Genomic DNA, 70555 nt, shown 5'->3' with positions numbered 1-70555 from the left:
AGGTGATTATGCCCAGCACAGCCTGTGAAGGGTCCTTATCCCATCTCTGGACTAATGTAATGCACACTTCAGTCCACCCTAGACCATGATGACTTCTGGATTGTTAGGTTATGAATTAATGAGGTCTCCCTATATTTCCTAACATGTCATTCTTCAAAATGCCGGATACCTACGGTGGGTATTTCTCCTCTCCCCGGCCCAGGGGCTCACTGAGTAATTGTGGCCTCTCGGATATGTATGTGGACTCAAACCCGGGTTAGAATGCATTTGACCTCCCTCGCTAGGTTCTATGTAGTATTGCTACCTCGGCAGATTCCACTTCAGTTCGACCCGATTTGTCCACTCAGCATGCTCTGGGCTAGAGCAAAGCCCTGAATTTGGAACCCAGTTGGAATCCCAACTCCATCACTGCAGAATGGAGTGACTTTAGACACATCACTTCACATCTCAGGGGGGGTCTGACTTATTAGGAAGACGCTATTTCCGGTTCTCCCCGGAGGCCTTCATTCCCATGTTCAACACGAACAACTGCGTGGAAGGCAGCACGGGATGGCTGTGAGGACCAGCTCCAGACCCCAGTGGTCTGAGTTCGAGGCCCAGTCTCCCCATTCAACTGGCACTTTGGCCAAGTGATTTCACTTCTCTGCATCTTGATTTCATCATCTGCGTACTATGGATGGTCACAGACTCGGTCTCAGAAATTTATGGGGATTTAATGAATCAATATTGCTAGAGTAAACTGAGCTACACGAGTGTGAAATAAATAAAACCCGTTTGCTGATATGAAACAGTCTGTCCAAACTCTGGGCATGTGAGCCTGGGATGTGGCACAGCTGGACCCAGCCTTTCTTCTCTGGAGATCCTGGAACAGGAACTGTGCCCTCTTAAAGTCACAGCTGTTGTGAAAAGATGCTAAGGCGGGGGCGGGGGGGACTTTGGCCAATGGCAGGAGGGTGGACAGGCCTCAACATCAAGGCCTCCCAGGAAGGAATGGGTCAAGGAGAGGGCTTGTGGACAAGGAGAGGGCAAGTATGGTGGGCCTCGGAGGCCGTAGATGAATATAGGCATAAAAATGGCTCTTACTTTGAGGATAAAACTGAGGACAAGAGGCGGAAGTTTCAGTGGAGACGACTTCTGACCCATCCTCAGGAAGACTGGTTGCCCCACCAAGGTTGGCTGCCCCATCTTGTCTCGGGCTCTGTAGGGAGATTCTCAATGAGGGTAGAGAATTGGACGATGTGAAACATACACGGCCCCTCCCAGATCTCATGGTCCTGGACTCTAGGATTTCTGTTGGTTTTGAGATCTAACTACTGATAAGTGTGGTAGGAACAAAAAGACATTGCTATTGTAAAGTTCCAAAATGTGAAGCTTGCCAAGAACTCTATAAAGAGCGTCTGCCCAGATTCCCTGGGCTGCTTCCTAATGAAGTGCTCAGCAGCCTGCCATTGCTGTAAGAACCAGCCCCCCCCCCCCTTTCCAAGGATTATGAAACATGGGTGGTGGTGACAGCTCTTGGCAAGGTCATAGAAAGTCAGTTTGTCTAAGAGCAGAGCAGGGCTCCTGCTCAGGAGCCCAAAGGTGGACCTCCAAACCCTCTTTTGATATTGCCCGTGGCTGCCCTTGAAACTTCAAAAGGGACATCCAGACCCGGCCCCTAGTTTGCCCATAATCCGATGGCATCTGGGCTTCCTTTCAATGGCCGGAAGTCTGTGAAGTGATTCCTAGGAGTGGCTTTCTTGTCTGCCCCAGCCAAAACAAGCATGGAGAATCCTGGTTATGAGGCACGCACACGTTTATTAGGCTGTGGTATTAAATTATAGCATGGCCTGTTATACATGGATTCAGATAAGCCATGGTTCAAATCAAGCTCTCCCTCCTCCCCAGAGCTCTTTGACCAGCCATGGAACGGACTGGTAGCGCACCGTCTGTCCCTGAAGGCAACAAACAGTGCCTATGTGACCACTTAGGTGGGCAATACGTGGAGAGGGGGGTTCTCAAACCCAGTAGCATAAAGGCTGTAAACTCAAATGCTTTCCAGGCCGGGGATGCAGTGGAACTGAAGCAATTTGGCCAGCTGTGGGCAGGCACTCGGCAATGCGCCGTTTAGCTAAGTGTCAACATGCCGGGAGGCAGAGCCAGTACGGCCAGATTGTCTGATTTTTCTAAGAAAAGGTGGAACCCTGCATTTGCACGTAAAAATCTCCCCATTTTTTTGAAGGGTGGCAACTAATTTGAATACCGGTCGGAAATTTCTTTCGGTAGCGGCTGCAATATCATCTTGTTTTAGAGTGTCTGTTGGTTTTAGAACGCCAGTTGGCCACTTTGGCAAGCAGAGAGTTCCTCTCTGCTGAGGACCTGTGACAGGACTCTGCAAAGCCAACCACTGTCTGAAAAGGAATCCTTGTTCCAAGAAGCATGTGTAGGCCTGAGTTCAGAGCCTGCAGGTGACTTCAAGTTAATCCTGTCTGGCTACTTGTAGCTCGCTGTGGAGACGGGAGCATGGGCCGGAGAGTGAGGAGGCCCGAGGTCTGGTCCCAGCTCTGCCACTGCTTCCCTGTGTGACCTTGGGAAAGTCTCGGGTCTACTCTGGCCTCCGTTTCCCCTTCTGGAATTGGCCCAGAACATCTCAGGTCCCGGATAGTTCCAATGGTCTCGTTTTTTCCGGGAGGAACCCAAAGGGAGAGTCTTTAAAAGCGGGACATGTGGTTCATTTGGGGTGAAATGGCTGTCCTCAGGACTGGCTGTGCATCTCTAAGGAGTTCCAAAGCTAAGAAAAGAAGTTACCAGAGAAGAGGCCTTCCCAGCGCCTTCCAGAGTCTTTGTGCCAAGGGCTTGGGGCTGATGGAGGTGATCTGCTGACATTCATGAAGCACCAGTGGTGAAGTTCAGATGGTGATAGAAGGCAGGTGGGGCTTTTATGACAGACGGAGAATGGCAGGTGGATGGTCACAGCAGTGGCCTGGCTTCTCAGCTCTCTGCTCTCACTCATCCTGAGCCCAAGAAGACCTTCCCTGTCTCTGGACCTCAGTTTCCTCCTTCAGAATGAGGAAGGAGGTTGGCTGGCTGGTTTCTGAGCCCCCTTTGAGCCCTGGAGATCTAGGATTCCAACGAATTATGTCACAGAGTTATAGTTTTGTTATCTGCACAAAGGCTTTAATTTTTTTTTAGTTCAACAGATAATTTTTTTAAGTTTATTTATTTATTTGGCGGGGGGAGGGAGGGGCAGAGAGAGGCAGAGAGAGAATCCCAAGCAAGATCCTCGCTGTCGGCACAGAGCCCGATTTGGGGCTTGAACCCACAAACCGCGAGATCGTGACCTGAGCCGAAATCAAGAGTCGGATGTTTAACCACCTGAGCCACCCAGCCAGCCCTCAACAGATACTTCTAGAGAAACCTGCCATCATGGCTCGCACCATCCTGGAGGAGGCAGCGAGCAGCCAAGTAAAGGAACGGCGTGCCTGGCAGGGAGCAGTGAGAAGAGAACAAGTTTTCAGTGGGGGGACACCGACGTCGTCAGGGCGGGATGGGGACAACTTCTTCGGGGAAGGAACTCGAGCCGGGGTCCACAGGGTGATGAGGCGCTCACTAGGGGAAGCGACAAGAAAACATTCCTGCAAGAGGAACGGAAGGTACAAAGCCAGTGGCCAGAGGGCAGAGGCATATTCGAGGCACTGACAGGAGCCAGTGCTGCTGTGAACAGAGGCTGTTGAGATTTGGGGTGAGCCAGACCCCGCAGAGTCTTGTCACCCTCGGGGAAGACTTGGGTCTTCACTCTGAGCATGTGAGAAGCAAGGACAGACAGGGTCACACCTGTGTTTTGAAAAGGCTTCTCTGAGTACTGCTGGGAAGAGATAAGGGGATGGTGGAAGGGACGAGTGGGGATTCAGGGGAGCAGAATAGACGTGGGGGAGCCAGTGAGGAGGTGGTGACGGAGTGACAACATCCTGGTGGGACACGACGGGGGGCCTGGCTGGAGCCATGACAGCCAAGAGAGAGCGAGAGGTCAGACTGGAGAGCTCTTTGGGATTTCGAGTCCCCAGGTCTTGGTGAAAAATGGAGGGAGGAGTTGGGGCCCCCTCCTTGCCGTCGACGCAGGTGCTCCCAAAGGCGAGCCGGCCTCCGCTCCACATCTGTCCCAGCAGTAGCCCCTGACGTAGGCGGCCTCTGACACGGCTCCCAGCGATCCCCTCCTTCTGGGCTCTCACAGCTTTGTGTTTTTCCCTTTTGGCTGTGGGGCCCACTTAATGACTTGCAGCAGAAAGAATATGTCGGCAGCGATGGGGGGAAAGGTTGGGTTATAGAAGGACTGTGACTCCTGTCCGGTGCTCTCTCCATTCCTCCCGCTGGGGAAGCCAGCTGCCTGGGTGTGAGGCGGCCTTCGCGAGACGCCCATGTGGGTGCACTTGGATGTGGGTCTTTGGAGGCCTGCCGACAGCTGTGTAAGTGACTCTGGAATCCGCTCAGCCCCCCAGTCAAGCCTTGAGCCGGCCCCCACCAAGGCTGACGCCTTGATTGCCGCCTCATGGAAAACCTTGAGTGAGAACCAGCCAGTGAAGCCACTGGCAGATTCCTGACCCACAGAAATTGAGAGCTAATCATCATTTGTTATTTCCAGGCGCTGGATTTCAGGGCGATTTGTCAGGCAGCCACGGATAATAGACACAGCCCTCCCCGACACGGGCAACACCCTCCCCGTCCCCGGAGCTGGGGAGGGAGGGGTTAACCGCAGAGCCCGGGGCCTCCAGGCTGGGAGCAAGGTCAATGTCTCCAGCTTGAGGGACAGTTCATTACGGAGTCATCTAGTGGCCCAGCCAACATTTGGGTCTGCTGCCGGCTGGGCCTCAGCTCTCCTGTGGTGCCTGTCAGAGCAGGGGCCCTGGAGGGGCCGGGGCAGCCTGGAAACGGATTCATTCACCGCCTGGCTTCCCTACATCTGCCTGTGATGCGCCAGCTGCACGTCCCCAGTAGGGGTCAGTGCTGCCTCAGCTCCTGCATTGCGGCATCTTCCAGAGCCCATGGCCCCGGGGTCTGCTGTGTTGGGTCCACAGAGAGGTGCCGAGGAGGCTACCCCAAACCCCAGGGACGGCCAGTAACCACACACAACGTGTATGGAGCACCCCCTGGGTGATGGGTCCTTGTATTCACCATCTTGTTTCACCCTCCCGCGAACCCTGCCCAAGTGGGAATGCCTACGAGCCCCTCTGCTGCAGGTGAGGAAACCAAGGTCCGAGGTAGCCGGAGGGGGAAAGCACCTGCCGGTCTGTCTCCAGAGTGTGTCTGCCTCCTTGGTGGCCCCGTCCTGAGGAAGAGGGATTTGTCACCTTAGTGGTTAGGGGAGCTGCTTCAGGGGCTGAGGTGGGGGAGCCGAAGAGGCAGGGCCCCACCCTGATTCCAGCAAAAACAATCCTCTCCCAGGTTGTGCCATGAAAGGACCATGCAAAACTTCATTTGAAAAACAGTTACAAAAACCAAAGCAAACAAACCAGGTAGCACGGTGTTTCAGAATGGGTGGTCTGAACTGAGAATGTTCCGGTCCCAAGTCCCCACTTACCGTGTGACCTGCGGCGCTAATAATAGGCCCTGCCTCATGGGGATCCATGGAGGACTCAGCGAAGTCGAACAGGCAAAACCCTTAGCTCAACGCTGGGCACGTAGCAAACGGTCTGTGTGGTGGGGTCGGCAAGGAAGGATTTGACTTTACAAATGGGGTCTGTGGTGTTCGGGGAAAAAACCCATGACTTTAGGTACTAGGGAGCCTTGAAAGGCTTTGAACAGAATGACCTCCCTTGAGTTTGTGCTTGTGGAGAAGCTCCTAGCCCAACACTCGCCAGACTCAGGAGACCTGTGCCCTCTGCCAGAGAACTTGAACTAGGAAGAGACGTCTGGTGGGGCAGGAGCAGGGGGAAGAGAAAGAGAAGTAACTGTTGTGGGTTTTCTCTGAAAGCAGAGCCTAGGAGGGGAGAGTGGACAGTAATGAGATTACGAACCGTTATACACGTTTCCCGGAGCCATAAATCCTGGCTCGTTTTACCCAGTGTACCAAAGGGATTAAGCTGACAGAGCGAGGAGTCAGAGAGGAAGAAGACAAGCCACCTTCCAGGACTGACTGTGCAAAGAACTGAGGCCCAGCCCGGTCTGGTGAGGGACCTCTCAAACCTCTCACGATGAGCCTAAATTCTTTTCCCAACACCATCCTGTTCCTGCTTGAACCACCCTTCTGGAAATGCGGAGCTCACTCCCATATGGAGTAAGTAGCCTGTTCCCATAGGTCCATCTCTCAGTGCTCAGAAGAACTTCTTCTACAAACCTTCCCCCCCGCAGCTTCGTTCAATAATTCAGTACCTTGTTGTATAGATACACACTTTTCTTTGTATCCAATAAAAATACCAAACTTGGTGGTCAATTTAAACAACATAGTTGCGGGTTATTTGGAAGTTTCTCTATACATAATTACGTTACTTTGAAAAGATGACTGTTTTGTTTCTTCTCCAAGTCTTACACCTTTTATTTCTTTTTCTTGCCTTACCACACTGGCTAACACTGCCAGTAGTTGTTGAGTAAACGGGTGCAACGAGCATCCTTGCCTTGCCTCTGATCTCCAAAGGGAAAACTTGCAATATTTTACGATGTTAGCTGCAGACATAATCTTTACCAAATTATGGAAGTTCCCTTCTGTTCACAATTTCCCATTTTTTATTAGTTTAAAAAAATGTTTATTTATTTATTTATTTATTTTGAGAGAGAGAGAGAGAGAGAGAGAGAGAGAGAGAGAGAGGAGAGAGAGTGCACACAAGCAGGGGAGGGGCAGAGAGAGAGAGGGAGGGAGAGAATCCCAAGCAGGCTCCACGCTGTCAGCGTGGAACCTAACACAGAGCTTGATCCCATGAACCGTGAGATTATGACCTGAGCTGAAATCAAGAGTCAGATGCTCAACCGACCGAGCCACCCAGGTGCCCCCACCCTTTTTAAATTAGTTTTAAATCACGAATAAGTTAAATTTTTATCAAGTCGTTTTCTGCATGTAGGTTTTCACCCTTGAGTCAGTTTATGTGCTGAATTACCTTACTGGATTTTCTAATGTCAAATCAACCTTGTATGGCTGGGATTAGTCCATTTCAGTTGTGGTATCCTTTGTGAGTTGATGAGTTTTTGTGGCTAACACTTTATCAGTGAGTTTTCATTTCTATATATGAGTAATATTTTTCTTTTCTTGCCATACTTTGTCTTGTATGGGTATGCAGGTTATGTTAACCCAATAAAATGAACTGGAGATTATTCACTCTTTTTCTAGTCTCTGGAAGAGATTGTCAAAAGTGAAAATAGTTTCTTCTTTGAATGTTGGATAGGACTTGTCAATGGAGCCACCCAGAGCAGAAGTTTTCTATATGAAAAGGATTTTAACAACTGGTTCAATGTCCTTAATTGTTAGAGGATTATGTAGCTTTTCTATTTCATCTTGAGTCAAAATTGGTATGTCTTTCTAGGATGTTGTCTGTTTCATTTAAATTTTCAAACGTATTGACTCAAAGTTGCTCAAAACATCCTCTTTTTTTCTTCAATGTTGGCAGTATCTGTAGGGATGTCTCACTTTTTATTCCTAAAATTGGGGAGCTTGGGGGGACCATTTGTGTTTTTCTCTAGACAAGTTTCATTCAAGATTTTGTCAGTTTGACTGTCTTTTTCAAAGAACCAACTCTGACTTTGTTGGATTAGCTCTGTTTTAATCTTTGCTTTCTTATCTTATTAATTTCTGCTTTTGCCTTTACCATTTACTTCTTCCTACTTTTATTGGATTTGTTTTGATATTCTTTTTCCAACATCTTGGGGGGATGTTTATCAGTTTTCAGATTCTTTTCTTCTCTGACATATGCATGTTAGACTATAAATTTCCCTCTACATACTGATTTACCCACACCTACAAATGTTGGCATGAATTTTCTTCATTATCAATTGATTAAAAATACTTTCTGGCTTCCTTTATCAGTTCTTCTTTTAACCCATGGGTTATTTAGAAGTATATTTAAGTGTCCTGGCATATGGAGAATTTCTAATTATCTTGTTATTGATTTACATCAGTTATAAGGAATAACTGTTTAGATAATATGCTCTATGTGGTTTTGGTTCTTTGAAATTTGGTGAGACTAGCTTTATAGCTCAGGTTATAGTCAAATTTTGTAAATTGTCTTATGTGTTTGAAAATAAGGTGTTGGATGCTGTTATTTATATACAACCACTAGGTCAAGTCTGCTCATCATGTTAGTTAAACCCTTTGAGTAAAGACTATAAATGCTCACTCCTATATGATTCTTCTCCTTTGGGGTGGATATAGGGAGACTACGCTTTTCTATACCCTTAGAGATAAGAGAGGCCATGCGACCAGCTCGAGCTTCAGCGCTATGAATGGAAGTGATATGTTTAACTTCCGGGCTAAGGCATTTAAGAGCCAGTGTGCTACCTCCATGTTTTTTCTTCTTTAAAAGCATCTGTGGAAACCACACATTGAGATGACAAAGGCATGGGTTGAGAGATGCCTGGATCCCTGGGTCGCCGCACAGAGGAGATCTGCCCTAAGAATTGCCTGATGGCTGCACTTTGCGTGAGTAAGAAATAAATCTTTGTTGTACTTTTTTGGTTACTGCTGCATAACCTATTCCTATCTGATATATACATCTTCTATATCCACACTGACTTTTTGCTTCCGTGTTCTGAGAATCAAATTCTGAGAGAAGTATAACGAATCTTCCATTATGACTTGGATTTGATGATTTCTAACAGTTCTGCCAATTTCTGTTTTGCACATTTTGAAACTGTCATTAGGTGCTTATAAGATTAAAATAGCTTATTAAAACATTTATAATTGTACAGCGTCCTTCTCATCTCTGGTAATACTTTTAGCAACAAAGCCTCTTTTATTTGATATTAATATAGTCATGGAACACTTCTTTTGCAAGCTATATTTTATTCATCCTTTTACTTTCAACCATTTTATTTCCTTACGCTTCCTGGTGGGAGGGGTGATGTGAGGAAAAGGAAATTTAGAATGAATTCCACATAACTTCCTTGAGTGCCTCTGTGTGCCAGTCACATGGCTGGGTTCTGAGTTCACAGAAGGGAGCAAGATACAATTTCCTCTCTCCAAAAGGTTACCGTATCGTAGCAGAGATGAGATATGGGTACTTAAACAATCATATAAAATGTAATAAGTGCCGGATACTTGATATGTGCCTTATAAATCATCTCTGAGTGAATGATGGGAATCGCCACGAGAGTTCAGAGGAAAGGGAAATTACGTCCAATGGGAAAGGGTCCAGACAATCTTTGTAATGGCATTTGAGTTGGGCCTTGGGAACCAGCTATTTTTGGACATTCAGAGAAATAGGAGAAGGTGAGGGCAATCCAGGCATGGGAGCAGCGCGAATAAAGGCAGAGAGTATCTTTTTAGATTTAAACAGCTTTATCGAGATATAATTTATACACCATAAAGTTCATCCACTTAAAGTGTACAATTCAATGGTTTTAAAGCATATTTAAGAGTTGTGCAGCCATCACCGTAATCTAATTTTAGAACATTTTCATCCTCCTCAAAAAAGACAGTACTCATTTAGCAGTGACTCCCTATACTCTTGACCCCTCTTCTTCCCCCGCTCACGCCCTGGGCCTAGGCAACCACTGATCTACTTCCTGTTTATTTGTCTGTTCTAGACATTTTATATAGATGGAACCATACAGTACATAATCTCTTAAGACTGGCTTCTTTCGCTTAGCCTAAAGGGTACGAGTTTTATCCATGCCGTATCATGTATCAGCACCATGTTCCTCTTGGTTGCTGAATAATATTCCACTATATGAATGTCCCACATTGTCCATTCGTGAGCTGACGGACATTTAGGTTAGTTCTACTGTTTAGCCACTGGAATAATGCTGCTATATCTGTGTTCCGCTTTTGTGTGGACGTAAGGTTTTATTTCCTGACTCTAGCAGGAGGGGAATTGACGAGTCAAATGTTGACTATGTGTAACCTTTTGAGGAACTGTCAAACTGTTTTCCAAAGCTAGCTGCACCATTTTATGTTTCCAGCAGCAGCCTGGGAGGGCTCTGATCGCGCTACATCGTCGTCACACTTGTCATTATCTGTCTTGTTGGTCATAGCCATCTGTGGGTGTGAATTAGCATCTCTGTGATTTTGATTTTCAATTCCCAACGGCTAATGATGTTGAGCATCTTTTCATGCGCTTACTAGCCATTTATAGATCTTCTTCTGAGACCTATTTAAATCCTTTGCCTATTTGTAAAGTGGGTCATTTGATTTTTTGAAGGTTGAGTTGCGAGGGTTCTTTATACATTCTGGATACTGGACCCTCGTGAGATCTATGACTTCAAAAGGTCCCCCAACTTCCGTGGTGTCTTTTCACCCTCTTGCTGGTGTTCTTGGAAACACTAAAGTGTTAAATGTGTATGAAGCCCAGTCCCTCCGTTTTCTCTTTTATCACTTGTGGCTTTGGTGCTGTGTCCGTCATTCTATTTTGTCAACCTGGGTGCTGGTCCCACGGGTGGGTGCTTGTGGGAACTCACCGGGCGGTTATGATTGGTGCACTTTTCTGCACATGGATGCAAGGCTCCCGTAAACAGGCTTTGTAAGGGGCTGATAATAACTGCAGCTTCCTCCACTGTGTCATCGTGAGGACCGGATGAGTGAATGCATGCACCGTGCTTGGGATACGTAGGTTATTGTCAAATCTAGCTCTGCTCCTCATTCGGTGGGTGATCTTGGCCCCAACTTGCCTCAGCTCATCAAGCCCCACTTTCCTCACCCATCACGTGGGTTAGTGCCACCCACCTCACCAGGGCCAGCAGGGGCCTCGAGATGCAGGATATAACACCGCCCAGCTTGAGGTTTTCCCCGAGGAGGCCCTCATGAAGGCTTGGATCAATAAAATAGGGACAAGAAAAAAGAACAACCAGAGTCATGGCCGAAGAGAGACAAACTGTCAGCACCGTGAGGGTCTGAGGGGCCACCAGGAGCCGGCTGTGGGCCCTTCAGAGTTTGCCAGAGCGGGGATGGCCAGGCCTGCGAAGGAATGAAGGGTGGAGCTTGGCCTGGTGTTGCCAGGGTGCCTGGCTCTTTGGGGAGTGATCAGAGACCAGCCCTCCCATTACCCCTCAGCCGCTCACAGTGGTTGCCCCTGTTTGAGTCCAGTCTCCTCTGTGCCCAAACAATCTCTCCACCCACCTCCACTTCCCCTATGCTTGCCTTGCCCTTCAGGCCCCCACCAAGGAAGACTTCTCTGCCCTTCCCCCTTCACTGGACCACCCCCCCCCCCCATCCCATCTCCAACCGCCTGGGAGGCTGGAGGGAGCTTTTCTAAAGCATCAAGGAAGTCATTACCACCCACGGCTCACACCCCTCCGGGAGCAATGGCTGCTGGAGGATAAATCCTTCTCTGGTCTTGGGGCGCCTGGGTGGCGCAGTCGGTTAAGCGTCCGACTTCAGCCAGGTCACGATCTCGCGGTCCGTGAGTTCGAGCCCCGCGTCAGGCTCTGGGCTGATGGCTCGGAGCCTGGAGCCTGTTTCCGATTCTGTGTCTCCCTCTCTCTCTGCCCCTCCCCCGTTCATGCTCTGTCTCTCTCTGTCCCAAAAATAAATAAAAAACGTTGAAAAAAAATTAAAAAAAAAAATCCTTCTCTGGTCTCAAGGGCAGGTGCAAGTTTTAAAGAGCTTGAAGCTTTTACATTGTATGTGTGTAGGAGAGGGGAGGGTCACTAAATATAACACGCATATAGAAAAGTCATGCATAAGGGCACCTGGGTGGCTCAGTCGGTTAAGCGTCCGACTTCGGCTCAGGTCATGATCCCACGGTTTGTGAGTTCGAGCCCCGCGTCGGGCTCTGTGCTGACAGCTCTGAGCTTGGAGCCTGCTTTGATTCTGTGTCTCCCTCTCTCTCTGCCCCTCCCCACTTGTGCTAGCTCTCTCTCTCTCTCAAAAATAAACGTTAAAAAAAGTCACCCATGATAAGCATACAGTACAAAGGATTTCCCCAGACTGAACACGCCCACGTAAAATGGCACCAAACTCCAGAATCAGACCATCACTGAAAGCAGACACCCACCCCCCTGTGTCCCTTCTAGTTATTACCCATCCCTCAATGCTAAGCACTTCTCACGTTATAGAGGAGTTTTGCCTGGTGTTGAACTTCACATGAATGAAATCATTCGGTGTGTATCTTGTGTCTGGCATCTTTTGCTTCACACGTCTGTGAGATTCAAGTGAGCTGTGACATGTGGCCGTACTTCGTGTCTTCTCACCCCTACGCTACTCCTCAGAGCCACTACACCCCCATTTATGTATCTGTCGCATTCATGTGGGGCTTTGAGGTTGTTCCCAGCATTGAGATATTATGAAAAATAATTAAAACGTTCTCGCACGTGTCTTTTGGAGGGCACACAGGCTCATTTCCATTAGGTAAACGTCCGGGAGAGGAATTACTGCCTCATCGGGAAAAATGAGCGTTCAGCTTAGAAGATACCGCAAAGAGGGGCACCAGGGTGGCTCCATCGGTTGAGCGTCCAACTTCGGTTCAGGTCATGATGGCGCAGTTCGTGAGTTCGAACCCCGCGTCGGGCTCTGTGCTGACAGCTCAGAGCCTGGAGCCTGCTTCGGATTCTGTGTCTCCCTCTTTCTCTGCCTCTCCCCGGTTTGTGCTCTGTCTCTCTGTCTCTCTCTCTCTCAAAAGTAAATAAACATTAACAAAAAAGCGGGGGGGGGGTGCCTGGGTGGCTCAGTCGGTTGAGCGTCCGACTTCGGCTCGGGTCATGATCTCACGGTCCGTGAGTTCGAGCCCCGCGTCGGGCTCTGTGCTGACAGCTCAGAGCCTGGAGCCTGCTTCAGATTTTGTGTCTCGCTCTCTCTCTGCCCCTCCCCCGCTCATGCTCTGTCTCTATCTCAAAAATAAATAAACATAAAAAAAATTTTTTTAAAGAAAGAAAGAGAAAAAGAAAGAAAGAAAGAAGAAAGAAAGAAAGAAAAGGAAAGATACTGCAAATACTTTTCCAAAGTGGTCATACCAATTTCCACCGCTCTCCCAGTTACAGAGGAAAGTTCTTGTTCCATATCTTCACGGACACTGTGTGTGTGCGTGTGTGTGCGTGCGTGCGTGTGTGTGTGTGTGTGTGTGTAGTGTAATGTATAAATAGAGATATTATATACACATATAGCCTTTTTCACTTGAGCCATTCTGGTGAGTAGGCTGTGTTATCACATCGTAGTTTTCATTTTAACTTGAGGGGATGGTCTTTAAGAAAAAGAACATAAAATAGAATTTTGGACATAAAATTGGGTACCAAAGTGAACGTTTATTAAGAATGGGAAAAGAAATCATAACAAATTTCTGGAGGCTTTCAAGCTTCAAATTCCTTTCTTCTGAGATTTTTTTGAGGCCGTTTCCCAGAAATGCTTAGATTAAAGTGCTTCCTGATAGCAACCTGGATCCCCTCTCTGCCTGGAGTGAACAACAGCTGCATAAGAACTTTTTGTGAACAAGGGTCCCGGAGCTTAGGCGTCACCAGCTTCCTAGGAAATTGCCTCTGAGCCCTGCCCCTCTCCTACCTTTTCCCAGCCTGACTCCTCGTTAGGATCTAGGCTCAGGATCTCCTCAGGATCACGTTAGCTTCTCAGGGGGCCTTCTCTGCCTTCATTTGGTGGGTCCACGTGCTGAGACCGAGGACAACAGAGAGGGAGGCTAGCAGCAATCGCTGTGGCCCTGGCCTGCGTGGTTGACCTTAACTCCACCATTATCTAGCTGTATGACCTTGGACACGTCACACAACCTCTCTGGGCTTCAGTCTCCTCACCTGCAGAGCGGGGCAGGCCATGCTAACTCCCACCTGTGGGACCCGGCAAGTTGATACGAGTAATGCACTCGAAAGGGCGCTCGGCACCCTTGTTCTAGGATCGTCAGGGTGGCCCCATCATCGTGAGCCTTACTTCTCTCCTTCCGGCACATCTCACCTCACACTGCCGATCGGCTTGAGTGCTCACAGGACACATCGATCTGCTGTGTCTCTAGTCCCAATGGGGTACCTGGCACATATTAGGGGCGACGAAGATGTTGAGTGACTGTCTCTCCTCTGTATCTCACAGGTATCCAGGTGTCTCCAGGCCACAGCCGCACCCAGGTTTCTCTTCACCCCTTCCCTGCAGGCAGCAGCCGCCCCTGCTCACCTGCAGCAGGCCCTGATCGAATAAATGAGCCTCGGCTGCCTACCCTGGATCTCACCTTTCTCAGGCACGAGGCCAGAGTTCCCGTTGGCTTTTGCGTCCATGGCCTTTTACAGTTTACAAGACCCGTTCCCCTCCATAACCACATCTCTGGGTTAGGCATCGATTGGGAGCCCCAGGGTGACAGAGAGGTCTGGAAAGAGTGGCTCCCTCAAAGTCACACAGCAAGAGAGAGGGGGGAGATGGGCCACGCAGCCAGGACTCTGGGGTGAGCTGCTCAGTGTCAGTCCCAGGGCATCTCTCATCCTGTCCAGTGAGCACTGCAGGCTGAGCACACACTAGGCACTTAGGCTCGTTCAAAAGGAGTGGAAGGAGAGGACAGACGGCAGTTCCGTCACTGGCTCTGGGACCGTGGGCATGACCCACCTGTGCCTCAGTTTCCCCATCTGTAAGTGGAGTTAACTTACCAAGTGCAGGCAGATCTGTCTCAACCGGCCTGGGTGATATTTCCCCTTGGTCCTTCTGTCTGTCTGTCTGTCTGTCTACTCCAGGATGGCTTTGGAAGGAGCTGGTGTGGAGTTAGAACTGACTAGTGGCATGGAGGGAACCTGGGATGTCCCCCCAGAGACTCCGGTATCCTTCTTGACACAGAGCAGTGGCCCGGACCAATATTTGGAGAAGTATCTCCTCTGGCATCTTTAAAGGATATTGATGGGGGGCGTCTGGGTGGCTCAGTCGGTTAAGCCTCTAGCTCTTGGTTTGGGCTCAGGTCACGATCACACGGTTTGTAGGTTCAAGCCCCGCATCAGGCTCTGCACCGACAGCATGCAGTCTGCTTGGGATTCTCTTTCTCTGCCCCTCCCCTGCTGACTGACTCTCCCTCTCTCCCTCAAAATGAGTAAATAAAATAAAATAAAGGCTAATGATGAAGTGTGGCCTGCCGCTGGTGAGCTCAGATGATCTGCAAAGACCCCAGTGAACGGTTAAGGGGTTTACCAGCCTCTGGAAGACCCCGAACTCGAGCAGACATAATCTTGGACAACTGTTGTGAAAAGTGTGATAACACGCCCGAATCAATGGCACTGCACAACTCCGCTCCAACTCCCTCCTCTCCCCATTGATAGCAGGAGCAACTAAGGCCCAGAGAGGGAAGAGATTTACCCAAGTTCATCCAGGCAGACCTCCCGAATCAGAATCATGTCTACAATTCTGGGTCTCAGCCTTCTTTATTTTTTTTCCCCCTGCTCTTTATTATTTTTTTTTATATTTTATATGTGACAGAGAGAACGAGAGAGAGAACAAATGCGAGCAGGGGAGGGGCAGAGAGAGGGAGACAGAATCCGAACCAGGCTCCAGGCTCTGAGCTGTGAGCACAGAGCCCGACGTGGGGCTCCAACTCACAAACCGTGAGATCATGACCTGAGCCGAAGTCAGACGCTCAACCGACTGAGCCACCCGGGCGCCCCTCATTGTTCGTTATTTTTAAAAACAGCTTGATGGAGGGATAATTCACACATCTTGCAATTCACTTTTTGTTAAAGTATATAATTCAGTGGCTTTTAGTACAGACTTGTCCACCCATCACCACAATCAATTTTTCAAACTATAATTACTCCAAAAAGGAAACCCTGTAGGGGTCAACCCCCTCCCCCAGCCCCCACACTCCCCCCATGCCCTCGGCCCCAGGCAACCACCAATCTGTTTTCCATCTCCATATGTTTGCCTATTCTGCACGTCGTACATACGACCTGTGGTCTTTGTGACTGGCCTCTTGCACTGAGCACAGTGTTTTTTCAAGTTTCGTTCATGTTGTAGCATGTCATCGGGACTCGGTTCCTTTCTATGGTCGGACAACAGTCCACCGTGTGGGGCTACCACATTTTATTTATCCGTTGATCAGTTGATGGGCATTTGGGTTCTTTCCACTTTCTGGCTATTGTGAACAATGCAGCTGTAAACACTCATGCACAACTTCTTGCGTGGACATGTTTTCAGCTCTCTTGGGTATATACCCAGGAGGGGAATTGCTGGGTCCTGTGGTAACTCTATGGTTATGAGCCCAGGCTTCTGGCTCTGGCTTTCTCAGACCTTGGCGGGGCTGGGGGAGTGGTGACGGCGGGGAGGCTTGCCACTTCCAGTGTCCGGGATCTGGGGACCAAGTCCTCTCTTCCACTTTTCAGAGTCTTCCGTAGGATGCATGGGAGAGCCAACTGGATTCTAACTCCTGCTCTGCCATCAACTTGCTAGGTCACCGAGTAAGCTATTTTACATCTCTCAATCAGTTTCCCCCTCTGGGAAATCGGATGGTAATCTCTATGGTCCATCCTGAGGATTAGCTGAGATCGTAAAAGCACAGCATTCAATACTCCCATTGGTGGCTGAGGGGCCACGCACTGTTCATAGCAAAGGAGACACACAAGATTCCCGCCCCGACAGTCTTGTATTTACACACGAAGCCCCATCTTGCTTAAGCCTTGCAATCGCCCCAGGAGGTATACCTACTGGCATCTCGTCTCCTGGAAGAAGAAAAAGAGAGAACTCAGGAGGCCAAGTCCCTTTTCTCCATCCCCCTTTGGACTTAATTTTAGAATCTTAAAAAAAAAAAAAAAAAAAAAAAATTTTAGAATCCTTTTTTTTTTTTTTAATTTTTTTTTTAGCGTTTATTTATTTTTGAGATAGAGAGAGACAGAGCATGAATGGGGGAGGGTCAGAGAGAGGGAGACACAGAATCCGAAACAGGCTCCAGGCTCTGAGCTGTCAGCACAGAGCCCGACGCGGGGCTCGAACTCACGGACCGCGAGATCATGACCTGAGCTGAAGTCGGCCGCCCAACCGACTGAGCCCCCCAGGCGCCCCAAAATTTTAGAATCTTTGAGCACTGTGTTTTTTTGAACTTTTATCGAAGTAAGCCCTACCTGCAAAAAGACCACCGGTGTGTGTGCACAGGTGAACGTACCCGTGTATGCGGCGCCCGGATGAAGGAAATCGAAACCCCATCCTCACGCGCACCCCCGCCCCCATCGCGCTTGCGCTCGAGTCCAGTCTGCCCCACCAGGGAAAAGAGTTCCGCCCGTTCATGAACTTCATGTGAGCGCACTTACGTAGCTCACAGTCTTTTGTGGTCGCTTCTTTTGCTCAACCTGAGGTCTGTGAGATTCATTGCGTTGTTGTGTGTCGTTATAGATCCCCTGTCCTCAAGGCTGGGCGAACCGTCATTTTTTTTTTTCATCGCTTCTGCTTTTAATGAGCCTCTTTGGGCTTTTCTTCTTGAAACGGAATACCAGGCTTCACGGCCTCCCCGGCGTGTGTGTCTGTGTAGCTGCCCAGGCCTGTGGGGGAGGGAAGCGGGGAGGCCGGGAGAGGGTATGTGCTGACCCGTCCTGGCCCCGAGGTGCGTGTGATTCTAGGAGGCACCCGCCTGGCCCTCCTCCCGAGGCTCCTCCCTTTTGGAATCTCTCAAAGTTCTGTTATTCTCGGCTCGGCTTGAGGCCTGAGGGGTGAGCTGGCAGGCATCCAAGGTAAGCAAGAGCAGCTGGAGAAGAGAGGGACTTTTCGGGGTGGGAAGATGAACCCAATCAGATCCCCGCTGAGGACCGTGGGGGCTCGTGTGAAGGGCTCTGCTGCATTCGTCCTGGAACACCGTGGGAAGGGAGGGTTTGGGTACAGATGAGGCTTCCTCTGGGCCCGGGTGTGTCCTGGGGAAGGCAGGCTGCCCGGGTTCAAGTCCCATCTCTGTGACCATAAAACCTGTAGAATGGGGGCAGCATCCGGTTGGGGCTGTTTGAGGAGGAAATAACTCCGTGCACGGGAAGGTTCCTGACCCTGGAGTAGAGCTGGCTGTCAGGATTATAATGTGCTGGGAGCCAGCTGTTTTATGGGCACAATTTTACTGAGCCTGCGTACTGCTCGGGAGAGCACACCCCCTCTCGTCCCCATTCAACAGGTAAGAAAGCGGAGACACGGAGAGGCCGAGAACCTGCCCGAAACCACACCGTGACATCTGTGGCAGAGTCAGGCTTTGATGCTGCGTCCGTCTGACTCCAGAGCCCAGGCCTCCGACCCCAGGGCTATGAGCTGCCGTGGCGCGGGGCACAGCATTGGACTGTAGGGACCCAGGCTCATGCCTCCCCTGGTTTGGGGAGCCAGATCTCAGGATCATCTGCTTTGTCTGTTAAATGGGCCTACACGAACAGCAGGGCCTTCCTCCTTCCTGGGTTCGTGGCTAGTGAGCTCTCAGGGGTGGGACAGGCACGGGGGCCTGGTCGGGAGAGGCCTCCGAATCTGTTCAGCACCGGCCGGCTTTGCCGAGGCACCTTGCCTTTGCTTTTCAGGAGGGAGGCCCAGTCGACAGTCCCGAGTCCACTCGGTGGCCCCCTTGTAGGGAGCGTGCCCTGACTCTGCTCTTGGGGTGCTCCAGAACTTGGGCCGGGCACTCGAACGGCTGTTCCTAACCCGGGCTGCCGAGTATTGCAAAAGCTACCTATGATACACCCCAGGGAACCAGAGGTTGAGGCCATTGGCCACAGTCCAGGAGGACTTCACAGAGGAGGCCTCCTTGGAGCAGGGTTCTGTAGGCTGATTAAGAGTTCCTTAGGCAGAGATGATGGTAAAGCTCTTCTTAGCAGAGGGAACAGCTGATAGGCATCAGCGGCTCCACTCCATTCCCACCCCCCCACCCCCCCCTTCCCTTGCTTGGCCATCTGTTATCCGGTGGGGGCTGGAAGCCTGAACGTGATATTTTCCAGAGCCCCTTGCCAGCAAGTTTCTGGATGGGATCTGCCAGCGAGGAGAAGGCAGGACGATGAGAGATGCCAGCCTGCCTCTACCTCCCGCCACGGCCAGGCCGACTTGAGCAGACTTCACAGACTCCCATCAGTTCTCCTGGTTCCAGGGCTGCAGTGAGAGCGCCTCCAGAAAGTAGGTGGTGAGCGCCCGCTTGGCTTGGGGGCCTCGGACTGTTCTGGATGGCAGCTGCCTTGTAATAGTCCGTCTCCCTTCTACTCTTCCTGCACTTCGGACGCCTTTGGAACCGATTTCCCTCATCCTCTCAGCCTGAAATAGCCCAGCGGTTTTCTGTTTTCTAGCTGGTCACTAATTGACAAAACGTTCAGGCCATCTAGGCCGGAACAAGTTGTAGTTTTCAAGGGACAGAAGGAGTCAGTACCCAGAACGTGTGATGTCATGTTTTCGTTCCGATTTCTCTTCTAGGCGCTTCCTGTGCGTTTCAACACGCGTCCCCTGGGGGCAGAGACCGTCGTCTATCGCTTCTTCAATCAACAAACATTTATTAGTGGCTGGTCAGTGGGGAATGAGATGGGTGACCAAGTTCCCGTACTTTCGGAATCACAGTCTAGAAGCCACCTGTGGCTCTCGAGAACCTGAAGTGCAGCCAGTCCAAATTGAGCTGGGCTGTCCGTGTAAAATAGAAACCGCATTTCAAAGACTTACTGTGCAAATAAGAAGGTAAAATACCTCACGAATATCTTTCAGATTGATTACATGTTGGCATAATATTTCAGACATACTAGGTTAAATAAAATACACTATTGAGACATATCTTACCTGATTTCTTTTCACTCTTTTTAACGTGGCCACTAGAAAAATTTACGTTACATACATGGCTTGCGTTTGTGGCCCACATGATATTTCTCTTGGAAATAAGCACTGGTCCTACGGGAGCTGAGTTGAAATACATCGGTTTATCAATTCAGCATTCACTGGAGTCCATTTAAGAGATTGACTTCAGGGGCGCCTGGGTGGCTCGGTCGGTTAAGCGACTGACTTCAGCTCAGGGCATGATCTCGTAGTTTGCGAGTTCGAGCCCCGCATGGGGCTCTGTGCTTTAGATTCTGTGTCTCCCTCTCTCTCTGCCCCTTTCCCACTCTCACTCTGTCTCTCTCTCAAAAATAAACATTAAAAAAAGAGAGAGAGAGAGATCCTTCAGATAGGATGGGGAGCGGGACAGATAGACCAACATGGAACCAAAATTCACTGTGATGAATGTTTGAATTGGTTCATGTTCCCGGGTTCTGGGAGGCTGAGAAGAAATCTAAGAAGGCTTCATAGAAGAAGTGACTTTGGTGTTGAGCACTGTAGGATGAGAAGGAGTTTGCCAGATGGCTAAGGAAAAAGAAGGGCACCCCAGGCTCAGGGAATACCCATGCCAAAGCTAGAGGTGCACAGGGTCTTTTGAGGGCTTTGGGAAGTTTATCGTGACCCAAACATGATTTGTTGGGAGAAGAAGCTAGAGACAGAGCCAAATTGGGTAGAACGTCGAATGCCTGTCAAGTTTAGACCTGGGGGAGGGGCCGAGACCGAGGAAAGGTTCCTAGGCAGGAGGTGGCTGGTCGCAATGCGAGTGACTTCACCTACCTCCCCTCCTCAAAAGTGTAAAAGAACCAGACCAGACCTTGTTTGAATGTGCAAAGTAAACTATTTTATTTCAGTGCTCAGTCTTTGTGGCTCAAAAGCGTTATCTACTGCCTGCCTGGAACCCTAAAGTGTTTATAAAACCAAAGAGAATTAGAGGCACATTTGTGAGAACATAGATATGTCGGCTCATTTTGTGTTTCTTTCCTATGCAAAGCAGAAAGTTCCATGTGCAACAGCATGACTTTCTCCAAGTCCCTCGCTGGGCTTTTCCGGGGCCCTGGAGGCTGTGACCGCGCCCCAGATAGAGAATTCTCCCTCGTTCCTCTTCCTGCCCAGTCACGTGGAGAGAGCGGGGGATAAAGTCAGAGATGACAGCTCAGGGGCTCTTGGAGCTTCCTCAGGGCAGGGGCTGTACTCCTGGGCCCTAGCCCTGCCCAAAGGTGGCAGCTGAGATGCCAACCTTGTTGGTTAGTGACCAGCACAGGCAGCTAAGGTTCTCGTGAAGTCTAGGCGTTGCAGTGTGCAGGCTCGTGGGTAGGACAGGGGCCCCTGGGGCTCTTTTCCCCAAAACTGTGGTCTGAAGGAAGGTGCCTGGGCACAGACGGGGGACCCAGGCAGGGCTGGGGACGGGGGGGTGGTCATGGTCAGGGTTTCACACTCCGAGACATCTGGTGGCCTTGGGCTCCGGGGAACCAGGGAGTAGGGCTTGCTATCATTTTCAAGGCTCAGTCCTGTAAGGCTCTGGAATCTTGCACAGGAACTGGTGCAGCCACTCCATTGCCCAGGGAGGAGCCTGAGGCCCAGAGAGGGAAGGCAGCGGCTGGCTGAACTTGGGGCTCAAACCTAGGACTCAGACCCCTCCAATTCTCCTCCTCACCTCACCCCAACTGCACCCTTTTGGATCAGGTCCCAAATGGTCCCTTTGATATTCTCAGGTCAGCGCTGGCACCGTGAACGGCAGGCCGGACTCAGAGTCAGAAGTCCTGGGCTCTGTCCCAGCGTCTTCCTACTCCCCAGCCTTGCAAATACCCCGCTGGTGCAGCGTGGGCCTCCTCCCTTCTCTGGGCCCCAGTCTCTTGGTCAAGAAAGCAGCTCCCACTCGGTGATTTCCCGTGGTGATTAAATGGGTTGGGAGCCGCGTGAGCATCAGCAAGACAGGGCGTGCCCGGCACATAGTAGGCGCCTCACGATGGCGGGGGTGGGGGGAACTTTTGGGCCAGGCCTGCTGGAATGTGGAGGGAACTCGGGGCTGGCCTTTCCTGGGACTCCACCTGTGCCTGCTCTGGGTCTCCCCAAGGGCTCCTGGGGCCTGTGCATCGTTTGGGATCTGGTCAGTGGGCACGGTCTCTCTTTCGCTCCAAGGGGCGCCGGGGTAAATCAAACAATAGAATGGGTAGTCAGTGGCTTTTCAGTGGCATCTGGGCTGCATAGGGAGGCATGGGTCCCCGCTCCTCCCCCACCCCAGGCCCAGGCAGCCAGTCTTGGCTCCCACTGTGGAGGCACAGAACAATCTTCACAGGTAAAGGGAGGTGGGGAGCCACAAGAGGAGCCAGGAGTACATTCCGTTCCAAAGAGTCCCCGCAGACTCAGGTCTGGGGCCCAAGAAGGGGCAAATTTTGCTCATTAGCTTGGAACAAAAATCGGGGTCAAGCTGGGGGCTCTCAGCTGGCTGAGGTGGGGCCGGGCACCCGGCCCCTAGGCGGGACCAACGATGACGTTCCTGAAGCCTTTCACGGCCTTCAGCTTGTCGCTCTCAAAGTTCACCACGAGCTTGTGGCGGCCCACGTGGAGTGGCAGCAGGTCCACCCTCACCTTGGCTTCCTCCCCCGCCTCCACGGGGTCCGGGCTGTGGAGGGAACGAGCAAGAGGGTGAGGACGGGGGGAGGGCCCGGGCTGGTCCCCGTGGCGGGGTCAGGCCAGGGATGACATGCGTCTACTGAGAACTTCGCACGGAGCCTCGTGCACGTACGATGAGAATAAAACAGGCCCCACTCTCCTCTCTCTAAGAGCCTGGGCCATCTGCTTCTTGCGTGAAGAGGGGCCCGTGTGTGTGTGTGTGTGTGTGTGTGCGCGCGCTTGGGGGTAAGAGTGGGTATGCTCGGTGGGCCACACGTGTGAAAATGCACTGAGCCGTATGTACGTGATTTGTGTTATTCACTGCGTGTCAGTTACGTTGCACCAGAAAAGTAAAAATACAGTGTCTACGCTCACGTGCACATATGCAAATATGTCCCTATGAGGATTCACCCACAAGGGCACACGGGTACACGTTCAAGGTGAATGGAGGACCCGTGTGTCCAGAGGCGGGCGCTTAGTGACTGAATGTGTTACCGGTTGAGGTTCGTGAAGACGCGGGCCTGGAAAGCAGCTAGAGGGGTGTGGGTGCTCAGAGAGGGTGTAGGGGTGGCAAGTGTCCCTAAGGGGGTTGGGAGTGGACACGCGGGTGTGTGGGAGATGAGAGGAGGGAGCTATAGGGCAGGGCGGCCCCCCCCCTCCATTAGCACCTGCCCTGTGCTCCCAGGCCCCCAAGCTGGAGTGACCGGTCCTTACATCTCCACGACCTTCTGCTCCTCGGTCAGGCCGGCCCCCTCCACGGTGAAGATACAGTTTGACAGGGGCGTGGTGAGCGGGTTCCGCAGGGACACCTCAGCCACCAGCTTGCGTTTCTGCTTGGGCTCGCCCAGGATCTGGAAGAGGGTACAGGACAGGTGTCAGGGGCAGCCCCGAGGGAGAGGGGCCCAGCGCCCCTCCAGGGCAGGCAGAGTCCCGGCTGGGCCATCTCTGCATTCGCTGCAATTTGGCTCCTTGTTCGATTGAGCTCTGGCATGATCAGTCCCCGCCTCTGTGCCTCAGTTTCCTCATCTAGGAAACATGGATATTGGTACCTGCCCAGGTCTCCTTCACAGACGGGCAGCGAGGCTCCACACGACTTGGGGGGGATATGTAAAGTGCCTCCCTTGTTCTAGGGTCTGTGCTTTTCCCTGCCCCACCAGGGCCCCGGGGCCTGGGGATCTTACCTTAGGAGTTTAGCTTTCAAGGGTCCATGGTTCTGAGATCCCTAAATCCCACCACCCTACCACTCTGGGATTCTAGGATTCATTTCTAGAAGTCTGCGTCCCAAATTCTTTTGGCTTCACGATGCTTTCCTTTGACGAAGTTAGGATTTGAGGAAGCCCTGGGCATCAGAGATCTTGGGATCCTGTCCTGGGGCCCCACCCTTCCCCCCACACCCTGCCCAGCCAAGCCCTTACCCGGATCTTGATTTCTGGATTCTCCAGGTAGATGTCCCTCTCAGCTAGCAGGTAGCTGTTGACAGCCGGCTCAGTGAGGAGTCCCCGCACCTTGATGAGGTTTGACTCGGTCAGGCAGTCACAGTATTTCTCGTAGAGAATTCGAAGGGGAATGCTCTTCTCTGCAGGAGGGGACAGGGGAGAGCACTCGTGACTGCTGAATCATGGCCCCCACCTCTCCGACAGCATCTTCACAAGGCACAGAGAATGGAAAGAATGTGCTTGAGGCCACATAACTAGTGAACGAATGGGCAGATCCCCCCCCTTCCCCCACCTGCCCGGGCTGTGGGGTTCCCAGGGAGGAGCTGGGCGGGGTCGGTGCAGGCAGAACGGCTGAGAACGGCTGGTAGGGAACGTGTTGGAGCTCCAACGGGCCTGGGTTCTAATCTCGCCTCTGCCCCTTTGCTAACTGGCGATGCCGGGCAAGTCGCTTCACCTCTCGGGACCTCAGTTTCCCTCCATGAAGTTGGTGGGATTGCACCCATTTTACAGATGAAGAGACACTCGTGCCAGTAAGGAAGCCCCGGCTCAGCTCGGCCGCTGACTGGCTGTGTGAGCCCGGGGAGGTGACTTCCCCTCTCTGTTCCTCTTCTGTTCCCTGGGACAGCGGCACCGGCTGGGAGGAGCTAAGGGCAAAAGTCATTTCAGAGCAAAAGCCACACAGTGATGACGAGATGAGAAAGAAGCCAGCTGGGCCGACGCCTCCCTCGGCAGCGAGGTGAAGTGTAGTTTCTAGCCCCATTTCTCTGACGCCACTGAGGCACCAGGGCACTAGGGGTCGGCTTGTGGGAGGCAGGCAAGAACAGTGCGAGGAGCCCAGGGCTGAGAATCCACAGGCTGGTCCACTGAATGCTTGTCCTTTCATCGCAGAGAACCGTGGCCATCCTTTTCCACTCCCCCTGTGAAAGGGCAGCGCTGGAGGGCCGGGCTTGGGGCTTGGGGCTCAGGGGAGCCCAGCCAACCTCTCCTCGCTGGCTGTCGCAGGGCCACGATGGGAGATGCCGCTGTCTCTGTTCCCGCCATCTGTCCCCTCCCTCCCCCACTAGGCTCCAGCCAGTCTCGGAACTTTTTATACATCTGAGTATTGCCTCATCAATTGCACATTGTTTCTCTCTCCGTCCACTCGCTTTATACTTCTCAACCCTTCTTGCTTAGGGGCACTTTACGTTCTGTGCGGCAAACCAGGGTCATGTACTATAAATAGAAGGTAACTGGCAAAAATGAATACAAGCCAAGTCATGCTTGTTCGGTTCCGGCTAGGTATTCTTGTCTACCGAGGGCTCTGGCGGAGACCCGAGATGGGCGAGGGTTGGGGGGCACTGGGCCCAGGAGCATCCCTGAGACATTCCTTGCAGGGCATCCGTAGGACTGTGAGGGCCCGACAGACAACCACCTTCTCCCTGCCAGTTAAGGTCTAGGCTCCAGCGTGCCCCGCGCCCCAGCTGCTCAATCCCAGGGTGAATCGGCCCCAACCTCTGAGCGGATGACGTGGGGGAAGAAACCCCAGCCTTCTGCCAAAAAAGACAGAAAGGAGTGAAAATCCCTGGGTCAGGGCCTGGTGGAACTGACTGGAAACTCTGGAAAGGTACACAGGAAAGAAGGAAAACACTGCCCTCCAGGAACTTAGAGGACGTGGTCCCAACTGTTGACTTTTCCAGAAGGCTGAAGCTAGGGTGGGACCAGGGACCAGGGCCTTGGCCTTGGGCCAGATGATGGCTGAGAGAAGAAAACCTGTGTGGTCAGTCTCAGTCATTCCTTACATGACTTGCCCTGTTCTAGAAGGTACTTTGGGCGTGGTCACAGAGGCCACAGTGGCTGCACTCCCAGTGACCCACCTGGAGGGGAGAGGGGAGGAGAGAGAGGGCGGGTGGGGGCAGGAAGGGGAAGGGAGAGAAGCATGCAAGGAGGCAAGGGTGGGGATGACTGGATTCTGTTCCCTGTCCTGCGTCTGGTTTCCTGTCCATTAATTAGCACATGGAAAGTCCCTAGATCTTATCATCAAAGAATAACAAGCAAGGCGGCCAAAGTGTGGGGTCACCAAAGCGGCTATCTCCAGCTGAGCTTGGCATTGGAGGCCTCGGTCAGGCACCCTAGACTGGGCCTGCAGCCTGAGGGCAACACACAGGGCCTCTCCTCTCCTCCCCCCCTCCCCCAGTCCCCGTTGCAGGCTGTGCCCCTCACGGAGCGGGAGGGTCTCCGAGGCGGGATGGACCTCTCTGTTGTGACCACATCCCCAGGATGATGAGAAACACCGACAGGCTTGGCTGAGCTCTGGAAGAACAATGCTCCAGGGGCCCAGATGGTAACTGGGAGGCAAAGGGTGACTCAATAGGAAGGAAGTTATTCTGGCATCCCTGGCCCGGGCTGCAGTTCACCTCGTGCCATACATTCCAGGAAAGACACTTCCTGCCTTTCAAGTGGTTCTGAGCATGAGAAGAACCTGACGGGTGTACGTTCACACAGAGGGGCTGGCGCGACTCTTCAAACACCAGCCAGCCTTTGTGCGAGTGGGGAACTTGATGCCTGGAACGGAGAAGACAAATACCCAGGAGCCCACGGCCCATTGACGGAGTGGTGGGGACCAGAACTCGGGGGTCCTGGTCACGGCACAGGGATGGACCCCTGCCCCCGACACTCGGGGTCCGGATGCAGAGGTGAGGGCTGGGTCCTTTGCATGCCATCAAGGCTGGCAGGGGCTCAGGACCCATGGAGCCTGGCACTGAGGCCATCGTCTGGCACGGCAGGTGTTCAGGACAGACCCACAAGGCCTCTCTGCCTCCCCATGATCAGTTTTACACTTTCCAGGTATTTCCTGAGCACAGGGTCTCCTTCAGTCCTCACAGTGGCCCATCGGGAGGGACATGTTACTGACCCCCTGACTGATGAGTATGATTGGAGGCTCAGAGAGCATGCTCACCCTGTCCAAGCTTGTACATTTAGAAGGTGGGGGAGGCCAGGGGCAAAGCCAGGTCCGGCTGGCCTCGGAACATGTGTTTGGGCAGCCGTGAGTGTTGGGGCCCAGCTCCGGTGCCATTGGCTCTGCCCATGAGGGCTTCACCCATTCTTAGGGACCCTGATAGACGGTCTGCTCTGGGCGTGAGTCTCCAGGAGTGCCTATGGGGGACCCAAGATAGAGAAACCAGGAGGTGGCACTGTTTGGAGGGCCAACCCCCTGAACAAGCTGGCTGATAAAGAGGAGACCGGGAGGTGCTCTCAGGGGCCGTGGCACGGGCAGTACTGGAGGCAGAGGGAAGGAATTAGCTGGAAGCAGGCAGTAGAGAGTCCGGGAAAGCAGTCGAAGGTCACGTGAAGATGAGACGGGACAAAACAGTACAGTTGCTAAGAGCACGGGTTCAAGCCCCAGTCCTGTCACTCCCTAACCGTGTGGCCTCGGGAAAGCTGCTTCACCTCTCCGTGCTCAGTCTTCTCACCTGAAAAATGCGGGAATACAAGAAGCCACCTCCGATGAAGAATGAAATGGGTTGCTAGTTACAAAGTACTCGGGCAGGGCCTGACCCAGGGGAAGAAAACCGCACATGCCCAGCGCTCAGGATGCGACCTCGTGCCTTGCGGGTGGGTGGTCAGTAAGCGCTCCAGGAACATGGGGCCTTACCGGAGAAAGGCGCCAGGGAGAGGTTGAGCAGGTCCTTGGTGCCGCACTCGGGCCCCAGGATCCCGTTGTAGCTGACGGTGCGGGCACAGAGCAGGAGGCGGCAGGTGTGCTCCTCGGAGGTGTTGTTGGTGATGTAGGCGAAGACGTCGAAGTCGCTACCCATACTCATGCTCTGACTCACGCGGATCCGCATGGCCATCCCGGTGTTCTCTTTATTAGTCAGCTTGTTCAGGTGGTTGGCCCTCTTGAAGGCCTCTCTCTCCTCTGGCGACCCTGTGAGGAGGGAGGAGAGAGCTCCGTTAGAGCTGAAATAAGGACCAAGGATAAGGAGGCTGGCACAGGGCAGGCCGACGTTCAGGGTCCCGGTGACTCAGAGCAGCCACAAGGAGCCCCTTGTCTACATTTCTGCGCCAGGAGGATGAAAGAGTATTTTATTTACTTCCCACAAGTAAACTCCTATACATCCCTCAAGACCCAGACCCAAATCCTTATCCCCACCCCCCACCTCCTCCAGGAAGCCTTCTCCGACCGCTCTTTCCGCAGGATGAGTGAATCACAACATCTTCTGGAGTCTCACGGGTACCTATTGCCTATCATGCTTTTTATTTTATTTTTTTTTTAATTTTTTTTTTTAACATTTATTTATTTTTAAGACAGAGAGAGACAGAGCATGAACGGGCGAGGGGCAGAGAGAGAGGGAGACACAGAATCGGAAGCAGGCTCCAGGCTCTGAGCCATCAGCCCAGAGCCTGACGCGGGGCTCAAACTCACGGACCGCGAGATCGTGACCTGAGCCGAAGTTGGACGCTCAACCGACTGAGCCACCCAGGCGCCCCACCTATCATGCTTTTTAAAAAAAAAAAAAAAATTTTTTTAACGTTTCTTCATCTTTGAGAGACAGAGCGTGAGCAGGGAAGGGGCAGAGAGAGGGAGACACAGAATCCGAAGCAGGCTCCAGGCTCCTAGCTGTCAGCACAGAGCCCGACGCGGGGCTTGAACTCACAAACCGTGAGATCATGACCTGAGCCAAAGTCAGACGCTCAACCGACTGAGCCACCCAGGCGCCCCTATCATGCTTTTTATTTAACCAAGTTGCTTTCTCTTTATGTACTTGCCCTCTTGAGCTGCTCAAAGACGAAGAGTGTATTTTACTTATCTTTTTGCCGTACCCAAAGCCTATGACAGTGCTTGGTGGGTAGTAAACAGTAATACAGTGCAAACTTTCTCCCCTCCAAGTGTTTGCACAGGGATTACTTCTGCCTGAGATCTTTTCCCTCCCTTTCCCTACCTGTGGAGCTCCCCTTCTTGGTGCGCTATTTACTCCCTCCCCGCCCCCGCCCCCCCCCCCCCGGGTCCTTTTAGGTTTGTCCCCAGTGTCGCTGGGTGCGTATCTATGTCTCCTATCCAACCATCAGCTCTAGACCTTTCAGAGACCAGGGAAAGCACCTTTTCCTTCTGTCTTGTCCCTTCCGGCTAAGGCATGGCCATTTATCACCCACACCCCCAGCCAGCCCTGGAAAGTCCGTGGGAGTCAGATGGAGGCAGGGGCAATGGTGTCTGTGACCTCTGTGAAGACACCCTGTGCTTGGCACACAGTAGATGCTTAGAAAACATCTACTGTGTTGAACTGGCTGTTGGATGTGCTCAAAAGCAATTTTCAACATAAGCTGTGTTCTTTTTTGCCTCTACTGATTTAACATGAGATGCAGAAAGCAGTTTCCTCTTTGTCTCTGACGGAAGCTCTCTAAGTTTCTCTTGCTTCATTTCTCTCTCCTTACCCATCTATTGTCACACTCACCTCCCCAGCCGTGTGTGCAATACTGCATGAATAAACACTAGAGAGTTCCTGGAATCTCTCTTCCTTGGCCCTCTGGACTTTCAAGCCTCTCTAGGCCAGATATGTTGCAATTGAAAAAAAAAAAAAGTGGGATTTGCCCATTTTCAGTTTGTAGATGCCACTACGATAAATACTGTTAATAAACAGCACAGACGTCATTAATTTTGCTGTTCAGATGCATGCCTCTCCTACATAACTGTCATCCCTTCAGATTTATTTGAGTCAAACCAGCCAAAAAAGCCAGGCTTAAAAAACCAAATGGAATCCTTTTATGGAATACAGAATTCTTTTTCCTAAATGAATAATCGTCTACCACTGTCTCCCAGAGTGCTTTTTCCTTTTTTAAAGTTTTTTTTAAAATTTTTATTGATTTTTGAGAGAGAGGGGGTAGGAGGGGAGGGGCAGAGACAGAGGGGGACAGAGGATCCGAAGGGGGCTCTGCGCTGAGAGCAGTGAGCTCGACGCGGGGCTCAAACCCGTGAACCACAAGATCGTGACCTGAGCCGAAGTCGGATGCTCAACCGACTGAGCCACCCAGGTGCCCCCCCGGTGTGCTTTTTTTTTTTTTTTTTAAGAAAAAAAGTAAAATGGAGAGTAACCCATAGGTCCTTATCGTACACAGGCTGCCAAAGAAAACGCAGGCGCACGCACGTGTGCGCATGCCCACGCAAGCCCGCTGGCTGGTGAAATGAGCTGCTTGTGTGCAAGGCGGTGCTGAAGGCTCCGAGGAGCAGGGCACCTACCCTCCGGGTACTTGTAGGTGTCGGTGATGTCCTGCCGCTGGTCACGGCCCACGCTCTTAGTGCTGATCTTCAGCCCCACGACCAGGGAGTGGTTGATGGACTTGTGCATGGACCCATCTTCCTGCCGGATCCAGTCCACCACGTCGGCATTGACCTCAGCAAAGACAAAAGGCGCGTCGTACTTGGTGCTCAGGTCGCCCTCCTTGATGGCACGCACTGGAACGGGCCCACAGCAGTATGTCCCTGTTTGGGGGGAGGAGGGGAGACGGTGGGCTGAGTGGGGGGGGGGAGGCGAGGCAGGGGGGAGTGGCACCCTCTCAAACCTCCCACATTTCAACCACATGTAGCAAAGAATCCCAAGACCATCCAGCCCTTTGACGCAGGGACTCCATCTCTGGGAAGGCAGCAGTGACTAAGAATGAAGAGTGGAGACTCTGGAGCCGGCCCGGCCTCTGGGGTTCAAATCTCAGCCGGTCTCTTGTTAGCTGTGTGACCTTGGGCAAGTTACTTCCCTTCCCTAAGCCCGTTTTATGTGCGGATATTTGTACCCAGCTAATGAGGATTTGCATATGCTAAATGCCATGTAAGGGTCTGATAAATAAAATAGAAGCGTGTCGCCAGGCGTCCCGAGGCGATGAGGGAGCCACACGGCAGAAGGCAGTGTGTCTGTCTTGCTTCCTGCCCGCGCAGAGACCTGTAGCCAGGGACCAACAACATTCTCGGGGAGGGCACGTTGACCGAATGAACAGGAGAGCCGGGTGTTTATCTCCGTGGGGTTTACAACTGCTTCTGACCGTTCAACGCAGTTAAAGGTTGAGGGCTAGAGGCTGGGTAGCTATACCACAGTATATCCATTCGACGGAACGCAGCAATATTAATTTAAAACTAAAATCACCAAAAACTCTCTGATCGAGAAAGGCCGGCGATATACGGAGAAGTGATGGAACCAAGACAAAAGGCCACGTGCAGCCCGAGATCTTAATGCAGGGACCAAAGGACCCCCAAAGCGCTGCAAACAGAATTCAGAGGCCCGTGAACTTGGATGGGAAAAAATCACATCTTTATCTTCACTGAATTCTGATAACACTTCCTTCGATTGTGAAAGCAGACAAACCATCGTCTTAGATGCACTTATGACTTGTCAGCCATAAGGACCACAGATATTTATATCTCGCTTTATAGTTGTCATAGATAACTGGAAATATCACTTCTATGCATCTCTACCAGTACATAATGGACCTTACTATCTCCACCCCTAGATCTTGTTATGTGAGGCATAGATTATTATATCATAAATTTATTTTTAAAAAACGTTGATAACTCTGTCTCGGTGTAATTGCTTTTCTTTGTTACCCTGGGTCATATATTCTATGCATTTAAAAATATGCTTCTGAGGGGCGCCTGGGTGGCTCAGTCGGTTAAGCGGCCAACTTCAGCTCAGGTCACGATCTCGCGGTCCGTGAGTTCGAGCCCCGCGTCGGGCTCTGTGCTGACAGCTCAGAGCCTGGAGCCTGTTTCCGATTCTGTGTCTCCCTCTCTCTCTGCCCCTCCCCCGTTCATGCTCTGTCTCTCTCTGTCTCAAAAATAAATAAACGTTAAAAAAAAAAATTTAAAAAAAAATATGCTTCTGAGAAAGGATCCATTTGGTTTCACCCGATTTTGCTGTGGCGTTCTGTCTCTCTTTCTCCCTCTTTCTTTCCCTGTCTCTGTCTCTGTCTCTCACACACACATACACACGAGTATATAATAGAAAAGTACTAGAAGCTGTGTGTGAACGTTAATGATACTTCCTCTGCGGGGGAAGAGGACAAAGATGCGATTTGATTTTTTTTTCTTTGTGCCTTTTCATAATCTCTGTTTGCCACAACGTGTGTGAATTACATACACGGTCAATGGAGGGCCCCCACCCTCGTGCGGGCTAGTCAGGGGTCTCTGGAATCAGCCACACTGGGGTTAGCACCGGCCAAGTGACTGTGGGGGAGTCCTCCCCAGGACTCAGTTTCCCCGCCTGGGGAAGGGGGCCACACCCACCCACCTTCGCTCTTCTCCTGGGGCGTGGGGTCGAGGGCCTGCCACCCCTCGTAGCCCGGCTGCAGGTCTGGCCTGCTCATCCATGACTCCACCCAGCAGTGGAAGTTCCTGTTGGGGAAACGAGGCGAACGTTGGCCAGGACTCAAACTCAGACTTTCACTGTCACCTCCCGCGGGCAGTCCACACTTGCCTGTCCCAAGCTGAACCCAGGGTGTCCCCGACACCCTTCTTTGCTTTTCCTCCCCTGGGCCCTAGCCAGGTGCTCGCTGCTACCCCGGAGTCACTGTCATCGCCCCCTTCCAAAATCCTCCGCTTTCGGTGGCTCCTCTAGTCCAGCGGATGGGACCTCCTCACTTCTCTGCTGTCCTTTCATGCACTTCATGACTTTCCCTCCTCTTGGCCTTTGCTCCTGCTGGGGCCCTACCTGGAGAGCCCTCCCCAAGTCCTGTTCCCCCTTGTCCAAATACTGTTCAACTTTGAAACCCAATTCAAATGTGACCTCCTCCGAGAAGTCTTCCCGGCTTTCCATTCCGCGGGACCCTCCCCAATGGGCTCTACCCCTGACCCTGGGCCCCAGCTCACCAGATCATCTCGCTCTTGTCACCCTGGATCTCCCCAAACTCGTTGCGGAAGTACTCGATGAGCAGGTTGCTGTTCTGGTCGTGGGCCGAGTTATAGTTGGTCACCACTCGGGTGGGGATGCCGAGGCACCGCAGCACTAGGGTGGGAGGAGGACGTGATGGAGAGAGGGATTAGGCTCTGGAGACATCTGCCCTGCTTTGGGCCTCCACATGCCCATCTGTATCCCAAGCAGCATTGTACCCATTGTCTAGGTAGTGAGAGCGGGCGTCATCCCCTCAGCTGGATGGTGGTGCCCACCTCGCCGGTCACCCCATGTCCGCTCTGACTCTTCACATCACAGCTCACAGAAGAAGACCCCAAAATGCAAGTCTGACATCAACACTCCCCTGCTAAGCCTTTGATGTCTCCCTATGGCCGCTGAGGTCAAGGCCAGACTTCGGGCTGTGGCCTTTGGCCATACAAGGTTTGGCCCCTGACCGCCTCCTGCACACTTCGCTCCGGTCACACTTGCTGTCCCTCCGGCACTCTCTACACTCCCGCCAGCCACAGGGCATTGGCATATGCTGTTCCCTCAGCCTGGAAGGCCACCTGCCAGGTTTAGATTGTTTCATTTGCATTCGTAGCAAGACTGGGGATTTATCGTCATTCTCAACGTAAGGGCGTGTGAGGGATTATGTAACTAGTCCTCTGAGGGCAGCGAGGGATCTGTCTTCCTTTAGGTGCCCAGACCCCAGGACAGGCCTGGCACAGACAATTTTGTCAAATGGATGAAGTGGAGAGAGGAAGGAGGAAGGGGGTAAGGGAAGGAGCAAAGGAACCGCGGAGATTCAGGGCAGGGAGCAAACAGTGAAGCAGGCAGAGGAGGGAACAAGTGTCGGGGTGGGGTGGGGGTGGGGAGCAGGGAGAGGTTTCCATTCAAGCCCCAGCTGCTGTGGGCTGCGTGAGCCGAGGCCAGTCCCCCCACCTCTCCGGGCCTTGTGTCCTCCTCTACGACACGGGGTTGGGGTACACACGCAGGGCCGGCAGTCGCGTTGGGACACCATCGGGGAAGAAGAGGGCCCTGTGCTCACGCCCAGGCACGGTTTACAGAGGTCGTAGCGGCAGGGGAGGGGCCAGGTTGCGGTGACAGGACAGCCGGCTGGCCGGGAGGGAAGCCGGGGGCACGATTCATGCCTGAGAGGGCAGGGTGCTCCTGACACATGGCATTTTGGGTGTCTTCTCACTCCCTCATTTTTTCCTGTGTTTTTTATGTGTTTTGTGAAAGTAACATATTCTCGGGGTGGGATAAAGAAAGTAAATATCTCTTTTAAAAAGTGAGGAAAGCCTTACTAAACGTAACCTGGGGGACTTCTGTCTTTTAGTCTTGATTGAGACCGAGTCTCTGAGATAGAGGGTGGGGGTGAGGGGGCAGGATGTGACTTTGGCTCTGTCGCCCTTGGCCCGCCATCAGGCCGGACAAGAGCCTCTGGGATGGCCCTGGACGCCAGCCAGGAGACACGAGGGCCCCTGGGAGGGGACAGAGGAAGGACAGTGCTTATCCTCTGCCTCCAGCCTGGTTGCTTGTCCTGGGACCTGGGCAGTAGGCTCTTTGCTGCCCTTTGGCAGAGGCTGGTGTCCCAACCCCGGACCTTGCCCCGTCACCACATCACAGGCCTCAGAATATAGACCAGACGTGGGGGGAGGCCTGTCCCTGAGGAGCACGGAGCCCACCGGTGTCCAAGAGACAGTGTCCCAAGAGGTCTCACCATCACAGTCTCAGGCCGCGAGGCTGCCCCAGAACCGAGGACCCCTGGTTTCAACCCTGGCTGTGCTGCTCACCAGCTGTGTGACCTTGGGCAGCCACTTCCGGTCTCCGGGACTCCATTTCCTCCTCTACGGGGAGCTAATAAATAGCAGCTTTGGGGGAACGCTGTGGTGATTCAGAGAGACAGTGGGTGTGGGCCGTATCGTCTGCCCTGGTGCCCAGGGCAGAAGAGCACAGTGGTGCCTGTCCCTGCAAACGCCCAGCCAGTCACCGTTGGCTGACTCGTGGACATTCCAAAAATGCTCCAGGATCCAGCTGAGGAATTCCACCTTCCTCCACAAACCCGAGCCTGACCTGAACCAGTGACATCTGCCCGGGTCCTAAGAGCTCTCTGTGAATTTGGTCAGTCACCATTGTGTCCCTTTTCTAGGTGAGGAAACAGGCTTGGAGACACCAGCTGTCTTGCCCAAGCCCACCCAGGACCCCTCCAGGGGCCGGAGGCAGAGCTGGGATTCCAAACAGGCAGCCTGACCCCAGGGGAGTCCCTGGGCCTCGCCCACCCCCCACCCACCTGCAGCTCCCGGCAGAGGCCCCAGGGCCTGCGCACAAACGTAAGCCAGAACCGGTTTTCCCCGGTTCTGTCACAGGCCAGGCCTGGGAGAAGGCTGCAGGGACCCAGACTCAGCCCTCGCCTTGGGGAGAGAGGGGTCGAGCGCAAGATCCACAGCTAAGCCCTCCGGAGATCACAGCCCAGGGGAGGGAGGTGTCTGCAAGGTGAGCTTGGGGGACCCAGGACATGGCTGGTGATGTGTCTCCAGAAAACCCGAGGGCCCCTCAGAGGAAGGGGTCTGGGATTGCACAAGAAAAGGGAACGCATAGGTCCCAGGAGCTGGCAGTCACGGGTGGTGTGGCCGTGGAGAAGGGGGAGCAGGGACAGCCCAGCTGGGAGCCCGGGCCACACGGCCTCCAGATCGCTGGTGTGGAGGACAGCGCTGGGGCTCCCGGAGGCCCTTCTCTGGGCCTGGGGCCTGGTCCCGGAGTCAGAGAAGCTGGGAACCAGGACCCGCCTCTTAGATTTCCTGAGCCTAAGAAATGACAGCTGCACAGTAATTGTAGTGAGAATAATACAGCAGGAGATAAATAATTACTGTTATTACTGTTATGCATCTGAAATCATTTCACACACTTCGCACATGTTAACTCTTTCAATCCTCGCAGTGGCCCCAGGATAAAGGCACTGTTGTTACGTCCCGTGTGGCAGAGCTGAGGCTCAGAGAAGGTCGTGATTGTCCGGGGACACAGCGGGTAGAGCGGAGCGGGGATCTGAATTCAGGCCATGGATCCAGCGTCTGTGTTTTTAACTGGTTCAGGCTACTCATCCACTCCCATACGGACCATCATCAACCCAGAACAACCTTCAGCGTTTTCTGAGCTCGAATTTTTAAGATTTCTTAAAGATTCATTTTACTTCTTGGGTTTACGTTGCTTTGTCTTTCCTCGTCTGCATTTTACAAAGTGCCTTCTCTTTCTTGACATTGATATTGCTGTTACTGTCAAGCTATTAATAGCTAATATTTACTGAGAGCTGCCCTAGGCCGAATTCTCTGCTGAGCAGCTTTATATCAACCCCCGTAGGAGATAGGTCCTTTTACCCGCATTTTACAGATGAGGACACTGAGGTTCAGAAAGAAGTCATTTGCTCAAGGTCACAGAGCAGGTGACTATTACTGGGGATATTTAAGTCGGGTGTGCTCCAAAGCCCGCATCGTCAACCCTGAGCCCAGGCTGCCTCCTAAATGACATCCCTTGGTCCCAATGACCACCTGAGGGCTAGTTGTTGGACAAAGGACCGGAGAGGGGCAGCCGCTGACTCCAGGCCACACGGCACATTGGTGGTGTTGGAGGCAGAAGCAGGACCAGAACTGGGGGCTGCTGATTCCCACTGGAGAGCTCTCCCTGCCCCCCTCCGGCGCCGGTTCCAGGCCCTCCCTGCATCCAGCGTGCAGCTCACCCGTGCAGGCCACAGCCGCGAAGACCCAGCACTGGCCGTACTTGACACGCTGGCAGCCGGAGCTCTTCCAGCGCCGCAGAATGTCCACACTGCCGATCCAGAACATGGGGCTGATGCCGTCCCCGTAGTTGTTGTCCCAGCGCCCCAGCAGCACGCCCTGGTCATCGTTGCAGTTGACCTACAACCAGCGGGGGCATCGGAGGGACTGAGCCCGGGAAGCAGGTGCTGTGAGTTCAGTGCGTGGGGAAAGGCAGGGAAGGGAGTTTAGGATGAGGGAACAGCCCATGCAAAGATACCAAGGTATGACAGGCCGGTATGTGGGAGACGGTTGGGGCCGGAGCCCCAGGTGGGAGACAGAGAAGGGGAAGGGAGGAGGTGGAGAGGGGTCGAGGTTACGAAGGTGACGCTGGAGATGTGAACTTGTCCATGGGGTGGCAGGAGGGTGATAAGAGGTGATCTGAGTTTTACGAAGACCCCCTCTGGCCCCTGCCCCGATTGTGTCATTCCTCTCAAACTCCGTTGCCTTGGGAACATCATCCAGCTTCCCGACCGGGGTCCATGAGGTCTGCGTGGTCTAACCCCTGCCCACGTCGGGCACCCCGCACCCCCTTGCTCACTCCACTCCGGCAGCACCAGCCTCTTTTTTTTGCTCCTCGAACCTGCCAACGTTTTTCCCTCCTCAGGGCCTTGGCACAAACTGCCCCCTGCCTGGGATGCTCGTCTCCGAGTTCCTGTATCAGCTGAAGGATCACCACTTAGGGAGGCCTCCACAGCTCCTCCCCGAAGTTGGACTCCGCAGTTAGACCCCCTCACACCCTCTGGCTTCCTTCAGTACGTGCGTTATCGTCTAGGATTGTGCCCTCGTTCACTTGACATTTCTGTTAATGTCTCTGTTAATGACATTTCTGTCTCCTCCCACCCACCCACTAGAACATAAGCTCCATGAACTTAGAGACCATACGTGGCTTACACCTGGCTGTTTCCCCAGTGCCTAGGACACAGGTGGCACTTGGTAACTATTTGTTGAATGAGTGAATGAATGAACGAGTGAGTTAGGGACCACACGACATTACCCTTATTGGTGTAAATCCTGCCTTTCCAAATACACGCACTCTTAGCTGAGAGTTCCCCTACCGAGCCCAGTGTGGAGCGCAGCCTCCATATCACAGGAAGGGAGGAGTCCGCTGGGGCCCATCGTGGGCCTCGACCCCGGGGCGGGCCAGCCACTCACTCACCATGCCGCTCACCACCCGGCCCACGTAGACGGGACTGCTGCGGCGGGAGCAGTCGCGGCCGGCATCCTTCAGGAACTTGGGGTTCTTGTCCAGGAGCAGCAAGCAAATGTCCAGGATCCCGTCTTCAAACTGTGTTGTAGGAAACAAGAGGAGGATGAGGGAAATGAGAAGTCACCTCCTCCGGGAAGCCTGCCTTGAAGCTCTGCAGCTCTACGTCCTCTCTGGTCCACCTCTCGCACTAGGGAGGTCCAGGCTGGGTCTGCCACATCTCTGTGATGCCAGCTTTGTCTGGCCCGGGACGGGGTGGGGTGGGACAGTGACAAAGTGTGAGAAAGAGGAAGGGAATGTGCCTGCATTCAGAGCCTGGCTAGGGGGGTCCTGGGAATTTGGAGTAGAAACTACAGTGTCCCTGGAGCGTCCCTCTCCTCAGAGTCACCTCAGGCCCTGCCACCGCCCCTTTCCCATCTCTGCTCTGCCAAATATCCCACTTCCCCTAAGGCCTGACTCACCCTGCAGAGCTGATGAGATTCCTCTCCTGCCCCCACCCCACCCCCACACACTGCTCTGATTGGAACTGAGGTCAATTATATATATAAATCTAGTCTTATGACTCCCGTTTCCACTGCACCCAGGATAAAATTTAGACTTTCCTTGTGAGCTGCAAGGCCCTTCACAATCCGGGCCACACCCCGTCTCTGACCTCTTATCACCACTCTCACCCACACTCATTGCCCCAGGGCCTTTGCACTTACTATTTCCTTTGCTTGGAATGTTCTTCCTGCTACTCTCTGTATGGCTCACACCTTCTCATCCTCATTGTCATTATTAAAAGTAGGATCTTCCCTCCTTGTCTCATTACACCACACCACCTAGTCTGACAAGTCCAAAGGCAACCTGGCCCCTCCTCCCCATCTCTGTGGTCTCGTCCCAAAGCAGACTTTATCTCAGGCCTCCCTCCATGCTGCAGAACAGCTTCCCCATGGCTCTGAGCCCTTTTGTGGCTCCCTAGTGCCATCAGCCTGACATTCACAACCTGGGCACTGCTGACTTTTCTCTCTTCATCTCTTGGGGCTCCTTCGCACATACAGTGCTCCCCAAGGCTACAAAATTCTTCTTAAGCATGACTCTTCTGAGCTTTTGCTCAGGCACTTCCCCTTGCTTAGTAGACCGCATTTCCGCCTCCTCCAAAGCCCAGCTCAGACCTTGCCCTATTTCAGGAATCTCCCTGATCCCCACGGGCAATTTATTCACTTCCTTTCTCTAGGTCTTATCATCCCGGATTGTGATGGCTTCCCGAAGATTCACAAGGGCTGTGTCCAGTGGCTCAACACAAGCCTGGACCCAAAACAGGAACTCAGGGGATGAAAGGAAGGACTTGGCTTTGTTCTGTTTGTCAGGGTAAAATACAGAGCCCTGGGAAAGAAAAGCCAATTTACTTCTTGATGTATGTTATATATCCCGGTCATACCACCATTTCATGTACATCCCACAGCAGGCTACAGGTTCCTGGGCAGATATGCTTACAACCATTATCCCCAATATTCAGATGGGGAAACTGAGGTCAGAGCTCCAGAGCACACAGAGAAGACTTCTTTGTGGCCCCAGGGCAGGATTCTGGAGGCCCGAATATGGAAACCCCACCCCAGGGGCTGTTGGAAAAAGCCTCAAGGTGAATCCCATGTCAGAAGGCCAACAGCCCCTAACACACCAGGAGGTTGAAGGGCCAGGAGTGGGAGGACTCTTGCTTCATGAGTTTTCTCAGCAATGTCTCAAGAACTTTCATGGGAGGCTGGATGGCAGAGGAAATAAGATGACTAGTTTGAACCCCCAGCCTGGGATGACCTGCTGGAGAGTGAGGAACCACATGGAACAGGGATGAGCCATCTAGCTGAGGTCAGCCAAGCCCAGCCTAGACAGCTAGGCTCTGGTTGACCCATGAATTTGTAAGAAATAATAAATGGTTGTTGTTAAGTTGTAAACGTGTTGTTAAGTGTGTACATTTCAGGCTTGTTTGTTATTCAGCAGCAGCTGACTGATACAACCAGTGGTTCGCAAAGTATGACCACCGGTCAGCAGCATCAGCATCATCTGCGATCTAGTTGGAAATGCGAATTCTCAGCCCGCACCCAGCCCTACTGAATCAGAAACTAAGGGTGGGGACTCAGTGATCTGTGCTTTAACACACTTTTCTGGTGATTTCTAATGTACACTCAAGTTTGAAAACCACTGATTGAGACGATGGTTTAAAGCCTCCTCTCGGGACTTACTTAGCACATAGTGAGCATTTTTATTACTTAGTTATATGGCCTTGAATGTTCCCTTTCTCCCTCCTGGAGCACCGACCGGCCCTACAATTCCCAAAGGCTCTCCTGATTCTTTCCCCACCTTGAATCTGGGGCTGCCATTTCCACGGTGGGTAGGGCAACCCTTTGCCGTATGATCTCGGGCTTGGCCTGGGCCCTCTCTGAGCCTCCAGCCATTTCGGGGCCCTTGAATCCCTGACAGCCTGCGGTCACAACCCCGAGACCAGCTCCCACCTCTGAAGCTTTCAGTGTCTCAGACCCAGGGCCCAGCACACAGTGGGCCTGTAGCGGTGGAAAAGGCAGCATGCGGCCCTACCTGCCCAAAGTTCCAGGGTATGTTGTTGATGAACTTGGCCGAGCCCTGGTAGATGAAGCCATGCTGGGTGAGGATGTACTCCTGCCGCTCCTCATCCGAGTCCAGGTACACAGAATCCTCTGGGGATGGGAAAGAAGGGGCCTCAGCTCTGGGTCTGGCAGGGCACAGGGTCACCACAGATAGGGCAGCCAGGCGCCGAAAGCTAGGGCCGGGCCAGAGCCTCGGAGGCCCTTCTATCTTTTAACCATCAGTGAAGGATTCAATCACTTAATCAATTCAGGATGGAATGATTTAATTAATTAATTAATCGTTCATGAATAATCCTGTGTCAATGAAATAAGGTGTTAGCAGCAGCTGCCATTTATGCAACCCTTGCCGGGGCCTGCGAAAAGCATATGACACACATGTTAACGTTTCATCTCCACAAGAGCTCTATGAGAAGGGGACCTTGAGAGCCCCATTTTACAGGTGGAAAAACTGATGCCAACACAAGAGAGAGAGGAACACTGGACCAGGAGTCAGGCACCTCCTAGCCGATCCTCACTTGCTGGGCGACCCTGGGGAGACCACTTCTCCTTTTTCGTCCGCTTTAGTCCATAGGAAGTCTGCTCCCTGACAGTAACATGGAATGCAGATCTGGGAGGTGTTTTGCAAGCTAAAGCCCTCAGCCGGTGTGAGCAGGAGCGTAATTCAAGGCAGAGAGAAAGCCCACTAGGGTCACCGAGGCTCAGGGGAGTCGGGATCCTGTCCGCCTTGAGGGGGTCCGGGAGGGCCATCTGGAACAGGTGACCTCTGAATGCCGCCTTGATAAAGGACTAAGATTTAGATACTTGGAGCCTGACGGGATGACATTCTAAGCAGAGGACCAGAGACAGCAAAGGTGCAGCTGCCAGGAAATGCCTGGAACTCAGTGGCCTGTGGCTGATGACCACAGAGAAGAGGGCTGCGGCAGTCGGGGCCAGAGGGCAGGAGCCGTAAAGGTCAAGTTGGCCTTTATCTTCGCCACTTCACAGGTGAAGAAGCTGAGGCTGGGGAGAGGAAATCCAGGGCCACGTCATGACTTTGGTGGGCCCTGGGCATCTTTGCTTCTGTGGGCCCCTTCTTCCATAAAAAAAAAAAATTTTAAATATACTTTATGACTGCATTGGTACGATGACAAATATATTAATATCACATGTCAAAACACATCCTCTGACCTAAACATTCACTTTTTCCTCATGATTTTAAAAGAAATTAAAATATTTTTGGGGTGCCTGGGTGGCTCAGTCGGTTAAGCATCCGACTCCGGCTCAGGTCACGATCTCGCGGTCCGTGAGTTCCAGCCCCGCGTGGGGCTCTGGGCTGATGGCTCAGAGCCTGGAGCCTGCTTCCGATTCTGTGTCTCCTTCTCTCTCTGCCCCTCCCCCGTTCATGCTGTCTCTCCCTGTCTCAAAAATAAATAAACGTTAAAAAAAATATATTTGTATGGGTCCCTAAAAATATGGTGGCCCTGGCCCAGAATGCAGGGGCTCAGGCCCCTTGGGTCCCCGGGCGCTGTCTGGCCCACCCGCAAACCCCCTCTTATTGCACGGAGGAAAGCAAATGTGAAAGTGGCCGAGTATTTTTTGCCTTGTATATCCTGCACTGTTGGCTCCCGGGACTGCAATAAAAATAGCCTTACAGTAAATGAACTAGGCAGTGGTAAGTCAGCAGATAGGTTGGGAGAACGAAAGAGAAAGAAAAACCCAGGGTGTTTCGTCACTGTGGGGAGAGTGTCAGTACATGTCAGCTCGGCCCCACCCTGGCTCAGCAGGCAGGGACCGTGCCCTCCTCGCAGCTCTGCTGGTCAAGGTGGGGATGAGAACCCCACCCCCGCCCCCCACCTCCCCAACCTTCCTCCCACCCCCCTCGGGGATAGGAGGCTCGGGTTCCAGAGGCAGGCCCCAGAGGGACAGCAATTTTCCTATTCCACCCACACCCACACCTCCACTGAGCCCAACTTCCTGCCTCAGCATCACCAGCTCCAACTGTCCCCTCCGGGCTCCCGCCCTGGGATGTGGGTCACTTTAGTCACTGAGCTGCTTGGCTGACAGCCACCCCAATCCGCGGGGCGGGGATGGGGCAGGGCTGGAGGAAAGGCCAAAGGAAGGGGACATCCCCAGAACTCCGCTCCCTGTTCCCTGGACTTTGAGACCCTGTGGTGTCGACAAGTGGGGGACACTGGCATCTTCCTGCTCCACGGGCAGGGCTGGCAACTAGGCGTAAGCTTTGCAGATTGGTGAGATCAAAACACATCTCCAGTGCGGTCCAGAGAAGCCACTTCTGTCCCAAGACACCATTTCATGTGGCCCCAGGGCATGTGAGCAAGGATGAGTGATCTTCCCCGTGAGGACCTCCCGGGGACGACCTCATGTCCCTGGGTGGAGGGCCAGATCAATAAACTGTCCTCACTGGCAAGATGTGGAACATTCTGAGCTCTTAAGAAGAAAAAGCAGATGGATGCACACTGGTGGGGAAAAATCCTCAGGATGTATGGTAGAGGGGAAAAGTGGAATAAGTTGTAGGTTGATGTATACTGTGGGATCCTTTTATGTTTAAGAGAAACCCATTAACGCAGCGATGTCTCCAGGCACATGCACTCGAATCTAAGGAGAGGAGCCCCCCAAGACAGCTAATAATGGTGCTCCCCAAGGAGGAGAGTCAACACGGGGGCCGTTTCCCTGTAATGCTTAAAGCTTATATGAAGAGGATGTTCTCATGTCTTACTGTTATACCTAAAAATAAAAGCCGGAGTCCCTGCGTGGCTCAGTAGGTTGAGCGCCTGACTTTTGATTTCAGTTCACGTCATGATCTCACGGTTCATGGGTTTGAGCCCCGCGTCGGGGCCTGCTCGGAATTCTCCGTCTCCCTGTCTCTCTGCCCCTCCTCTGCTCGCCCTCTCTCTCTCCAAGTAAATAAGCTTAAAAAAAAAAAAAATTAAAGCCAAGATATGTACAAGAGAAAATAAAAAACCTTTCCCCTCAAATGTGTTATAAAATGTCCCAAAATGGTGAAGAAAAAAATAAAAGCAGTGGTCCAGTAAGAAACTGGTCGTCTGATGCTGGAGAGGCTGGAAAGTGTGGCTGGACCCCAGCGTTGAGGAGGGACTCCCCATTCCCAGGCCTGCCCACAAGGCATCTCTCTCTGCCGTGCTATGCAGGAGCAAGAAAGAAATGGATCTGATTGCCCTGTCGGTCAGATGGGGAAACTGAGGCCCGGGAAGGGATGTGGCAGCCCCTGCCTCCCCCTTCCTCCTCGAGCCAGCCTCCTTTCTTCTGAGCTGTCCCCTGCAACTTGCTAGTTTTGCCCAGCATTGCCCACTTACTTACTTAGAGGACCCTTCAAAAGCCACTTGACCTCTCTGAGCCTGCTTCCTGTCTGGGAATCGAGGACACTAACAATCTCCCCCGTGGGATTATTGAGAGGAAGAATTGAGGGGCACGTAGTTAACCAAACTGCTCCTGCCCGCCTCTCCTGGTTACCCTACCCCTCCACCTCCCTCAGGTTCCCCTCCCCAGGCCGGTCTGGGGAGATTTCAAACAGAGCCCCACGAAACACAACCAGACGTGGAGCCATGGCCCTGGGCCTCCCCTGGGCACCGCATTCCCGAATGGGGCTCTGAACCCGAGACGCGTCTGTGCCCCGGCACAGTGCGGTGGGAACACATGAGCTCCGGCACAGGGTGAGATCCCTTGGTAGCTGTGTGGCCTTGGGCAAGTCATTTTGTGTCCGAGTGCCTGTCTCTTCCTCCATAAGTAGGGATAATAATAAGTGTACTCACATCGCAAGGTTTTGGCGAGGCCGGAGCTCGGCACGGCGCTGAGGGGGTTTTGCTCAACCTGCTTTGATGTCTCTTCTGCCCCACTGCCCCCACCCTCAGTGGCCCCCGTGGGTGGGCCCGGCCCTGCCCGTCTCCGCACCCTGCTGACGGATCGTATGGCTCACCTGCGCACCAGGGGTTGAAGAGCAGGATGAAGTGGCCCAGCACGAAGCTGGAGCCCTGGTAGCCGGTGGAGGCCTCCAGGCTGAGGCGGTACAGGCCGATGGGGGCGTTAGGCGGGGTGCTGAGCTGCAGCGAGAGGGCACTGTCCCGCTGGTCCACCACCTTGGCCGTCCAGGCACCTTCCTCCACGGCATCGGACAGCGGGAAACGGGCCCGGGTGCCGGCCTCCTTGCTGGGAGCTGGACCTGACAGAGGAGAGGCAATGGCCGTGAGCCGGACGTGGGCAGGGAGGGACGGCGGCAGACCCGGCGGGGGCCGGCACACGCCGGGGGTCCCGCGGGCCTGGGTCGGAGGCCGAGGTGCGCTGCCGGCCGTTGAGGGAACTTTGGCGAGAGGTTTCACCTCCCTGAGCCTGGGTTTCCTCGTCTGTAAAGCGAGGGTCAGACCCCGACCTCGCAGGGCGCTTTTGCGAGAGCATGTGACAGGTCTCGCGCCCACAGCAGGTTCCCAACCGGACAGATGTCTCCCGGGGCAGGGGACCGCTCAACCTGGGGCAGGGCCTCCGTCGCGCTGCCTGGGCTGGCGTGACTTTGCACGCCCTTTCTCTGGGCTCGGTTTGTCCATCTGTAGCACCAATGGATGCTCCATTTCCTCCTAAATCCTTTACCTGCAAGGGTCCAGCTCTTCCTTTCAGAAGAAGAAGCCCAGACTTTGAGTAGGATAAGACCTTGGTCCTCTGATGCCCCACAGGAACCCGTCTGGGAGGTCCCTTGCTGGTAGGTGCTGGCCCATCCAGCCTCTAGGTGTCTGTCTCCCCAGGGCCCCCTCCAGCTTTTGGCCTCTGTATCTTCAAAGGCAGCTCCAAGGAGGTAGTTATAACCACCGCCCCCCACCGCCTGCTTTCCCTGAGACCTCTTGTACAGATGGGAAAACTGAGGCTCAGAGAGGAGGGGGTCTCCCGAGGATATCGTAGGGGTCTGGGGCAACGTCAGCGTCTGAGCCCAGATCTCTAGGCTCTGGGCTGTCCTCCAGGGCGCCTCTCATTCCCGTGGTCTCTTGTGAGGGGTCTGGAAGCTTCAGCGAGATAGGGAGCCTGCTTTTCCTGGTACGGGGAGGGCCCTGCCTGGGCAGGCAGGTTTGAGTCATGGGAGGGCGAGGAGGGGCTGGTCATCTTTTCTGGACTTGGGTGGCCGAGAGGAGAAACAGAACCTTCTCTGCCTGGTTGGGCGGCTGCCCGGGAAAGTTTATTTTTATCCTTTCATCTCCCTCCCTGTAGCTCTGCCCACCTGCTGCTAACAATATGGGGGCTTGTTCACTGAGGGGCTCCCTCCCAGCACCCTGCCTCCTCCTACCCACCCGACAGCCCCGGCCACACCCGAGCCCAAATATAACCGTGAGCTAACAGGCATGACACAGGCCTCCGAGGCCCTGACTGGGTGCCAGGAGTCAGCTATAAGCCTGAGAAGTCAGGCAGCACAGGGCCCCAAGAGCCAGCCTGGGTCTGGTCCCCCTTCTCAGGTTCTGAGTGCTCCGTGAGCTGGGCTAAGTCACCAGGCCTCTCCGATCTGCAATTTTCTCATCCAGGAAGAAAACAGGCTTGGACCACATGCGTGAGGAGGGTCGATCCTGTGTCTGAAACTGGCTCTGTGACCTCAGACAAGCTACTTAGCTTCTTTGGGCCTCAGTGTCCTCATCTGTAAAATGGGGTCAATTACAGTATACCTACCTCCTCGTAAGGTCATTATAAAGCCTAAAGCAGTTGAGGTACATCGCATGGTGCCTGGCACACAGTAAGTGCTCAATAAATGATAGCTCTGGTTTATTATTGTCACTATCACTTCCTGGCCCGGTTTAGAGGACCGGCAAAGGACTTCTCAGGAAGCATTCAAAACAGTGACTAGTGCAGTAATTGTGCAGTAAATGTGGGCATTCCTCAGCGTCGTCAAAAGGGACTATTAAAAGTCAGAATCCCCAGGCCAAACAACAGATTTTGAGGACTGGGGTGGAATGTAGAAATTGTCTTGTTCAACTGAATCACTTTACAGATATGGAAAGTGAGGCTGCGAGGGACAAAGGCGGGGAGACCTGTTTGCCTGGGACAGCCCCAGTTTATACCTGCGGCCCCAGCATAATTCTTAATGGTGTCCTTTCATTCTCAGAAATGTCCCTGTTTGGACATCCAGTGATCTGGCCACCATGGGAATAGCCTGGGCCAGGTCCCATAGCCACTGTCTCTATTGACATACTACCCTCAAGGACAGGTCAGGAAACATTTCCCTTTCTCCCCGTCCTGGGGCAGCTGTGCACACACACACACACACACACACACACACACACACTGCTTTCTTCCAAGGGTCCCCGGATGGGGGATCGGGGAGAGAACAGATTGTTCCCCCCCCCACCCCCCGCACCACCACTGCTCACATAAGCTGGCTTCAAAAAGTCATCGGCTTTGGTTTCACATCTTTGTGGGGCCAGAGATGCTTCGGGGAATCCCTGTGGGCCTAAATGACCTGGAGACCTGAGGAGTCCTGGGGACTATCCCAGACCATGACTGGGTGGAGTAAGGGGGTGGATGAGGGAAACCTTCCAGAGAAAAGCCCTCTATTAACCTCATAAAGGTTCTTTTCACTCCCTCAGGCTGGCCTCACTCCCACCCCACTCACCCTCCAAAGCTCGGTCCCCTCTTGGAAGGAAACAGCTTTATTCCCATGATAAAGTGTTTGTCTATTGTGGTCTGTGTCCCCTAACAGAGCCTGTCAGGTCTCCAACTGTCTGGGTGAAATACACACCATCTGGGTATGTGTAGGATCAGGCCACATACTCCATTCACTGAGTGACCTTCGCCAGCTCTCTCCTCTCTCTGGGCCTCAGTTTCCCTTAGGAGGCAGGACAGGCTGACCACAAGCTAGAATGTTGCAGCACAAGAGCAAGGTGCTCAGGCCAGGCCTGGGGCTGGGTGCTGATCCAAACCAGGCCTTGAGATGAAAGGCCTGGCTTCCTGGTATTGTCCCTCAGGCTTCCTCAGCCCATGGGAGGGTCTTGGTGGCCCAGACAGGGAAGCTGTGTGCATCCAGAGATAGAGTGCCCTCCGTGTCTGCTCGAGGGCTTTGGAGGTGACCAGCACAGACCGGCTATGGTTTGAGATAAATTGGTAGAGACTGGAAAACAGAGATTAGCTGCTGGGATGGGAAGGTCAGCTGTACCCACCCCCTCCCCCAACCCTGAACTTGAGGCCTAATTACCTGGCACCAGGCCGCCTAGATAAATGGAGAAGAAGAAAGAAAGGAGATGCCTTGAAAGAAGAGAAAGAAGGTGGGAAGTCAGTGGTAGCCTCCTCTGGCAGTTTCTCTACTGTTCCATTTCACAGAAGAACAAACTGAGGCCCAGCAGGCCCTTATGGTGATTAGGTAAATATGTCTGCTGTCAGCTCACCAGTGAAAAGCCTCAATTCTGGGGGCAGGTTTGAACCCTGCTTTGTCCTTAACTTACTGTGTGACCTGGGCAGGTAACTTGACCCTTCTGAGCCTCAGTATTTTCATCTGTAAAATGGGGTCTCAGTATGTTTCCCAGATGGGCAGATCGAGAACGAGCATGCATACAGTAGGTTGCTGTGATTCTCATCATCCCAAGCCTGACCCTGACCCTGACTGTTCTCAGGGTATCCTACCCAGCACATAACTGTCATATACTACAACCTTCCACTTTACAGAGAGGGAAACTGAGTTAAAAAGATCAGAGGCTCCCGGATGCTCCTCAGTTCAGTTAGAAAGGGCCCCAAGGGTACTGGTTTTGCGGGGGGCGGGGGGGGGGGCTGCCCCTGGGTAGTAGGTGTATCTGTGCCAGAAGCAGAGGGGAAGGAAGGAAAGGCACGGGGGAGATATCCGTGGCCGGTCTGCAAGCACCATGATAAGCCTTATCAAACGGCCACCCAGGTAAATATGGGCCGCAGCCTGTTTGCTGCTCTCTCTGCCCTCGGTGGTCTCAGAAAGAACTGGCCTTTCTCACCCTTGGGCAGAGTCCCAGCCAGGTGGCCCCTAGCTGATCTCAAGGGAGTGGTTCCCACCAGGAGCCAAATCCAGAGATTTGGCATTCGAGGCCACTTTCCCAGGAATGGCAAGCAAAGAAGATTGGGAACTGGGCATGTGGGGATGACGTGGCTGGGGCCTCAATGTCCTTTCACCCGTCACTGGGCCCCCCAGAGCAAAAGCAGCAGCGGCTACTAACGTCTACAAGGCACCCCGCCACGTCTGGCCCTTCTCACCTAACACCTTCTACCAGGAGTGCTTTTCACAAGATAAAACTCAAGCCCAGAGAGGCTAAGCAACTTGTCCAGGTCACACAGCGGGTAGGCAGTCCAGTCCACACCAGAGCCCAGGTCTGCCACCCCCTGAGCCTGAGGCAGCCCTCCTGAGGCCTGGAGAAGGAACTATGGGAACACAAAATTGTCCCCTCAGGGAGATGGCAGCTGGGTTCTCTCCACTACCCAGAGCCAACGTGAGCCCGATCCCAGAGGACTTCAGGTTATGTGGACTGGGGGAAGTAGCTGTTGATAAGAGTTGGAAAGCTGTTTTGATTTGGGCAGGATCTTGATGACCTTTGTGGTAGGAAGCTGTTATCCAGGGCGATAACAGGTTTTCTGGAACCGGGTGCCCAGCAAACTTGTTTACGAGGCTGGGTGGCCTGGGGCGTCCCCTTTCCACTTTCTGGGCCTCAGTTGCCTCATCTGTACAATGGGGCTAGTGACCGCTAGGACCTTCTCGGGGTGGGGGGGGGGAGCAAAGAGGAACGGAGCCACCTGCCTCATTGTCAGGGGGCCAGGAGATCACAGAACAGAGCAGGTCGGGGCGACGGGGTGGTACTCACCGGTCGTGACACTGAAGGTGAGGCTGTCCACACTGGCCTCATAGTTTCGGCCCTTGAAATGCAGTGTCAGCCGGAAGGCCTGGCCCCGCCGCACCACCAGCTTCTCCCGGCACAGGTCAGCTGTGTGGTGGTCACGGCCATTGGCCTCCAGCTCCAGGTCACATCTCTCCAGAACCAGTTCTGCGGAGACAGCAGGAGGGGCGTGAGCCTGAGCCGGGGTGGCCTCTCTCAGCCAGTTGTGCCCTCGGGGCTCCGTGGATGTGGGGATCCCCGGGAGCCAGGCCTCTCTGGATAATGGTTACCCGCCCTGCCCCCTCCCAAGCCCCCACCCCCCCCTGTCACCCTGGGGTCAGCCGGGGCCGAATCTCCCCGACGACTCTTCTCTTCCTCATAGTCACAACGCCGTGCTCACTGTCATAGTCACAATGTCGTGCTCACTGTGGCGTGGTGGGAGAAGTCCTGGCCGCCTTCCAGCATCGTGACCTCAGGCAAGTCCACTTTCTGGACTCCCGTTCCTCACCTGTCACGGGACTGCTGTGAACCACTTAGTACGGTGCCTGGCACATAACAAATGCTCACTCAACAGGAGCTATTCGGTCACGGTCACGATTAAAGGGTTCTTTTGTTAAAAGTGAGGTGGGGCAGTATTGGGCGGAGGTTCGATTTTGCCTTTTAGGTTCGGCTTTCAATTTACAGGGCATACGGAGGACTGAGGAACATGTTAAACACAGAACCAGGATGCGATCGGACAAAATTCACACTCTGGGAGACAAAAGGCAGAGGAGCTGGTTGTCTCAACAAATAAACCGCAAGGTGGGGCGTCTGGGTGACTCAGGCCATTAAGCGTCCGACTCTGCATTTCAGCTCAGGTCACCGTCTCCCGGTTCCTGAGACCGAGCCCTGCGTCTGGCTCCACACTGAGAGCACAGAGCCTGCCTGGGACTCTCTCTCTCCCTCTCCCTCTCTCTCTGTCCCTCCCTCGCTTGCAGGCACGTTCTGTTTCTCTCTCTCAAAATAAATAAATAAACTTAAAAAAAAACTGCAAGAAAAAAAAAGAAAAAAATTAGTTGAAGGGAGAAACTATAGATTAAGAGAAACTGAAGACACATTTCAACCCGTTGTGGTATGCGGGCCTCATCTGGGTCCTGGTCTTTTAAAAAGTATTCTAAAACGTTTATTATACTCATGAGACGATCACAGATTTGAATGCCCGTGGAATCGTGGCGGTAGTAAGGACTTTTGGTTAATTTATTCATGTCTTAAAGAGAGAGAGCCCTTATGTTTTACTGAAATATCGGCAGGTGAAATGGTGATGTCTGAGATTTGCTTCCAAATAACAGGGGCAGGGGTGGGGAGGTGAGGGGTACCGGGAGGCAGGGGCGGCCACAGGAGGCTGGGTGATGAGAATACAGGCATGTATTATATTCTTCTCTTTACTTTGATGAGTCTTCAATATTCTCCATGATAAAAAAGGTTTGAAAATGACAGAGGGTTTGGAGACTTCCGGACCTACGCTTTTCAGTTCTGCAGTGCTGCTGTGTGATCCTGGACGGGTCTCTCTCCCTCTCTGTGCCTCCTCTGAAGTCTCAAAAGGCTGCTGAGAGGACTAGCAGAGGAAGTGGGGCCTAGCCCAGGGCAGAAGTTTGTTATGTGAAAGCTCTATTTGTAGTTTCAAAGGGAGCTAAAGGCCAAGGCAGGGGTAGAGGTCATGGGTGGGGGTGAGGAGTCCGAGGGAAGCACACACCTCAGAAATCTTGGCAAGCTCAAGGTTAAGATTAAGAAGACCGCAGCGTGGGGAGAGTGGGCAAGGTGGGCTCTCAGAGCCGTGGGGCCCTTGGAGAGTACGCGGTCCAGCTGAGACCCAGGGGCAGGGATCTGCCCAAAGTCACCCAGCAAGTGGGTCCTTCCACTGGGCCATCGACTCGGGTGCCCTGCTTCTGCCATGGAAGATCCCCAAGTGCCCGGTGACTGCTGAGAGAGGGCTTTGACACGGCTTTTCTCCCCCAAAACCTCACAACAACGACTCCACCTATGCAGATACTATCACCACTGGGAGGAGATATTCCGAGGCAAGCTGCGGCATTGGGATTTGAACCCGGGCTGTGGATTCTGGAGCCTGCACTGGAAGCCCCTCGCTCCACGGCTCAGGGTTTGCTCCCCATCTCCCCCACTCCTTCCTTCCCTTCCCTAACACTCCCGTGTTGTTCTGAGCCTGGGAAGAGACCCGAGGGAGCTGCCCCCTGGGGCTCAGAGCAGGAGAGACCTCCCCCACCGCCCGGGAGGGCTTCTGGCTGGCCTGCTAGGGTGAGGAAACACTGTTTTTGAAAACTTCTACTCCAGAGAGCTTAAGCGGGAAGAGACCACCATCGTCCCCCCTGGAAGACCATAGAGAGATTGTCAGTTCCTGGGCTGGGACAGGTGGGGTGCTTTCTTGGGCTATTATCTAAAGAAGAATTTCCAGAAGTCATGCCCAGCTCCCAAGGTGCAGAAGCACTGAGCTCCAGGATCACAGGATTTCTGCACTGAGTAAAGGACCCCAGGTCTCCCAGGCCAGCGGGACCCCTGTAGGAGACGGCCACTGTGGTAATGGGGCAGGTAGGTCATCCACAGCTGGCACCTCCAGGGTCCCCCAGCCCCACTGAGCCCCCCTCGGGGCCAGGGATGGGAAACTGCATCCGAGATGCCACCTAGAGGACCCATCACAGCCAGCCCTGAGCTGGTTTTTGATCTCATGTGTTGGGGAGCCAGATCCCAGCTAGGGACAAGGGTAGCCCGAGGTCACTCGGTAGGTCAGCTTCCCTCCTCCCGTCCCTGCTCCACATGCCCCATGTCCCTCTTCAGAGCCCCTCTCCCAGCGCCTCCTTCCCAGGCTGCAGTGTGGTGTGGAGGCCCTCTCCACATGGACTCGAGCCAAGAGTTAGCCGGGTCACGGGGTCCAGCCGCTTTAGTCCACGGACACCCTGCATTGCAGAAACCCCTCCCCTGGGACAGGAGTGCTGCCACCGCTGCGACTGTGTGTGTGTGTGTGTGTGTATGTGTGTGTGTGTGTGGAGTGGGGGAGCAGGTAGGAAATTAATCGGACCCCGACTCCACTCCCCTTGGCCCTCACGGATGTACTGAGGGCGACCCATCCATGTTTTATGGGAGGGGAAACTGAGAATCGACAAGTGGCCAAAGACTGGGGTTGCAGAACTTGGGGGCCGGAGGGGACCTTAGAGAACATGTGTGCTCTCAGCCCAGAGGGTGCTAGAACCTCTTCTCTGGCCCCAGGGCCAAGGAGTCAGCCAGGCATGACTTGCACACCTCTAGGTACGACATGCACGCCTCCTCCCCGCGGCTGGCAGGGACCAACCAAAACTAAGTGTCCTGAGGCCAGGCCAGACCCTGCTGCACAGCTTCGTGCCGGCCGGCCCACAGCAGGGACCCAGCCCCGCTAACTGACCGAGGACAAGTGACAGTGGCCCGCTAGTCCAGTGCTCTACAGTTTACAACACGCCTGCATGTTCCACTGCTTTGTCTGATTCGGGGAGGCAGGGGTTAATGATTTTGCCCTGGGGATGGAAAGGCCCCAGCGGGGCCAGGCCTGAGGGGGAGCCAGGCCCTTCTCACACCCAGCCCAGCCTTCCTGTTGCTCTCCAGACTGGGGAGAGCGCCTGCCAGGTGTTGACCCCCAGCCGACCATGGCACAGGGGGGACCCCTGAGACAGGGAGGGGTGGCCAGGCGCGGGCCCGTGCTTGGTGGCAGCGCTGACCCTGATACTCACCCTCGGCCATGGTCAGGTGGTGGCGGTGGCTCCTCTGACGGGTGGCAGGACCCTCCAAGTGCGACCACTGAAGGCGAGCACTGCTGAAGCTGAGAGGGACAGAGAACTTATAGCCCGCTTTGGGCGGGCAGGGGGCGGGGCCGCGCCAGAAGGCGGGGCCACGGCGGGGCCACCTTTGCCCATTCTGGGCCCTGCTCTCCGCCAGTTAGGGTGCCCCGGGGGCAGGAGCCTGAGAGGAGAGGAGTGGCAGCTGGGCAAGGGCGCCCCCTGGGGGAGCGGACAGCACTCAAGGCTGCGACGGCAATGGACAGAGACACAGAATTAGATCAGGACACACAGAGGCACCTGGACACATCATCAGACTCTGGGTGATAGAGGCACCTGGGCACAGAAGTACACACACACACACACACACACACACACACACACCATCAGGTGTGGACACAAGCAGAGCGGGGCACCCACAGACGCACAAAACTGTAGAAACTCTGAGATAGACCCCCACGCAGACGTGGGCTCGTGTGCAGGCATGCAGACATCCCACAAAGATAGGCACACCCACACCACTTCCTGTGGCAAAACTGATAATCTGCCTCTCCCCGTCCACCCCTCAGCCCATCTCATCATCTGTCCGTCCATCCAGCACCCCATCCATTCCCCCACCCATCTCTCCCTCTCTTCCCCTCTGCTCCCTCCACTGAGTTTCCCTGCGGATCCACTGTGTGCCAGAAAGAAACAAAGCCAAACTTCCAAGGACTCAGCCTCTGACCCCTGGAACCCAGCACCTTGGCCGAACTCATCCTGGTCTCTCTGGTTCTCCAGGCTCCTATGCTTCTTACCCACTGGGAAGCCTGAGCAGGGAGGGTCCCCGGAGAGACTGGAGCCTGTGGGCCTCCCCCAATTTTTTTTTTTTTCTGGAACAAGTTCCATACGTATTGATGGATCTGGGCTACCAAACTGGCCTTAGTTTCCATTCCTGTGTGACCTAGTGCAGGGAATACATCCACGTGGCTTTAGTGGCTGTTTGTCCCTGGGTCAAATGGGCCCTGTCGGGGGTCTCAGGGGAGCAAACTCGCGACACGGTGATGGGTCCTGCTGACCTGTAAAATATAACCCTGTGAGTGAACCTTGTAATTGCCCCCTTTTACAGATACGGTAACAAAAACTGTTTCCTGCAGCTGGCAAGAGCTCGGAGGAAGAAGCAGGGTGAGTGACAGCAACCAAGAAACCAGGTTTGGAGTTCCTGCTCCGACCCCGACCAGTTGTGTGACCACAGGCAGGTAGGTTGACTCTCCGGGCCTCAGTCTCCCCTCTGCAAAATGGTGGCAAGAATTTCTTTCTTGTAGGCCTGGAGTTTTGAGCACCTAATAGGTAACGAGCACGTAATAACTGGGGGTCCCTGAGTTTTGGAGCAAAATAGCCAAGGGTCCCAAAACACTTGGCCCTGAGGGACAGGGACCTCAAGGAGAAACAGGAGGGCTGGGGACTGTCAGGCTTGGTAAAAGGGGTACTGCAGGCTGTATGTTTCTACACATGTCAGCCCTGCCCCAGGCGAAAGGGTGCATTTTGCTTCTGTCCATTCTCTTCCACTTGGAAATAATACCTTCTCCTCTACTTGGTACTAATTTTCCTTTGTAACCCGTCTGGGTGCTCCCTCCAGGACAGGAACCCACTCGACTCTCTTTAGAATACCCATCGGGTTGTTCCTGGTAGGGGACCTGGCCCAGAGCCCCGGGCCTGTACGCAACCCAGACAGCTGCCTCCTGTTCCTTCCTCTGCCCTTTCCATAGAACCGCGGCCACCTTAGTGACACAGTGACTTGAGCAATCAAAGGTCGGGACCGGCTTCCAAGAAGTGACAAGCAGTGGCCAGAGCCCAGGCTGGGCTTAAAGACTTGATTCCAGGCCTGGGGACCAGGGGACCCTTGCCCCACTCTTTCCCATCTGTTCAGAGGGGCTGGGAAATCCTGCCTTGTCTTACTTTATTGGACAAGTAAAGATTCAAAGTCCATTTTACTAAAGGAAAGGCAGACCCAGAGAGGGTGGCAATGGGCTTTAAGGTCCTCAGAGAGCGTAGGCAGGGGTCCTTCACCTCCACGCGGGAGGAGTGCAGTGCAATGGTCAGAGGGGAGCATCTGGGCTCACTCTTGGCTGTGTGACCCTGGGCAAGTTACTAGACTTCTCTGAGCCTCAGTTTCCTCCTATATAAAACGGGTATACAAGAATACCATTTTAATAGTTTTAATATGTGTGAATAAAACAGGCTGCAGACAACGGAGAATATTGTCTACTGTCTAGAGGTGCTCAGAAGAAGTCTCTGCCTCCCAAATAAATCTTGTACCCGGCGTCACTGACTGATGAGGTTGAGTCACTCCCTAAACTCCACCGTTAGGGAAATCAGTCCTTCACCTCTCTAAGGTTCCAGGCCTCAAAAGTGAGGGTTTTTAAAGTTTTTTAAAGCTTATTTATTTATCTGAGAGAGAGAGAAAGAGAGAGAGGGAATATGAGTGGGGTAGGGGCAGAGAGAGAGAGGGAGAGAGAATTCCAAACTCCACACTGCCAGGGCAGAGCGTGAGATCATGACCTGAGCCGCGACCAAGAGTCAGATGCTGAACCGACTTGAGCCACCCAGGAACCCTGACAGAAGTGAATTCTTAGAACTTTTGAATAACCTCGTACCAGCCAGACGTGCCATTTAAATCTCACAATACGATGCTCGTCGTTTGTTAAATAAGGAAACTGGGGCTCAGAGCAGTGAAGTGACTTGCCCAAAGTCACACAGCTCCCAGGAAGTGGGAGCTTGGAACCCGGGGTTGATTCAAAAGCCTGTGCTGACTCTTCCATGGTTCAGAGGTCAGTCCTATTCCACCTGCTCCCCACCCCCTCCCTCCCAGGGGTAGGGCCTCAGGGGCCTGGGTCAGGTTCAGTCCTACAGCTCTCTGTAAGTGAGGCTTCCGAGGGCAGTTGTCAGTGCTTCTGAGCCATGGTGCCTGGTAGTTTCAATAAACGTTTGTGGTGTAAGAGAGGGAGGGATGAGTCAGAGAGAGTTGAAGGAAGAACGGAAAGAAGGAAAGGAAGAAAAGAATAAGGTTCAGAGAGGTCGGGGAAACTGCCTGAGGTCACACAGCACGACTGGGATCCCAGGGCCTGGCTGGGCTTTGCTGTTCTCCAAGGACAAGGAACTCCCAGTCCAGAGATGGCCTGAGCTGGGAGGAGCGGGGGAGGGCAGGGCAGGGGAGTAGTGGGTGGGACCATGATAGGGCATTTGAAGGCCTCAATTTCTCTACCAACTGGTGACTAATGGCAGATGAACAGTGTCTGGCATGAGAGAGCCCAGAGAGGGCAGGGCCAGACTCCCTTGAGGTGGGATGGGATGAGGTAGGGGTGTTAAGACGAGGGGGGGCGAGACGCACGGAAAATGTCAAGGCATAGACGTGACCTTTCAACGGGTGTCCTGTCTGGGACTGGGATCTGGGTGGCTGGCAGGGGTGGGGACCAGAGAGCAGAGCGCCTGACTGGGAAGGGCCCTCCCAATATGTCCATTTTACAGATGGAAAAACTGACCTGGCCATCTTGCCTGCAGCTCTGTCCTCGCAATGCCCCTTCGGCTCTGTGACGGTGGGCACTTTAATTCACCTTGGTGGGGCTTCGGTTTCCGTTTCTGTGAAAGCAGCAATCACACCGCAGACCTCACGGGGCTGCTCTGACGGTGTGGGGAGCCGCGGGGCCAAGGGGAGCCTTCAGAGGTCTGTGTGAGCCCCCCTCCCTGCTGAAACACCTCAGGGCCAAGTCGAGCTCTTCACCTGGCCTTCGAGGCCTTGCAGGTCTGGCCCAACATACCCTCCAATTGCGTCGCCCACATCTGCACCCTCCGGCCTCACCAGGCACACCGCTTGGCCCCAGACACACCCCAGGGTTATCTACCTCTGGGCCTTTGCTCGAGCTGCGCCCTCTGCCTGGGATGCCCTCCCCTCTTACCTGTCACTTGCACCCGGGCTCTGCCCCCCTCCCAAAGGCCACCTGCTCCTGGAACCCATCCAGAGCAGGACTTCCTTTCCCTCATATGCAGCACCCGAAGGGCACGGTCACAGCCCGCCTTGAATCAGGACCAGTGTGTGCATCTATCTCTCTCCACTCACCTGCTCAATAGATGTTTGTTGTGTGAATAAGTGACCTGTGGTAGCGAGAGCAAGAGAGAGAGAGAGAAAGAGAGAGTGAAAGAGACTTGTTCAAGCCTGGGATAAACCCAGAGACTTGACTGGCAGGATTTATGGTGCCAGTGGCCCCTGGCGGGACCAGGAGCCAGCCAGGTGCTGGAGAGGGTGAACAACTTTCCCCGGGCCACACAGCAAGTAACAGCAGAGTTGCCCTTGAGCCTTCAAATGCTACACAAAAGTAAATATTGGCCCGGTACCTCTATTCCCAATTTGTAAAATGTAGGAAGCTGCTTTTATTTAACTTGCAGTTGGGTACTACATCGTACCAGGGAGCAGGGTGGGACACGAGGCATGCCTGATGGAACCAGTGGTGAGCTGGTGTGGCAGCGGCTGACTCGGGTCCCGCAGCCCCAAGCTCCAACCCCGGCCCCCTCCTACCGGATGTGTGGCCTCAAGCTTTAGTCTCCTATGAAAAGAGACTCTAAACCCCCAGCCCACTGGGCTCAGAGGAGGAGATCCAAAGAGGAGGCGAAAGCCTCTCCCAAGGAGAAAGTCACTTCTATTATTGTTGTCCCCGCTAGGCGGTTACAGTCGGATGGGGAGTTGCACGACTTTTCGAGAGTGGAGTCTTGACCGTTTCAGGCAGCAAGATTTGCCCTACTCATGGGAAAACCCACTTCGACCCTACTTACAACCCATTATCGCTTTCTTGGCATCCAGCCCTAAAAAAGAGGTAACATACCAGCCTGATGTAATAGCCCCCGAAGATCAGAAGCTGAGAAATTAGGATCAGAGAGAAAAAGCAGTAGACGAGGGAGGTGCGAGAGAGGGAGACATGCTGAAAAGCTGTGCAAGCAAGCAGCGTGGGAGCTCTGACCTTGGTCAGGTTAGCCTTGGGTAAGACGTCCCTCGCACTCCGTTCAGCCTCACAGGGCAACCGTCAGCAATCATGACAGCGACCCAGAGGCATCATGTGAGCAAAAAGGACTCTGTGATCTGCGCATTGGGCTCACGAGACGCTCTCCACTCCCTTCTTGCTTCCTGCAGTGACGGCGTGGTTCAGCCACGAGGACACAGGCTTGGGAGCTCAACAGACCCGGGCTCATCTCCAGCGCTCTGCCACTTACTTTCCTGCGTGATCGTGGGTAAGTCACAGCACCTCGCCGAGCCCTGGTTTCCTCACCTGTAAAAGGGGGATGATCACAGGAGCAATGCTTGATGGGCAGTCTGTGGGAACTGACACCCTGCATGGTAGAAAGTAAGACGTCAAAAGAGGGGGTTGATTATTTGACAATAAAAAGGCACGATATGTTGATACCTGCTACGACATGCGTGAATTTCTTTATGCTCGGTGAAGGAAGCTAGTCACAGAAGACCTCATATTGTGTGATTCCATGTATGTGAAATGCCCAGAAGAGACAAATCCATAGAGACAGATGGGAGATTCATGGTTGTCAGGAGCTGAAGGGAGGGGATTAAGGAGCCACTGCTGATGGGTGTGGGGTTTCTTTGGGGGGGGTGAAGAAAATATCTTAAAATCAGATTTGGTGATGGCTGTACAAATCTGGGAATATAGTAAAACCCAGTGACCTGCGTACTTTAAACGGATGCATCCTGTTGGGTATGAAGTGTATCTCAATAGCATGGTTTGTAAAAATACTGGTTGATTTATTTATTTTTACTTGTTTATTTTTAATGCATGGCAATATTAAGCAGCAGTTGAAAAAAAAAAAAAAGAGGTAATCTCAGCATACAGCCATGGAATTGATTCCAAGTCATAATGTTGAGCAAAAAAAAAAAAGGAAATGGCAGGATATTATGTGGGGTATGATTTCCACATGATTGTTCATTTTCTTGAGAACAAATAAGGAAATATACGTAGAGTACGTAAATGTAAGTTATACAGAAAGTTTGAAAAAATCCACTCCAAATTGCTGATGATGGCAGGAGGGGTGTTGGGGCCATGATTCGGAGGGTGGGTACCAGTGACTTAAAGTGGTTTCAGTATTCCCTGAAAGTTGAGGACACTTTTACAGGGGGAGATGTTTTTATGTATCCGTTATGTCATTAAAGGTTAATTTTTCAAAAGAAGAGAATACCCCATTTTAGATTAAGAATCAAGTTTTTATACAAAGGGAAATATTCTAAAACAAAGCAATTCTGGCAAAGTAGATACCAAAAATATAGACAGAGATAAAAGAGAAAAAAAAAAAAGTCCACCACCAGCCCACAAAATATTTTTGTCAGTATTGGCACAAGTTTCAAAATCAAAATCAAACCCACAAACGCAACACATGAATGAAGGGGAGCTTTACGATCTGAGTTCCCACATCTGAAATGCAGAATTTCGAGGACTGCACACTGGATTTCCTTTTACTCCACAGCCCTATTTATATCTCAGACTGCTTCTGGGGCACTCTACACACACGCGCGCGCACACACACACACACACACACACACTCTCTCCAAGAAAGTATTGAAAAATCTTTTACTTTGTTAAGAGGATCAGAGAGTAAAGTGACTTGCCCAAAGTTGCACAGCTCGGAAGGGGGGGAATGGGTGTCCTGAAGTCCATGCTATAAGCAATCCTGTTAGCATTTCAAGCAAGGGGAGTTACACCGTGGGATGTGTGCCTGCTAAGCTCCCATTTGGACTGCTGGAGGCATGGGGGATGAACCGCCAGATTCCGCAGTGTTCCCCAGCATCTCTGCTCCCCCCACTTAGTCTGAGTCATTGGTTGTGTCTGCCTGACGCACCCAGTTCGGTCAATATGAATCAAACACACTTTCTTTCATGAAAACAAATGACCCTCTAGGGCAGTGGCTGAGCTCGTTGACTAAATCGAACACTTGTTTGCCTGAATTGACTACTTGTTTCCCCCGCCTGTTAGATGAGCCAGTCCAGTGACTGTCTGCCTGAACTGAATGCTTGGAGGTCTGAAGCAACACCCGGCTTGACCCAGTTTGCCTGAAACCCGATCTTCCCCTCCGCGGGGGGCTGGCGGTCACCATGTCTCAATGCCACAGGAGGTGGGAAATTTGACCTCATTCCTGAAAGCACTGACCTTAGTGACCAGAAGAATAAACTCCAATGCACACAGGTCTCTGCAACTTGATGGGAGCCCTTTCAGTACAGTCAGTTTGTCCATTGTTTTGCTTCTGAGTAACTTCCCTTTTCTATAGGCTTAGTGGACTGTCAATCAATAGCCCTGCCCAACTGTAGTTAAGGGCAGGCCTGGGACCCAAGCTCAGCCAATCAGAACCTCTCCTGGGACTTTGGATTTTCTTCTGAGTAAATATCTGTGAGCCCCTGTGCTTCCAATTGAGTTTTTGGATGTTTAGCTGCCCTGAGTCTGTGCCTGTTCATGCAACCAAAGGGCAGGATGGGTGCACCTACATTTCCTTCGTGTAATTCTCCCCACAACTCTCTGGGGTTTCGGGATTATTGTCCTCATTTTACCAAGGAAACAGACTAAGAGAGCCTAAATAGTTTGCCCTGCACCACACGGCAGGGACTTGAATCCAAATCAAAGTCATGAAGGGAGCCACAGCTGCTTTTCTAAATCCCTCATTGCCATGGTGGGAGGGGAACCGCTTCTAACTAATGCTCTTTGATGGATAGTTGATAGAATCAAGGCTTCACTCCCTTCTCCAGCCTCAGTTTTCCCACTTGAGAAATGACAAGGTTGGACCAAATAATGAGTTTCTCATGCTCCTAGTCTATGCTTTCCACATGCTGTGACTGTAAGAGCAGAGACAGCAAGGCCTTGTCTTCTCATAGACAATTCCCGGGAAATGGAGCCCCGCGCTCACCCCACGGCAGCCCCCACCCAGGGCTTCCTGAGCCGGCACCCAGCTGGTTGACCCCCCTTCCCCGGGAGCAATTTTCACTCTCTGCTTTTCTGGCCTAAGACAAAAATACCTCTGTCACATTGGATTAGCATCGCCTCTTTTGCTAAGAACCTTCTCCCCGATGCAGCCCCCTTGCTTTGTCAATATGTTCGGAATGTTCAGGTTTCTAAACAAGACCTGACAGCTTGGGAGATTAACCCTGCCCTTTCCCAGTGGCGGTTGGCGGTTGGCTTGCTGGGGAATGGAGAAGCGGAAAGAGGGAAGTGATTGATGCCCCGTCTCAGGTCAGAACAAATCCTGCATCAGGACCTACCTTCATCCCAGGCCCCCACCCTCCCTGGGTGCTCAGGGCAGTACCCAGGCTTATCAGGGGGACCAGAGGCGGAGCCGATGGAGGGCTTCAAAGTTAGTTAGCTCTCTGCTGCATGACCTTATGCAGGTGACTTCCCGTTTCTGCACCTCAGTTTTCTCACCCAAAAAATGGGCATAATGAGAGTACCAACCTCCCAGACTCAGGAATACATGAGTTAGTAGTGTCTGGGATAGCACTGGGCCCAGGAAAAGCTGCATAAATGTTGGCTATTTTTATGACTCTTATGATTCCCGAGGGCTTAGAGGACCTCAATTCTACTTTCTCCCTCGGGCGTGTGAGAGGAATGCCAGCATCATCCAGCCCCAACTGTGCCAGCTCTGTGTGGAGGACACTTATGCACGTTATTGCTTTTTATTGGTTTGTTTCCAGCCCTAGCCGGCTGCACGAGGACCCTACGTTGTCATTCTCTCCAGCGGTTCTCTGTCGGCCTGATGAATGGCTCTATCCCCCGATTTCCAGATGAGAAGGCTGAGGGTCGGAGAGATCAAGTGGCTTGCCTACAGTCATGGGGGGGACTTCAGGAGCCAGGATGGGCCCTGGGGCCCACCAGGGCGGGCACACGTCCCACCTGTCCCTTTCCTGCAGCCCCTGGTCCTGCGTTCTGACACATTCTGCCAACTGAGCACAAGGGCCCGCTCCACCCCCCGCCCCCACCCCCCCTGCCATAAGTAGTCCTGGGAAAAGTGCATCTTTCGAGAGCAGCAGCCCCAAGAAAGGCATGGGAATCACCTTGCTCGTGTTCAGATAGGCCATCCGCTGGAGTGTCCTGAGAGGCAGAGGCCGGCAGGACTTTGGCTTTCATGAACCTTCCCACACAGGTCCACAGAGAGCAGCAGGCACCAGCCCAGCCACCTCCAGTGGCTTTTGTTAAAAGCCTTTCAAGGGCCTGTCGTTTTACAGGTGGAGAAACTGACGCACCTGCCCAGGACCGGGCCTGCCTGGCTCCAAAACTATGCTTTTTGCAGAATGCATGTTCCCTGGGGTGGGCGCAGGGACATGGGGGGTGGGGCGTTGGGAGCTGGGCCGGGGGCTGGTGTTAGTATCCAGGCCCCAGAGGGTGGAGCCCCGGGCCAGGGAGGGGGGTGGGGCCCTGTCCACACCTCTGTGCCTTTGCCCATTCTGTTCCTTGCGCTTGTCTGTCCTTCACAGCTTGGCTGACTCCAGGACTACGTGTCCCTTCGTGTCCACATCAACAGCTGCATGGCCGTCATTCGCTAAGCACTGACCGTAGGCCGGGGCCTATGCCATCCATCTTCTCCTTCAACCACCTGCCGCTCCCGTGAGCGGCTCAGCCAGCCCCGTGACTTTAGACGCTATGTACTGATGACTCCCACAGGTGCATCTTCAGCCCTGTCCCCACCCCTAAATCCTGACCCGGGTTTCTGACCGCCTCCTCCACCCTCCGGATTGAGCCCTGACCTGCTCCTCCCGAGCCCCTCCTTCTCGGTGGATGGCAACGCCACCACTCCATTTGCACAGGCCTCAAACCTTGGAGTCAGTCTTGACTCTCCCTGTGTCACCTGCTCAAACCCCACCCCCCGTATGTCAGCAAATCCTGTGAGTCTGCCTTTAAATTATCTCCGGAATGTGACCCTCTCTCACGACCTCTGCTGCCATCACTCGGGTCCAAGCCACTAGTGTGTTTCAGCTGGACTAAGCCTCCCTGCTTCCTCTCTTGTCCCTTCCCCTGTCCCCGCACCCGCACAGCAGGCGGAGGGATCCCTCTAAAACATCGGTCGGATCGTGCCACGCCTCCGCTCAAGAACCTGCGATAGCTCCCCGGGTCACTCTCGTCAGGCCCCCAAGACCTCCACAGTCTGACCCCGCTGTTCTTTGACCTCCTCTCCCCCCATGCTCTCCCTGCTCCCTCAGCTCTAGCCATGCTGACCCCCCTGACAGTCCTGTAGACACCAGGCAGGCTCCCAGCTCGGAGCTTCTGCACTGGCTGTCCCCTCTGCCCGAGATGCTCTTCCTTGATGTGGCGACCTGGGCACGGCAACGGTGTTCTCAGGCACAGCCTGAGAGGTGTATTTTGCATCTGAATGGCCAGCTGTCGTAAGCTCAGAAGGAAATTCAGTCCTGCAGAGGTGAAGATTTGGCCAACACACATTAGATGCTGTGTGATGATCTTAGAGATGGCTTCACTTCTCTGTGGCTCAATTTCCTCAGTGGCTAACTAGTTCTTAAGTGAGCTGATAGCATCACTGGGGGTTGAGTTATCGCAGCTTGTGGGGAGACATAGGTCATAGGTCATGCCCTCGGAAGCCAGAGAGTTCAGCCTTGCAATTTTCTAGCTGGGGACACCGAGGCCCAGAGAGGGCTCAGATTGCCCAGAGACCCACAAAAAGTTAGAAGTGGGGCTGAGGAGTTGTTTTTGCTCCTGTTTTTGTGTTTTAGGGATTACTTTATTCACCGGATCATTCATTTGTTGAACACTTCCTGTGGGTGATCCATGAACAAGACACGGTTCCTGTTAACGTCAGGGAATTGTCGGGTCGGTGGAGGAAATAGGTTATAATCCGCTCACCGGGTAAACAGTAATTCCCATAAACGATGTTCGGGGTTGTGGTGGAGGAAGGCTTGGGGCCTGAGGGACCTGAGATGGGAAAGGGATTCTTTCTGTGTCATAAATCAGGGTAGGCTTCACGGGGGAGGTGACCCTTAATCTGGGCTTTGCAGGATGAGCTGGGATTAAGGCAAAGAGGAGCATTTCATGCAAAGGGACCTAGGTAGGCATTCAGGGCAGAGTCACAGAGGCGAGGAAGAGTGTGCAGAATCCATGGGGCGGGGGTGGGGTGGGGCGGGAGGTGGGCAACCGGAATGGCTGGAGTTTGGCGGGACGCAGAAGGAATGTCAAGGCTGGAGAGCTTAGTAGGAACCAGACCACAAAGGGCCTCGTTCGCCAGACTCAGGTGAAACCATAGGGAGCCATGGGAAGGCTTTCAAGCAGGGGACTGAGTGGTGCAGTTAGGGCTGAGTTTGGGGAAGATGATGGGGTAATTATTAACCATGGAATTTTAGAGCTTGAATTGAGTGATTACCTGGATCCCTGGGCTGGAGTTTCAAGATAAACAAATTGAGGCCAAAGACGGAAATGATGCCCATCGCCGGTCAAGGGCAGAAGTGTTTTCTCCAACCTGGTCTCTCTAGGTGGGCAGAGCCCTGAGGCTGGGATATGTGTGCAGATCCTGTGGGGTAAACTGTCCCCAAGAGGACCAGTTCCCACCCCTCGGTGACATTCCTCTCTCTGTTTCTCCCCATCAGTCCTGCCCTGGAGTCTCTGAAAGCCATGACTGATACAGGAGCCCTCTCCCTACAAGCTCCTCGTCTGGCCCTGTGACCCTGCCCGTGTCCCTTCCCCTTTGCAACTTCAGTTTTCTTCTCTGGTTAGTGGATGTGGTAAATGAGGGGATTGCTTTCTGATGACTATCAGGCCTTCTGGGGTCTCTCCGAACCCTTGCTAAAGCCCCAAGGAGGAAGAAGACCAGCTGTTAACACATTTCCTGTCCACTGGCAGGAAGTGTGAGGCAGAAGCTGGCTCTGGGTGGGATGGGAAAACAGAGGCAGATAATCTGCTTCACTAGCCCGGATGTGGCTGTGGGTGGCTCAATCGAGACGCTCACTTTTCTCATTCTGGTCCCTGTGCTTCTCTTAATACGACCGGAGACCTAACAGCTGTGTAAGTGAAAGTGGTACAACAAACCCACTGAGGAACTCCTCACAATACCAAGGGGCAGCCCTGGAAGACAGACTCTCTTTTCCAGTCCCCACAGGGCCTTTGCATGGCCGAGCCCAACTGGTAGCAGACCAAAGCAGCAATGGCCCCAGGGCCTGACGGGTGCGCGGGAGAGGCAGGACTGAGTCGTTGATCTAGCTGAACATGACCTCACCCGCCGGCACAGCCTCCACAAGCGCTCAAGACTGGCACTTGGGAAGGGTCACACGGCTTTGGCACTTGGCCAGTTTTAGCTAAGGCGAAGCACCACCGTGTCAGAGTCAGGATTATCGTAGAAGCTCAACTCCACCCTCAGGTTGGAGTGTTGGGTCTTGAGAAGGACCCAGAAATCCCTCAGGCAGCCAACTGGGGGGCACTCGCTTGGCCTGGATTGGGGCCCCCTCTGGGCCCAGTTTTGTGCCAAGCCCTGAAGGAGACAGAGAAATGAGGCAGGCATGTTTCCTTTCTGGGGCTTTAACAGAACATCTGTGGTTTTCTCCTACTTGATATTAATGTGTGGTCACTGTGCCACATTTATAAAATACAAAAGAGCCGAAAGAGTGAAATGAAAGTCACTTCAAATGTCATCAGCAGAGAGAGCCATTGTTGGCATTTCGTCGTATTTCTTTCAGTGTTGCTAAACCGGTGACGGCAGGTCGGTTCATTCAATATCCATTTCAACCTCGTACTGTGCACCTTCCTGTACTTCAGGGGCTGGGGAAGCGTGAAGACCGCGTTGCGCAGACTCCCTTGCAGCTACGGTCTGGAGACCAGTGAGGTCGTGCCCATTAAATGCACCCATGCACGACCTGGAAGACAAAAGTGAGGTGGAGGTCTCTTCCTCAGCGTTGGCTGTATCCTGCCCATTGTAAAGCCATTAGGATTCTCTGCAGCCGTGGTCTGTGTCCAGTCACCAGCCTGTGGGGGCCCTGGGGTGGCGGTGAAGACGTCATCGACATCTGATCCCTACATTAAAGCCAAAGTGACAAATTCCTGAAGACGGCGGTCCCAGGCCCCTGGGTTGTGACGGAAGCAGCAGCTCCCACGGTGGGCAGCATGGTGGGGGATGTTCTGAGTCATTCCTGGAGGCCCAGCCCACTCTCCAGATCTTCCCACAATTTTGCAAGAACCCAGCTTCCTGTATTAAATCTCTTTCTGTTTAAAGTGATAAATGTAATCTCTGCTTTCTGGTATTCCGACGGGTATAAACCACATCTTTGAGCCTGTTGACAAATTATTGCCTCAGGGAAAATTTCTAACCATGGAATCCAGGATTCACCTGTTGTTTGCTTAGCTTTATTGAGATATAATTAACATGTCATGAAATTCAGTCACTCAAAGTGCACAGTGTAATAGCTTTTAATATATTCAGTTGTTTACCCTCACCACAATCTACTTTTGGAATATTTCCTTCACCCCAAAAAGAAATTCCATACCCATTAGCAGTCACCATCCACACCGTTTCCCAACTGATGCAACCACTAATCTTCTTTCTGTCTTTCTGGATTTGCCTATTCGGGAAATTTCATATAAACAGAATCACACAATACACGGTCTTTGCGACACACGTCTTTCACTGGGCATAATGCTTTCATTCCACGTTGTAGCATGTATCGGAATTTCATTTCTGTTCAATGCCAGACAATATTGCATTTTATGGATATCTCCCATTTTATTCATCCACTCATCGGTTGAGGGACATCTGGGTTGTTCCTCCTATTAAGTTATTGTGAGTAATGCAGCTGTGAATGTTTGGGTACATGTTTTTGTGTGGATGTATTTTTAATTCTCTTGGGTATATACCTAGAAGCACAATTGCTGAAGTATATGATAACTCTATGTTAAACCTTTTGAGAGATTGCCAGACTGTCTTCCATAGTTGTTGGGCCATTTTACGTGCCCATTAGCAACGTATAGATTGCCATTTTCTCCACATCCTTTCCAGCACATACTATTGTCTCTTTTTAATGTTTTGAATGTTTACTTATTTTAGAGAGAGACAGAGCATGAATAGGGGAGGGGCAGAGAGAGAAAAAGAGAGAGAGATTTGCAGATATTTTCTCCCATTCTTGGTTGACTTTTCATCTTCTCGATGATACTGGGCGGCAGCACAAAAGTTTTTAATTGTGATGAAATCTAACTTCTCTATTTTTCTGTTTGCCATTTGCGCTTTCGATGTCATATCTAAGAAGGCTTTGCCTAACCTGAGCTCATGAAGATTTACTCCTATGTTTTCTTCTAAGTGTTACCATCTCAACAATATTAAGTCTTTTGATCCATAAACATGGAACGTCTCCATTTATTTAGATCTTTTACTTCTTTCTTCAGTGTTCTGTAATCTTAAGTATATATCTTGTACATCTTTGTTAAATTTACTCCTCAATATTTTATTCTTTTGATACTATTACAAATTGAATGTTTTTCTTAATGTCCTTTCAGATCATTCTTTGCTATTGTATAAAAACACTGTTGATTTTTGTATATTAAACTTGTATTCTGCAACCCAGCTGAACAGGTTCATTAGTTCTAATAATTTCCTAGTTGGTTCCTTAGGATTTTCTGTATATAAGATAATGTCATCTACAAATAGAGTGTTACTTCTTTCCAATCTCGATGCCTTTTATTTTCTTAACTGACTGCTCTGGCCTGAACCCCCACTATAATGTTGAACAAAAGTGGCAAGAGTGAACCTCATTGTCTGTCTTGCTCCTGCTCTCGGGGGAAGAAACATCTAGCCTTTTGCCAGTAAGTATGATGTTAGCTTTGGGTTTTTCACAGATGGCCTTTAGCAGGTTCAGAGCTCACTCCTTTCTTGAAGGCTTTTGCCTTGTCATCTGAATCATGCTCCTTGACATGCCAATCGTTCTCCTTGGTCACTCCCTTGACCACATCATTCCAGGGATGAGCTGGGCGACTATGAAGGTGTAGCCTCCAGAAATGACCAAAACTCTCCAACTGATGACTAATCAGCAGAGAAAGAGAGAGTCACCTTCCTTGATCAAGTTATGATATTTGGCGACCACAGTCATAATGTGGATTCTTTTATGAGCTTCAACTAATTAGTGGCTCTCAACCTGTCAGTGCAAAAGCCCCTCCCTTTAAAAACTTCATTGAGGGGCGCCTGGGTGGCTCAGTCAGTTAAGCGTCCGACTTCGGCTCGGGTCACGATCTCGCCGTCCGTGAGTTCGAGCCCCGCGTCGGGCTCTGTGCTGACTGCTCAGAGCCTGGAGCCTGTTCCGGATTCTGTGTCTCCCTCTCTCTCTGACCCTCCCCCGTTCATGCTCTGTCTCTCTCTGTCTCAAAAATAAGTAAACATTAAAAAAAAATTAAAAAAAATAAACTTCATTGAAGTAAAGCGTTGTTATGTGTCAATTTGGCTGGGCCACAGTACCCAGATATTTGGTCAAACATTATTCTAGATGTTTGTGTGAGGATATTATTAACATCTAAATCAGTAGACTTTGAATAAAGCAAAGTACCCTCCATAATGTAGGTGGGCCGCGTTTAATCAGTCGAAGGCCTTAATAGAAGATGACTGACCTTCCTGCTCCCCACTCCCTATCCCCTGCCAGAAAGGACAATGCTAGCAGCGGACTGCCTTCAGATTCAAACTGCAATATCAGCTCTTCCCTGGGTGTCCAGCCTGCTGGTCGACCCTGCAGATTTTTGGACTTGCCAGGATCCACAACTTGCCAGGATCCACAATTGTGTGAGCCAATTACTTCAGAACAAGCAAAAAAAAACCCCAAACACCCCCTCTATATAGATAGATATAGATACAGATATAGATATCTCTTTCTATCTTTGAGTATATGTATGGTGTGTGTGTATTTGTATATGTATATGTATGTGTATACACACACACACACACACAGAGGAAGTGCACATAATTGTACCGCTTGATGGATTTTCACAAAACCAACACATCAGATCCAGACATGGGGCCTGCCCATCACCCCAGAAGTTCCCTTGTGTTTCATCCAATCACCACCTCCCCGCCCCCCCGCCCAAATGTCACTGTTTCTCCTTTCTAAGAGCATGGATTCGCTGTGCTGGTTTTAGACCTTCCTGTACAAGGCATCCTTCGGCACATACTCTTTGGGGCCTGGCTTCTGTCACTCAACTGTTTGTTCACGTGAGATTCATCCGCAGTGCCCTGCGTCGCTGTAAATGGTCCATCCTCCCCCCTGTGGGGCACCCCACTGCACGGCTCACCTCGGTCTAGGTATTCATTCAGCTTTGATGGATAGCCCGTTGTTCCCGGTTCGGGATTCTTACAAATGCTGTTGCTGCCAACGTTCTTCCACGTGCCTTTTGGTGAACACGTAGAACGTTCTAGTCGGGCATAAACCCACGAGCGTAATTGCCGAAGTTCCCTTTCTATAGCAATTTGATGCTTCCTTTCATTTTAATTTTCTGAAATGAAACTCACGGACGATAATCTCCTGACACACATATGTGCCAACACGATGCCCAGTCTGTAATATAAATGAGGTATAAAAAGGGAAGTGATTTATAATAAAATCATGTGTGTTTCCCTGCATTCTTGGGCACAACTACCCAACAAGCCGCAACAACCCATATCTACACATAATGAGTACGTTTGGATTCCGGAGGTGTAGGCAGATCAGACACCATTATACACGAGAAGCGCAGGTAAATGACAGGCCAGGAGGCACAGGTAGAAGTTAAAGTAAAAACTGTTGTTAGGGCAAGATGCAACAGACCCGACTTCTTTGTGTACGATAAGAGAAAGCGAGAAATAACCTTAACTGCAGGACGGAGAACATGCCAAGACACAGCGTAGCCTGTCCAATGGAGAGAATGAGGAAGGTGAGCCTTGAGTGCAGTGACACAGATCTCCCGTTTTGTGACACAGGACAGGGTGGCAGGGTCACACAGAAAACACTTCTTCCTTAGAGATCCATTCTCGACAGGGGTGCACTCTGTCTTCAGATCTTTAAAAGAATGCACTTTGGGGGCGCCTGGGTGGTTCTGTCGATTTAACGTCTGACTTCGGCTCAGGTCATGATCTCACAGTTTGTGAGTTCGAGCCCCGCGTCGGGCTCTGCACTGACAGCTCAGAGCCCGGAGTCTGCTTGGGATTCTGTGTCTCCCTCTCTCTCTGCCCCTCCACCACTCGTGCTCTGCCTCTCTGCCTCTCTCTCTCTCTCTCTCAAAGATAAATAAACATTTTTTAAAAATGCACTTTGTGATCATATTCCTCATTAGGCAGGGGTGATAAATGAACGGATCACAAAAGGAACCTCTCCTTCTGATGCCGTTGAAAACCCCGCGAGGCATCTACGGGGACAATTTCTGAGGAAGACAGAATAACAACAGGGTTTTCATCTCAACATGTAATTTTCACCACATAGATTCAAAACAACTATCCTCAAAGAAACCCAAACCAACTTCCCTTGAAAAAAATCCAATGAGATTGTTTGCATCTCTAATTTACGAATACAAGCAAAACCTTGGGTTGCGAGTAACTTGTTCTGTGAGGGTTCCGCAAGACGAGCAAGCATTTCGAATAGAGTTTAACTTGATAAACGAGCGATGTCTTGCAATACG

General features: G+C 52.5%; 1 protein-coding gene across 1 annotated transcript; it reads right to left on the bottom strand.

The window, feature by feature from the left end:
• Positions 1–20631: 20631 nt before the first annotated feature.
• TGM2 (transglutaminase 2) lies at positions 20632–52974 on the bottom strand. The gene is made up of 13 exons (XM_042980424.1): positions 52887–52974; positions 49123–49302; positions 44259–44501; positions 40296–40414; positions 37677–37805; positions 36442–36619; positions 32687–32822; positions 32109–32212; positions 30074–30316; positions 27494–27766; positions 23842–24002; positions 23141–23277; positions 20632–22436 (listed from the first exon to the last, which is right to left on the bottom strand). The coding sequence occupies exons 1-13, from the start codon at positions 52894–52896 to the stop codon at positions 22286–22288; spliced, it is 2064 nt and encodes a 687-aa protein (XP_042836358.1). The 5' UTR covers positions 52897–52974; the 3' UTR covers positions 20632–22285.
• Between the last annotated feature and the right edge of the window lie 17581 nt (positions 52975–70555).

The sequence above is a fragment of the Panthera tigris genome, chromosome A3 (genome assembly GCF_018350195.1).
Source record: "Panthera tigris isolate Pti1 chromosome A3, P.tigris_Pti1_mat1.1, whole genome shotgun sequence".
Taxonomy (NCBI): Eukaryota; Metazoa; Chordata; class Mammalia; order Carnivora; family Felidae; genus Panthera; species Panthera tigris.
This window is presented reverse-complemented; position numbering and strand designations above follow the sequence as displayed.

Excerpts from the sequence above, each read along its gene's own strand:
- TGM2 (XM_042980424.1), bottom strand. Across the intron at positions 40,415-44,258 it reads CTTCAACCCCTGGTGCGCAG|AGGATTCTGTGTACCTGGAC; the intron begins GTGAGCCATACG and ends TCCCATCCCCAG. Across the intron at positions 27,767-30,073 it reads CACCTACAAGTACCCGGAGG|GGTCGCCAGAGGAGAGAGAG; the intron begins GTAGGTGCCCTG and ends CCCTCCTCACAG.